The sequence below is a fragment of the Vigna unguiculata genome, chromosome 11 (genome assembly GCF_004118075.2).
Source record: "Vigna unguiculata cultivar IT97K-499-35 chromosome 11, ASM411807v1, whole genome shotgun sequence".
Classification (NCBI taxonomy): Eukaryota; Viridiplantae; Streptophyta; class Magnoliopsida; order Fabales; family Fabaceae; genus Vigna; species Vigna unguiculata.
In genome coordinates, this window is record NC_040289.1 from 34,558 (window position 1) to 106,646 (window position 72,089).

The 72,089-nt window shown below is 35.3% G+C and overlaps 5 protein-coding genes across 8 annotated transcripts in view; 3 read left to right on the top strand and 2 right to left on the bottom strand.

The window, feature by feature from the left end:
• Positions 1–9,081: 9,081 nt before the first annotated feature.
• Positions 9,082–19,156, top strand: LOC114168182 (queuine tRNA-ribosyltransferase accessory subunit 2-like). The gene is made up of 10 exons (XM_028052921.1): positions 9,082–9,358; positions 9,432–9,606; positions 9,729–9,887; positions 11,094–11,187; positions 16,375–16,445; positions 17,385–17,436; positions 17,838–17,886; positions 17,982–18,116; positions 18,605–18,724; positions 18,812–19,156. The coding sequence occupies exons 1-10, from the start codon at positions 9,153–9,155 to the stop codon at positions 18,945–18,947; spliced, it is 1,197 nt and encodes a 398-aa protein (XP_027908722.1). The 5' UTR covers positions 9,082–9,152; the 3' UTR covers positions 18,948–19,156.
• A 6,870-nt stretch (positions 19,157–26,026) lies between these two features.
• LOC114168764 (pentatricopeptide repeat-containing protein At3g49170, chloroplastic) lies at positions 26,027–28,986 on the top strand. Its single transcript, XM_028053691.1, has one exon. The coding sequence runs from the start codon at positions 26,242–26,244 to the stop codon at positions 28,723–28,725; it is 2,484 nt and encodes an 827-aa protein (XP_027909492.1). The 5' UTR covers positions 26,027–26,241; the 3' UTR covers positions 28,726–28,986.
• Positions 28,987–29,994: 1,008 nt separating this feature from the next.
• Positions 29,995–39,268, bottom strand: LOC114169525 (ethylene receptor). 4 transcript variants are annotated; one of them, XM_028054710.1, is made up of 7 exons: positions 39,196–39,268; positions 35,921–36,867; positions 34,961–35,329; positions 34,602–34,868; positions 34,373–34,500; positions 34,012–34,215; positions 29,995–30,679 (listed from the first exon to the last, which is right to left on the bottom strand). In XM_028054710.1, exons 2-7 carry the CDS (start codon positions 36,824–36,826, stop codon positions 30,325–30,327), a joined length of 2,229 nt encoding a protein of 742 aa, XP_027910511.1. In that variant the 5' UTR covers positions 36,827–36,867; positions 39,196–39,268; the 3' UTR covers positions 29,995–30,324. The 4 variants fall into 4 exon arrangements, with proteins under 4 accessions (XP_027910511.1, XP_027910509.1, XP_027910510.1 ...); XM_028054708.1 differs by lacking the exon at positions 39,196–39,268 and adding an exon at positions 39,017–39,159; XM_028054709.1 differs by lacking the exon at positions 39,196–39,268 and adding an exon at positions 39,058–39,158.
• Positions 39,269–45,715: 6,447 nt separating this feature from the next.
• Positions 45,716–47,697, top strand: LOC114168198 (peroxidase 17). Its single transcript, XM_028052936.1, has 3 exons — positions 45,716–46,030; positions 46,128–46,319; positions 46,859–47,697. Exons 1-3 carry the CDS (start codon positions 45,815–45,817, stop codon positions 47,492–47,494), a joined length of 1,044 nt encoding a protein of 347 aa, XP_027908737.1. The 5' UTR covers positions 45,716–45,814; the 3' UTR covers positions 47,495–47,697.
• Positions 47,698–61,745: 14,048 nt separating this feature from the next.
• LOC114168668 (SCY1-like protein 2) overlaps positions 61,746–72,089 on the bottom strand; it is an 11,338-nt gene continuing 994 nt past the window's right edge. The window contains exons 2-14 of the mRNA XM_028053568.1: positions 71,840–71,944; positions 71,178–71,288; positions 70,408–70,590; positions 69,951–70,077; positions 66,535–66,596; positions 66,354–66,440; positions 65,957–66,043; positions 65,330–65,443; positions 65,097–65,225; positions 64,633–64,695; positions 63,368–63,529; positions 63,138–63,256; positions 61,746–63,024 (exon numbers count right to left, since the gene is read on the bottom strand). Coding sequence (XP_027909369.1) covers positions 62,082–63,024; positions 63,138–63,256; positions 63,368–63,529; positions 64,633–64,695; positions 65,097–65,225; positions 65,330–65,443; positions 65,957–66,043; positions 66,354–66,440; positions 66,535–66,596; positions 69,951–70,077; positions 70,408–70,590; positions 71,178–71,288; positions 71,840–71,944 — 2,292 coding nt within the window. The 3' untranslated portion in view covers positions 61,746–62,081. The remainder of the gene's footprint in view (positions 63,025–63,137; positions 63,257–63,367; positions 63,530–64,632; positions 64,696–65,096; positions 65,226–65,329; positions 65,444–65,956; positions 66,044–66,353; positions 66,441–66,534; positions 66,597–69,950; positions 70,078–70,407; positions 70,591–71,177; positions 71,289–71,839; positions 71,945–72,089) is intronic.

Sequence of the window (72,089 nt, forward strand, 5' to 3'; positions counted from 1 at the left end):
CGTTACCCGAAACTCAAAACTCCAAACCCGAAACCGGAGACTCGTAACCCGAAACCCGAAACCCGAAACACAAATCCTGAAACCCGAAACATTGAACCCAAAACCCTAAACCGCAAAGCCGTAACCCGAAACCCCAAACATCATACCCGAACCCGAAACCCTAAACCAGAAACCTGTAACCCGAAACCCGTAACTGGTACCCCGAAACACGAAACTCGTAACCCGAAACCTTAAACCCCAAACCCGAAACACTAATCCCGAAACTGGAAACCCGAAACCGGAGACTCCTAATGTAACATCCCTGGCTACCCCTCCTCGGGCCCCAGAGGCTGTCAGGTTACTACAGCCCAATGCACCCCAACCCCTCACCCTTCTCCGTCCATTCATACTGGGTGGGTTGTTGCCACTGGGAATCAAACCCCCAACCTGACCTTTAACACCTCTGGCTCACCAGCAGATGCTACCAGTTGTGTTGCAGCATGAATGGACGGGCTAAACCCTAAACCCTAAACCCTAAACCGGAGACTCCTAACCTGTAACCCAAAACCCGTAATTCGTAACTCGAAACCCAAAACCCGTAACCCAAAACTCCAAACCCCAAACAAGAAACCCGAACTCAAAACTCCAAACCCGAAACCGGAGACTCGTCACCCGAAACCCAAAACCTGAAACACAAATCCCGAAACCCAAAATCCTAAACCCGAAACTCTAAATCGGAAAGCCGTAACCCGAAACCCGTAACCTGAAACTCTAAACCCGAAACCCCAAACATCAAACCCGAAACCCAAAACCCTAACCCGGAAACCTGTAACCCGAAACTCGTAACCCGAAACCCGTAACTCAAAACCCGTAACCCGAAACTTCAAATCCCAAACCCTAAACCGAAAAGCGTAACCCGAAACTCGTAACCTGAAACCCTAAACCCAAAACACCAAACGTCAAATCCGAAACCCTAAATCGGAAACCTGTAATTCGAAACTCGTAACCCGTAACCCGAAACCCGTAACCCGACACTTCAAACCTCAAACCCGAAATATTAATGCCGACACCGGAAACTTGTAACCCAAAACCTAAAACCCGTAACCCGAAACTCGTACCCCAAAATCCGAAACCCCAAACCCTAAACCCGAAACCCCAAACTGGAAACCCGAAACTCGAAACTCCAAACCTGAAACAGGAGTATCGTAACCCGAAACCCGAAACACGAAACACAAATCCCGAAACCCGAAACATTTAACCAGAAACCCTAAACCGGAAAGCCGTATCCCGAAACCCGTAACCTGAAACCCTAAACCCGAAACCCCAAACATCAAACCCGAAACCGGAAACTTAAAACCCGAAATCTGTAACCCGAAACTCCAAATCCCAAACCCGAAACACGAATCCCGACACCGGAAACCTGTAACGCGAAACCTGAAACCCGTAACCCGAAATCTGAAACCCCAAACCCTAAACAAAAAACCCCAAACTAGAAACCCAAAACCCCAAACCCCAAACCCTAAACCAGAAACCTGTAACCCGAAACCCGTAACCCATAACCCGAAACTCGAAACCCGTAACCAGTAACCCGAAACCCATTACCCGAAACTTGAAACCCCAAACCCGAAACACGAATCCCGACACTCAAAACCTGTAACCCGAAACCTGAAACCCGTAACCCGAAACCCGTAACCCGAAATCCGAAACCCCAAACCCTAAACACGAAACCCCAAACTGGAAACCCGAAACTCGAAACTCCAAACCCGAAACCGGAGACTCGTAACCCGAAACCCGAAACACAAATCCTGAAACCCGAAACATTGAACCTGAAACCCTAAACCGGAAACCTGTAACCCGAAACCCGTAACCGGAAACCTATAACCCAAAACCCGTAATTCGTAACTCGAAACCCAAAACCCGTAACCCGAAACTCCAAACTCCAAACTAGAAACCCGAAACTCGAAACTCCAAACCCGAAATCGGAGACTCGTCACCCGAAACCCAAAACCTGAAACACAAATCCCGAAACCCGAAATCTTAAACCCGAAACTCTAAATCGGAAACCCGAAACTCGAAACTCCAAACCTGAAACAGGAGTATCGTAACCCGAAACCCGAAACCTGAAACACAAATCCCGAAACCCGAAACATTTAACCAGAAACCCTAAATCGGAAAGCCGTAACCCGAAACCCGTAACCTGAAACCCTAAACCGGAAACATGTAACCCAAAACCCGTAACCGATACCCCGAAACCCGAAACCCATAACCGGAAACCCGTAACCCGAAACCTCAAACCCCAAACCCGAAACATGAATCCCGAAACTGGAAACCCGAAACTCGAATCTCCCAACCCAAAACCAGAGACTCCTAACCTGTAACCCAAAACCCGTAATTAGTAACTCGAAACCCAAAACCCGTAACCCGAAACCGAAGACTCGTCACCTGAAACCCAAAACCTGAAACACAAATCCCGAAACCCGAAATCTTAAACCCGAAACTCTAAATTGAAAAGCCGTAACCCGAAACCCGTAACCTGAAACTCTAAACCCGAAACCCCAAACATCAAACCCAAAACCCAAAACCCTAAACCGGAAACCTGTAACCCGAAACCCGTAACCCGAAACCCGTAACTCAAAACCCGTAACCAGAAACTTCAAATCCCAAACCCTAAACCGGAAAGCGTAACCCGAAATACGTAACCTGAAACCCTAAACCCAAAACCCCAAACATCAAACCTGAAACCCTAAATCAGAAACCTGTAATTCAAAACCCGTAACCCGAAACCCGTAACCCGACACCGGAAACCTGTAACGCGAAACCTGAAACCCGTAACCCGAAACCCGTAACCCGAAATCTGAAACCCCAAACCCTAAACAGAAAACCCCAAACTGGAAACCCTAAACCCGAAACCCGAAACCTCAAACCCGAAACGCCAAACGCTAAACCGGAAACCTGTAACCCGAAACCCGTAACCCGTAACCCGAAACCCGTTACCCTAAACTCAAAACTCCAAACCCGAAACCGGAGACTCGTAACCCGAAACCCGAAACACAAATCCTGAAACCCGAAACATTGAACCTGAAACCCTAAACCGCAAAGCCGTAACCCGAAACCCGTAACCTGAAACCCTAAACCCGAAACCCCAAACATCAAACCCGAACCCGAAACCCTAAACCAGAAACTTGTAACCCGAAACCCGTAACCTGTACCCCGAAACCCGTAATTCGTAACTCGAAACCCAAAACCCGTAACCCGAAACTCCAAACCCCAAACAAGAAACCCGAACTCAAAACTCCAAACTCAAAACCGGAGACTCGTCACCTGAAACCCAAAACCTGAAACACAAATCCCGAAACCAGAAATCTTAAACCCGAAACTCTAAATCGGAAAGCCGTAACCCGAAACCCGTAACCTGAAACCCTAAACCGGAAACATGTAACCCAAAACCCGTAACCGATACCCCGAAACCCGAAACCCATAACCGGAAACCCGTAACCCGAAACCTCAAACCCCAAACCCGAAACATGAATCCCGAAACTGGAAACCCGAAACTCGAATCTCCCAACCCAAAACCAGAGACTCCTAACCTGTAACCCAAAACCCGTAATTAGTAACTCGAAACCCAAAACCCGTAACCCGAAACCGAAGACTCGTCACCTGAAACCCAAAACCTGAAACACAAATCCCGAAACCCGAAATCTTAAACCCGAAACTCTAAATTGAAAAGCCGTAACCCGAAACCCGTAACCTGAAACTCTAAACCCGAAACCCCAAACATCAAACCCAAAACCCAAAACCCTAAACCGGAAACCTGTAACCCGAAACCCGTAACCCGAAACCCGTAACTCAAAACCCGTAACCAGAAACTTCAAATCCCAAACCCTAAACCGGAAAGCGTAACCCGAAATACGTAACCTGAAACCCTAAACCCAAAACCCCAAACATCAAACCTGAAACCCTAAATCAGAAACCTGTAATTCAAAACCCGTAACCCGAAACCCGTAACCCGACACCGGAAACCTGTAACGCGAAACCTGAAACCCGTAACCCGAAACCCGTAACCCGAAATCTGAAACCCCAAACCCTAAACAGAAAACCCCAAACTGGAAACCCTAAACCCGAAACCCGAAACCTCAAACCCGAAACGCCAAACGCTAAACCGGAAACCTGTAACCCGAAACCCGTAACCCGTAACCCGAAACCCGTTACCCTAAACTCAAAACTCCAAACCCGAAACCGGAGACTCGTAACCCGAAACCCGAAACACAAATCCTGAAACCCGAAACATTGAACCTGAAACCCTAAACCGCAAAGCCGTAACCCGAAACCCGTAACCTGAAACCCTAAACCCGAAACCCCAAACATCAAACCCGAACCCGAAACCCTAAACCAGAAACTTGTAACCCGAAACCCGTAACCTGTACCCCGAAACCCGTAATTCGTAACTCGAAACCCAAAACCCGTAACCCGAAACTCCAAACCCCAAACAAGAAACCCGAACTCAAAACTCCAAACTCAAAACCGGAGACTCGTCACCTGAAACCCAAAACCTGAAACACAAATCCCGAAACCAGAAATCTTAAACCCGAAACTCTAAATCGGAAAGTCGTAACCCGAAACCCGTAACCTGAAACTCTAAACCCGAAACCCCAAACATCAAACCCGAAACCCAAAACCCTAACCCGGAAACCTGTAACCCGAAACCCGTAACCCGAAATCCGAAACCCCAAACCCTAAACCCCAAACCCCTAACTAGAACCCCATACTCCAAACTCCAAACCTTAAACCCATAACCCGTAACCTGAAACCCTAAATCTGAAACCCCAAACATCAAACCCGAAACCGGAAACCTAAAACCCGAAATCTATAACCTGAAACCTGATACCCGTAACTGGAAACCCGTAACCCGAAACTTCAAATCCCAAACCCGAAACACGAATCCCGACACCGGAAACCTGTAACGCGAAACCTGAAACCCGTAACCCGAAACCTGTAACCCGAAATCTGAAACCCCAAACCCTAAACAAAAAACCCCAAACTGGAAACCCGAAACCCGAAACCTCAAACCCGAAACCCCAAACCCTAAACCGGAAACTTGTAACCCGAAACCCGTTACCCGAAACATGAAACCCCAAACCCGAAACACGAATACCGACACCGAAAACCTGTAAGCCAAAACCTGAAACCCGTAACCCGACACCCGTAACCCGAAATCCGAAACCCCAAACCCTCAACCCGAAACTCAAAACTCCAAACCCAAAACCGGAGACTCGTAACCCGAAATCCGAAACACAAATCCTGAAACCCGAAACATTGAACCCGAAACCCTAAACTGGAAAGCCGTAACCCGAAACCCATAACCCGAAACCCTAAACCGGAAACCTGTAACCCGAAACCCGTAACCGGTACCCCGAAACCCGAAACCCATAACTGGAAACCCGTCACCCGAAACCTCAAACCCCAAACCCGAAACAAGAATCCCGAAACTGGAAACCCGAAACTCAAATCTCCAAACCCGAAACCGGAGACTCCTAAACCCGAAACCCGAAACATTTAACCCGAAACCCTTAAAAGGAAAGCCGCAAAACGAAACTTGTAACCTGAAACCCTAAACCTGAAACCCCAAACAACAAACCCGAAACCCGAAACCCTAAATCGGAAACCTATAACCCAAAACCCGTAATTCGTAACTCGAAACCCAAAACCCGTAATCCAAAACTCCAAACCCCAAACTAGAAACCCGAAACTTGAAACTCCAAACCCGAAACCGGAGACTCGTCACCCGAAACCCAAAACTTGAAACACAAATCCCGAAACCCGAAATCTTAAACCCGAAACTCTAAATCGGAAAGCCGTAACCCGAAACCCGTAACCTCACACTTCAAACCTCAAACCCGAAACATGAATCCCGACACCGAAAACCTGTAACCCAAAACCTGAAACCCGTAACCCGAAACTCGTACCCCGAAATCCGAAACTCCAAACCCTAAACCCGAAACCCCAAACTGGAAACCCGAAACTCGAAACTCCAAACCTGAAACAGGAGTATCGTAACCTGAAACCCGAAACCCGAAACACAAATCCCGAAACCCGAAACATTTAACCAGAAACCCTAAACCAGAAAGCCGTAACCCGAAACCCGTAAACTGAAACCCTAAACCGGAAACATGTAACCCAAAACCCGTAACCCGTAACCCGAAACCCGAAACCCGTAACCCTAAACCTCAAACCCCAAACCCGAAAAATAAATCCCAACACCGGAAACTTGTAACCCGAAACCTTAAACCTGTATCCCGAAACCCGTAACCCGAAATCCGAAACCCCAAACCCTAAACCCCAAACCCCTAACTAGAACCCCATACTCCAAACTCCAAACCTGAAACCCATAACCCGTAACCTGAAACCCTAAACCCGAAATCCCAAACATCAAACCTGAAATCAGAAACCTAAAACCCGAAATCTGTAACCCGAAACCCGATACCCGAAACCGGAAACCTAAAACCCGAAATCTGTAACCCGAAACCCGATACCCGTAACTGGAAACCCGTAACTCAAAACTTCAAATCCCAAACCCGAAACATGAATCCCAACACCGGAAACCTGTAACGCGAAACCTGAAACCCGTAACCCGAAATCTGAAACCCCAAACCCTAAACAAAATACCCCAAACTGGAAACCCGAAACCCGAAACCCGAAACCTCAAACCCGAAACCCGAAACCCTAAACCCGAAACCTGTAACCCGAAACCCATAACCCATAACCCGAAACTCGAAACCCGTAACTCATACCCCGAAACTCGTTACCCGAAACTTGAAACCCCAAACTCGAAACACGAATCCCGACACCGGAAACCTATAACCTGAAACCTGAAACCCGTAACCCGAAATCCGAAACCCCAAACCCTAAACCCGAAACCCGAAACTCGAAACTCTAAGCCCGAAACTGGAAACCCGAAACACAAATCTTGAAACCTGAAACATTGAACCCGAAACCCTAAACCGGAAAGCCGTAACCCGAAACCCGTAACCTGAAACCCTAAACCCTAGTTTTCCAGTTTTGGGTTTCGAGTTTCGAGTTTGGGGTTTTAGGTTACGACTTTCCGGTTACGAGTTTTGGGTTACGACTTTCCGGTTTAGGGTTTCGGGTTAAATGTTTCCAGTTTTGTTTTTCAGGATTTGTGTTTCGGGTTTCGGGTTTCAGATTTCGGGTTTCAGGTTTCAGGTTTTAGGTTTCGGGTTTCGGGTTTCAGGTGACGGGTTTTGGGTTTCGGGTTTAGTGTTTGGAATTTCGGGTATTGGGTTTGGGGTTTCGAATTTGGGGTTTTGGGTTTCGAGTTTCAGGTTTCGGGTTTGATGTTTGGGGTTTCGGGTTTCGGGTTACAGCTTTCCGGTTTAGGGTTTCGGGTTAAATGTTTCCAGTTTCGGGTTACGAGTGTTCGGTTTCGGGTTACAGGTTACAGGTTTCGGGTTACAGGTTTCTGGTTTAGGGTTTCGAGTTACAAGTTTTCGGTTTCGGGATTCGTGTTTCGGGTTTGGAGTTTGAAGTTTCGGGTTATGGGTTTCGGGTTTGGGGCTTCGAGTTACGGGTTTCGAAGTACGGTTTTTCAGTTTCGGGTTTCGAGTTTCGGGTTTAGGGTTTCAGGATTGGGGTTTTGGGTTTCAGGTTACGGATTTAGGGTTTGGAATTTCGGGTGTCCGGTTTGGGGTTTGAGGTATGGGGTATGGGGTTTCGAGTTTCGGGTTTCGAGTTTCGGGTTGTGGGTTTTGTGTTTCGGGTTTGGGGTTTCGGGTTTCGGGTTTCGGGTTTAGGGTTTGGGGTTTCGTGTTTCAGGTTACGGATTTTGGGTTTCGGGTATCGGGTTTGGAATTTCGGGTATCGGGTTTGGGGTTTGGGTTTCGAATTTGGGGTTTCAAGTTTCGGGTTTGATGTTTTGGGTTTCAGGTTTCAGGTTACGGGTTTCGGGTTACACCTGTTTTTATCAAAAAACACAAAAAATTTACACAAAAACAATACAGAAATTACAAATAACATTACCTTGAAGTTTGGACAACCCCAAAATCTTTTTCCTTTTCGCAGTTCTCAACACAACCTTATCACCACAATAGCAACTGGGCGTGACATTGACGCTTCTACACCCACCTGCACTACAAAAATTGACGCTACTCTTCTGCTTTCCTCCAAGATTTGAACTTGAACAGGACCCACAAGACCCACAATTGGCTGGATTCATGAGAGAAGATAGGAGAAGATGAAAATAAAATTAGGGATTTCAAATCCAACATTGCTGTTGGCTTAAATAAATAAATGTTTGCACGTCATTCCACCTGTAATTGACACGTTTCAGTAAGAAAAATTCACCTAAGCAACCACAAACGGCGTTTAACCAGACTTAACGGAAAGGGCAAACTTGAGACTTTTAAACTAAAAAGGGGACCAATTTGAGACTTTTAAAAATTCGGGTACCAATTTGAGATTTTGACTCCAAAATACGGACCAAAGGCATAATTAAACCATATTTTAATGTTGTTAAAAATTAAATATAATTAAACATAAGGAAGTGCCACCAGAGTTAAAAATTAAATATAATTAAACATAATTAAAGTATTAAAATTTTTGTAAAACTTAAAGACATACCTTTCAAAGGTTTACCATATTGACATTTGAAACTTTCACCTTGAGAGACTCTCATCAAAGATTTTTTTTCTTTTTAGTAAAGACTTCAAAATTCCAAAATCATTCTTGTGTATGTTATTGTCTACAAATTTAAAAAGATATTTTTATTTTTATAAAATTTTTATATACATTTATAATATCTTAATTAATATATTTAATTATTTAAACTTTCAATGTAAAAATAAAAAAACCATTCTTAACCGGTACTCACCAATTAACCTTTCCCAATAATAAATGTGCTAACACATTACACATAATTAATATTATTAATGCATTACAAAGAAAAAAACTAATAACAAAATTTTCAAAATAAAATCTTGAAAAAAAAATACAAACTTGATATCTAATGATTGATTTAACCTTTATTTTATTTTTGTAAATTAAATTTTCATATTAGTATATTTTCTTTTTATAATCCGGTGAAAAGACCGGGGTGAAGAAACCAGTAAAGATACCATTTTGCATCAGAAACAACGCTGCGGCTTCGACTCGACTGCAACATGCAGATGAAGTTTATGGTAAAGAAGGCATGTTGCAGTGGGGGACGGGCAGGAGCACTGGAGTTGGGCAACTGCCCAAAACCCATAGAGACGCCCGCTCTTCTCCTATCCACTCGTAAAGGGCTTCCACATTTTATCGCCCCTGACCTACTCCCTTCTCTTCCTTTTCCGGATTCCCATCTCCTTCAAATTTCCCCACTCCACTTGTAAGTATTAACGCGTCCAATTTTCATAATGTAGTTCATATTGTTCTGATTGTCCTCTCGTCCAATTTTCTAGTTTGGAAGGTCTTGCTTCAACCACAATATCAAAAATAGGAGGCCTTCACCAGATGCTTAGTTTGCACCAATATGGAATTGCGGCAGTAGCCAGGGATTCCATCCAATGCCTTCCTGAGTCTAAGGGAGCTACCAAACTCGGACCATCTTTTGAGACTCCTTGTGGTCGTTTATCGGTAAATATACTGTCAATTGCTGTCTGCCTTACCTTAAAATGCTCTATACTCTCTGCTGTAGTTTTGCATTTTAAATTAGGATGAATCTAATGTATCTTCCAATCGTACATTGGCATGGCCAGGTTAAACCCAAAGATTATGTTGAAATGATTTCATGCATGAGGCCAAATATATGGGCCACTTTGGCTGATGAGGTACCTGCTTGGGTGTCTGAAAAAAGGAACAAAACCTCAGTAGATAGAACCGTGCGATGGCTCGACGATTGCCTTGCATTAAATCCGGTAAAGGACAATTTGTGTTTTCTTCTTTTATTCTACCAGTGATATGAATTGCTTCCTGAAGTTCATGAATTCTCATAAACTTAATAACCATAATGAATGTGGGTTCAATAATGTTTTGTCGTAATTTGAGTCTATTAGTTGGGAAGACGAAAATGAGTTCCAAATTAAGTAATAGCGAATGATGAATGTGAAAACATTGTCATCACAGGCGGGGTTTCTTTTACTTGTCATTAACAGCATATAATGGGATCTAGAAAGACCCTAGAACTTTTACCATGAAATGATCTTTGCTTCCACTTGGCTGACGCAGTTTTTCTAAGGAAATGTGAATTTTTGGTTTCTTTTTATTTGTCTTTACTTTTTATTCAAACACTACAAAAGGCATTTTTGTGACTTCTCACTTCACTATTCTGCTGCTGACCTTGTAAAAGTTCTGATCTCCAACTTTGAATACTTTGTTTCACTTTTTTTTAGTAAAAAACTCATGTTAGTCATCACTATGCACTTTAATATCTCCGTTATGCTGACATCTCAAAGAACATCTATCATTTGTCATCACTTGAGAAAATATTATTAAAAGGAAAAAAGAAGAATAATGAATCATGGGGGGAGTAGACCAAACCCATGATTAAAAAATATAAGACAAGCTTCAAAAGAAGCTAAACACCCCTATACATAGAAAGTTGTTATTTATTATAAAGAAAATCCAAACCAATGCTATGAGGCATAAAAGAATACCATTTAAACTGATCCCTATTTACCAAATCCCAGTCCAATTTATCAGCACAATGGTTCACTTTACCTTAATTTTTCAGTAATATCGTTTAGCCTTCAGAATGTGACTTATTCTGGCGACTGACATACTCAGGCTAAGATTTTCAATGTTTTCTTGGAGAAAAGAATTTCAGTGTTATAATTATGCCCAAATATGTGAAAACCTGGGGCATGTATAGTTATTGACAAATCATAAATCTAATTCTAGCTCTTATTTTTATTAGATATGAAATCTTATATTAGAACAATAATCTTAGAGAATAGACTTTAAATCTATCTCAACCTTGCAAAATTGGCTTGTATGGTGAGGTTTGCATCTAATGAAAATCTTTTCCTCCCGTATGGTTAACTATTTTGAAGTCTATGAATCATCATCTCATTTTGTAATCAATAAAATTAACTAGTTTAATTATATTAATGTCTGAAAATTAGGCAGCTGGGTCAGTCTTTGGTGCGATTGTTGGAGGCCCAAATTTGGATGAAAGGAAGCGGTGTGCTGTGGAGGTAGCCAAGCGAAATGTATCAGGTTTTTTTTATATATATATTGGTGTTAATGTGTTTACACTTCTTTTGGTGTTAGAATCTCTAAAAATATGTTGAAGATAATATTCCCCCACACAGGATACTTCCTTGTACAGATTTTATTGCATCATTAGGAGATTTTGTATTTATATTACAGAATCAATGATTCTGAATTATAGGATATATTGTGCCTATTATATTCCAGTAAATTAGGATTTTCCATAATTAGATTTTTTTGTATTCTCTTTACGAGCAATTGCTCTTCTATGAAAATCATCAAAACCAATTTTTCTGACATGATATCAGATCTCCAAACAAAATCCTTGGGAGCTTGTCTAATCATCTGCATAGCCTACATTGCTGCAATCCCTTTTCCTTCTGCTGTATTCTCTCTAGGCCTGCATTGCAATACTTCAAACCTCCAAGATGCCTGATGCAAAGAAATCCCTTAACCAATAAGACAATTTTGGTAATGTAAAACTGTAAAACATCTAACCTAGCCTGTCATTCAATGGGAAAAATTACCTATAATGGTCTCATTTTTTCCAAACCTTTCTAAAAGGGAAGGGGAATAAATTTAATAAAGTCATCTTCATTGACCATGCTCCTAATTTTTCAAATCCTAAATCTGCAACATGGGGAGATGAGGTTGTAATGTCATTGTTGTGGAATGCCACGAAACCAAAAGTTAGTTGTGCTTACCTGTTTATGAAGATAGCTAAGGAGATATAGGAAGACTATAAAGCAATCTATTCTAAGGTTGGAGATGCTATGATAGAGGACAAATATGCATTGTAAGCTTTCATAAGTTTCAATTTCCTTGCAAGATTGCAACCTTGGAATGAATCTCATATTTGATTAAAACATTAAATAAATCATGGATGAGCTTTGATTCACAGATTCAAACACGACAAGAACATAACATGAAACTAAGAACAATATAAGAATAAGATTGGAAACAATGACGTGAATAGAACATATTAAGAACGGGTAGTGTGCTCGAATATGGCCAAACTAAGAAATAAAAAAGATGCGGATGACAAATGGAGAAAACGCCACCTGGGACTAGCTCAAGATAAGTGAGGTGTAGAATTACCACTTGAAGTCCAAAGAATTTCAAGATAACACTTAAAAGAAAGAGGATCAGTATTTCAAGAGACAATGCTCTAGAAAATATTTTTCAAAATTGAAATGAACTGAGAGGAAAAATTCAAATTTCAAATAGATGGTCTTGTAAGATCTATCCTAGATGTCGAGAATAAGCTTTCTTGTTCATGCTTTCCTTCTTGTGTAACTTGCTCTCCAAGTCACCAATGAGCACGTGCCTTCCTTGCCTTCTTCTATCCATTGCCGAGAATGCAAAGCTAAATTGGGCTTTGATTGATTCTTCAATAGAATCCCAATATACAGTTACAAATTTAAAGAAATTCAGTTAAAAGAAATTAAACAAGATTTGAGTTTGTGGAATAGAAATGTTACAACAATTACAATGTTGTAAAATTTTCCTTTCAATTTGTTGTTTGATTTTAATAATTACCTGTTATTTTTCTTTTTGTCACTTGAATTTGAATGATAAAAATCAATGAATTGTTGTAGTTAGCTTGTGTGTGTGTGTGTGTGTGTATGGCTTGAATCATAAAGAATTATTTTATTGATAGGAATCACACCACTTACATTGTCACCATCTCTATTTGTCATAATAAAAAACTTTAAAAAAGAAATATGTTGAAAACGAATAGAAATTTTCTTAAGATATTTTTTCCTAAGTACTATGATGGAGATACTAAGAATACTTTTCGTCCTAATAATTTTCTATTTACATCATTCCAAACTTACCTACAAGATCCTGAAATTTGCCTTGAGGAAACTCTAGTGAAAATTTCGGCTATGTGAAATCCTGTAGGTGTATGAGTTGTAACCACTTGGGCCCTATGAAGATTATCTTTGATGAAATGCTTATCAATTTTAATATGTTTGGTCCTATCATGTTGGAATGTATTATGGATAATGCTCATGGTTGACTAGTTATCACAATGCTCATGGTTGAATTATGGATATTGCATAGGGATGTCAATCTTTATTTTAAGGTCATCAAGTATGATCTTCATCCAAAGTCCTTCACACACCTTAAGTAAGACTCCAAGTTCAACTTCTGCACTAGAACATATCCTATTTTTAACTTTTCCAACTCACTAGACTTTCTCCAAGAAACAAACAATATCCATATGTAAATTTTTGTCAATAACAAAACTTTCATGGTTTGCATCTATATATATTTGCAGGGTCAAAGTGTCTTCGTTCTTGAAAAATAGTTCCTTTCCTAGGCCTGGCTTCAAGTATTGAAGAATTTTCTCAATTGCTTACATGTGTCTTTCTCTCAGATCATGCATAAACTGACTTACCACACTAACTGCATAAACAATATGTGGTCACATCACATGTGTGATAAGTAAGTTTTCCTACCAATATCTAGTATTTGATTTTATCTATAGGAGAGCTCTCTTCACTTCCAATTATATGATTTTCTTAAATAGGAACTCCGAGGTAGACATCCAAAGGGATTAGGTTATGGAATATACATATGGAAAAGGAAGGTTTTAGCTACCTCTAAAAATGACAATGCTTCCTTTTTGCTACTTTGTTTTGTTGTGGAGTGTTAACACGTGCTAGTTCATGAAAAATATCATTATAAAACGAATTTGGAGAACTTTTGACCCATATTTAGTACCATTATCAAAACTAATTCGTTTTATATTTTTTTGAAATTGATTTTGGACATAAAGGAAAAATTAACAAAAAATGTTGAGACCTCAATTTCTTTCCATAATGTATTTTCATATGACACTAATACAATCATCAACAAAAGTAACGAACCACTTTATCCATAAATAGATTATAAAACAGGTCTCATCATCAAAACTAATGAACCATTTTAACTATAAATAGATTCTAAGACAGGTCTCAAAACATCAGAGTGAATCAAGTCAAATGGGAAATAACTCCTTTTACCAAAGATGGAATATCAACTTCATTTGCTCTCCTTCACAAAATTCCACCTCTTATAGGAGTTATTTAATCCACACAAGTTCACAAATGGCCAAAGCCATGGGTCTATATTTAACATCTGTAAAGGATAGGACAATAACATTTTGTTTCTTTCTCTTCCAAGAGACAATAATCCCTTCAAATACACAATATCCCCATGTTGGATCTTCTGTCAATGGGACAACTAGCCCAATACAATATCCTATAATTTGAGTATTTCCTTTGTCCTTACTCAACAATCCTTGTCTTAGCCCTTTTGATATATCTAAGAATGCAAATTTTAGCATTTTAGTGATCAATGTGAGAATTATGTATGAATTGACTAACAACTCCCACAATATAAGAGATATCAGGTCTTGTAATACTGAGCTGCAAGTCCCCATGGATCAGCTAACGACTTATCTAAGAGAGCTTTGGATTATGTTTAACAATGTGAAGAGTTGCATTCATTAGGAAGGGTCCTCAACTAATAACAATACAGGAGTTCCTCATGTTGAACACAACAAAATGTATTGGATGCTAACCTACTTAAGTGATACTAAGAGAAGTCATACATTTTTAACATCAAACTATTGCACGTCCTAACCAAAGTGGGTAATTGAGGATAGAATACAATCTCAATTTATTCACTTTTACTATTAGGGCACATGTCTCGTCATAATCTATTTTATTGGTATGTGGGTATCTGATAGGGTATTGAATGTATATGTTAGGAGGAAGTTCGTTAAAAAATATGGAGTTGGTTAGGAGGTTTTAAGGGTAGAGACTTTCGGTGTTGAAATTCTATATATAGTTGAGAGGTAGGCTTGTGTCAGGGAATGTTTTTGTTTTTGTCTGTTAGGAGAGTGGGCAGGATTATGACAATCCTGTCTAGGCCGGGAGCATTGTCCTGGAAGGTTGTACATGTTGCGTTGTTTCTTTTCGAATACTATACAATACACGAGGTATATTTAGTACATTGCAGATTGTGAATGATCTTTGTGTGTGAGTGAGACACTTAATCAGGTTTCTACTAATAAAAAACCTAACAGTATCCCTTTCCAACCAATCTCATCTTGCATTGATCCAAATCCCCATGAAATATATACCTCATTGTATTATCCGCTTGCATATAATATAATTGACACAAGACTTTGACAAATGAAGAAGAAAGAAAAAGAGAAATCCATCAAACGCATTTTCCTCGGCTACTTCCCATACTAAAAGGGGTACAAATGCTATTCACCTCAAACCAGGAAATTTTGCCACACCATGGATGTCCCCTATTTTGAGAATCAGCCTTTTTACCCCAAAGCTGTCATTGGCGGGGAGAACACCTATCCAATTATAGTAGTAGAATCCCCACTTTTTAGATTTGAGCTAGCCGAATCCATCCAAAATGCAGAGCCAGCCGACACTACACCTGCAGCAGAGGAAACTAAAATAGCAAATGCAGAGCCAGCTGAGACTGCACTTGCAATAGAGGGAACTACATTAGCAAATTGGTATATGGTTCCATTGTATTCAGGGACATCAAAACTATAAAATTTGTTGTTTGCAAACTATTTAAATCATTACATTCACCCACGTTAGGCCACATAGTCACCGTCACGATAAGCCTGCACGGTTAATTGCGCTAATACAAGCAAATAAAATCAACTTACACCATCAAATAATAGAACACAAGCGATAAAAAAGAAATGACTTTTCATTACATAACTAGTCAAATCGATAACACTAAACTTTGACAAATTAAACAAAGCAATACTACATTCTTTTTTTTGAAATAAAACATTGCAAGAAATTCTAAAACATACAAATCATTAAAGACACATAACACTAAACATTATGAACAATGGATCAACAATTTGTGACTCCTCCATTGTTTCTGCATGATGCTCTGCCATCAAATTCAAGTGGCTCCATTGTTTCACTTGTATACCTTACAAATGCTTCCCCATATCTATCAACCAATACCACCCTTTTATACTTGAACCATATAATAATTCCATGTCACAATGGTCACAATTTGCATAACCAGAGGTGCAATATAAAATAGTTAATATTTTTGTATATTTTTCTTTCATACTATGTAATTCATGTGAGTTCTTCAAATGCGTCTATTGTTTCGATACATATGATTGGTTATCTATAATTACTGATGTAGGTTATTGGATTGGAGGATTTGGTCTAGGAGAGAGGATTGAAGAGCGACCTGCTCTTCTAAGTGCCATTATAGTAAGTGCGACTGCAGTAGTAGTTTAGTTACTTCAGTAAGTTGTCATTGTAATTGGATTTATTTAGGAAACTTAAATACTATTCTAGAAGTACTATTTATGCTGTTCTCTTATTGTAATTAGGGTTATACCTTGTAATATATGAAATACAGGTTTATCTTAAAGGATTTTGCATTATAATTGAAGAACAACACAAACAACAGTTACAGATTTGACCTTTTATTTAATAAGTAAAAATACTTTAATTAATCTTGACAAGTGTATTACAATGAATACTATTATAACGTGATTTTCATATTACTATTTGTATCTGTTTGTGGATATTCCATAAATATTACTATTTATGTGTCTAAGAAAAGTACGTGGGTACTTATTCTCCCTTTTTTATCCTAATATAAGACAATATATCAGTATTGTAGTGTACGAGTGAAGTAGATACCTCATGCCTCTCTGTTATTACGAAGTCTGATTACAGAGCAGAGTAATGTGCATGAAATCTGAGATGTGTTCTACTTTCTTCTGTTAATGATAATTATTTATTCATGATTTTATTCAAAATACCTTTTGTTAATGATAAAGTACTCCACTATTTGAAACGTGTCTTGCCTTAATTGCAGATACTATATCCTGCCTTAGTTGCAGCCATAAGTTCTTAAGAGTTCATTTTTAGGAATTGTAGTTGTTAGCTGTACATTTCCATTTCATTTTTACTACACACTCTTGGATGTTTCTATTGTTAATATGATGCAACTTTCCTTTGATTGAGAAATCTCCTAGATGTGGAAATTAGGAAATAGAGAAGTTATAATAGATGAACACGAGTCACATAATCATAAGATACAAATTCATTCATGTCATTAAATAGTTTAAGCTTTGGGGAGAGTTGGTTCTTGGTGAAATTTATATATCGTTTGAGATCATAAACTGACCTTGTTCTCAGGATGTCTTGCCAGATGAAAAGCCACGCATGATCAGTGGGCTTGGGCTTCCAGGTACACCCGGTTTAATATCTAATGCTCATTAGCCTCCTGCATTGCTCAGTGCATGTTTTTACTTCTGTTTCTTGTTATTTGGTTATTTTTTCTTTTTCTCTTCTACCTTTTTTCTCTTATTTTAATCAATAAAGTTCATTGACTCAATCATTTTACTTAATTGGCTGATCATTAATTGATTATGTTGAGAACTGCTACATAATCTTGAACACAGTCATTAAGATGGTGAAATTGTAAATGTTGATCCTTTTGACCAAGTGTGAAGTTGATAAGAACCCATCATGATTGTTCTATTTACACGTGTTCAGCTACTCTATAGAACTCATGCTTCTTAAAATGGTCTATTTATTGAGTTGGAATACAAATTTATTGTGTGCTTAAAACTGATTTCAACTTTACAGAGGAAATCTTGGAAGGAATTGATGCTGGGATTGATCTTTTTGATTCAACGTTAGTAGCTTATTCCAATTTTCATTTGCTCAATATCCCTAATTTCATGATCTATTGTGTTATGGAATTTTGATGGTTTCTCTTATGTTTCATAGGTACATATATTCCCTTACACTTGGAGGATTTGCACTCACGTTTTCGCTGGACAAGGGTGGAAATCAATATGATTTTCAGAGATGCCAGGTTGAAAGGGACTTGACTAAAATAAATTTGAGAGCAAAAGTTTATAGGTCAGGATCACTTTAACTGCTTTCTGATTTTGATACTATTTATTAGCCTGAACTTTATGAAACTTGATTTAGTTATAGTTTTTAATTAATCTAGTTTTCATGCCCTGTTTTAGTTGAGAGGAAAGAAATACATGTGATAGAAATAAGTTGTTAAAGTGGAAATAGATGAGCATTGGAGGTGTTTAGTTCAAGAGATATAGAAGAAATGAATATAAATAATAGTGAGTACCAACACTTTTAAAAAAAAAAAAATCTCTTTTCCTTCCCATCAGACACACCATATCAAATGCTCTCCTTCTCCATCCTTTCCTCTTCAATTAACCAAACTGGGGGTATTGGAAAGATTAGTGAAAACAAGTCAGGTTAGGATGATACCATTCTGTTACCGTTTTGAGAACTGATATTCCAGCAAAGAAAATATTGATTAAAAATGAAATAAATTTAAAATCACCTTTTTTACTCATCTTTCTGCTTGTGTTTTCATGCAGGAAAGATATGTCCCCCATTTTAGGAAACTGCACCTGCTATACATGCCAGAATCATACTAAAGCATACATCAATCACTTATTTAATGTTCATGAAATGCTGGCACAGACTCTGCTAGAAATGTATGAGTTCCTTTACTTCAAATTATAGTATCAAACAATAATTAATACTTTAAATATGCAAGCATTAATCTATACTGAATTTTGCAGCCATAATACACACCACTACCTGATGTTCTTTCGTGTAATAAGGGAAGCAATAAAGGATGGAAGATTTAAGAAATTTCGAATGACATTCATTGAGAGCAGGCGTGTGCATCAGGAAACGGAAGCTGTTTGTGTTTGAGGTCCCATGAGTTTATGTATATCTGACTGGGTTTTAGCTTAGATTTGATATACCTATGAAACATGAACTAAATATTATATACATAAGGAAATCAATTTTTGTAGTGTAAACTGGTTTGATTGGCTGTCATTAGATACAAATTATTTGATTGCAGAATGTGTTTTTGATTATTACTTTTGTAATTAATTATGCCAACATTACTCATCTTACATAGAAAAGAGTATCATATGATATGACCTATATATGTATGTAGTTATGATAGTGCGTGTAAATCAACTTGATATGTGCCTCCTCGTCCAGAGTATATAGATATGTCATCAAGTATATCTCTAAGTATATGTCCTGCGCCACCTTTTACACAAGTGATTACAATGTGAAAACGTAGTCTCATTCAACCATTTCATCTTAAGTTGTCATAAACATCATAATATCATACTCATCCATGTTAGACAACGTATATATCTCATTGGATAGTGATGAATGCCTCGTTTCAGATTGTGGGTGCGGATTTGTGTCTCGGACAGAAAGGGGGTAAACCCCAGATGAACCAATAGATGAATCGGACAAAAGGGAAAAGAATGGGAAGATACGAGTCAGTAAATTTTCCTTATGAAAAAGCATAATTATGATGTAAATGGAAACAACAATTCAAATTATTGCAATCCCTCTTCAAAGATTCTGTCTCAACCATGTAAGGGGTGTTAGGCGAGAATCCTCCTCTTGTTTGGAAGTCTTTAACATTTTTTTTTTCTTCTTTCTCTCGTTGCTCTTTCTCCTCTTTTTCTCTTAGCTCTAACAAAAGCGGGTTCAGCTGCTGTTACACTAACGTACCGCTAAAGATAAAGTCAGCTGCCTCCATCGCTTCACTTAACACATTTCAAGCAAGCTTAACGTGACTTCCAATAATGCACACAGCTAACCATTTGGATAAACCAGCCTTCGGCTCCAATCACCGCAACCCTTTTGGATGGGCCAAGTCTCTAAACCCATCATCAATAGACTTCTGCATTAAACATGTATTCCTTCAATTGACGACCATCAATGAATTAGACGTTTACTCTCTAATTTGATTGTGGAAATGATAAAGACCAAATTTGACCTATTGTCAGGAAATTCATCGTAAATTCATTATCTAGTTTTCTTTCTTTTGTCTACATATTTTTCTTTTCTAGTTTGTTTTTGTTAATTTCATTTTTCTATTTTGTTGTTTTATTACTGGTACATAAAATTCTTAACTTTTTTTTTTGTGTTCACTTAGAAAGGATCTAATGTATAACATTATTTCAAACTCATTTTATGTAAGTGTCTAACATGATATCTTATTCCATACATTATTTCATGTAGCGGCTTTACATATCATCTAATATAGAGTTTGATAGTGTTTGTTACAACATTTAATTCTTGTTTATTTAAAATTTTCTCTTTTTTAACCTTTTCTTTTAAAGAAATATATATATATATATATATATATATATATATATATATATATATATATAGAGAGAGAGAGAGAGAGAGAGAGAGAGAAAGAGAGAGAGTGACTTGTGCAAGAAGTAAAGAAATCAAAGATACAAAAAAGAGTCCAATTGTAATTTTAAAGTTGCATAAACTCGCAGTTGTTTTTTAATGTGTTCCCGATTGTCCCTTTATTTAATTTTTTTGGATTTTGAAAATTTTAGTCTCTAAATTTACCTACCTTCACCTCTATCCTATTACAACTCATATAAAGACTTCTTGATCTTTGATTGCATGTTATTCAATGGTTGTGGATGTTGGAGTTTTGCTAAGTTATGGTAATATTTGTTTGCATAAGTGCTCTTAGCGTATATACAAAGCTAAATACCAGAGTTGGAGAGTTTATCTTAAGTAAACTCTATCATATTTGATTTACCTTTTGATTCAAGTTACTTTCTTATCGACTAATATAGGGAATTTCACTCACATTTTTCATGATTTATTGATTTGTTGAAAGTTGTATTTTGCCTACTCTTATCATTATTTTGTTTTTGTTTTTTATAATGTTGACCATTCTTGAATTCCATGAGAGCTTTCCAAAAAATGCAAAAGAGCAAGTATGAGGGTATATGATGAATACTTGTTTACTCACATTTAGTATATCTAATATTAGCTTTCTTGCAGTGTATCTGAGACTAAAATCATTGTTTTAACTTGTATTTACCCAATTGGTTTTACAAAAGCTTCAACGAAAACTAGTGGTAAAATTAAGTTTTTAAATATAAGTATGAGTTAAACCTAAAATTTCAGTTTAATATTTTACAAAATGACATGTTTTTTGTTGACTTTGGTCTAGCCATAGACTCAATCAAAGGCCAATCATTATGCCCTCTCATGGATCTAAAAGACTCCAGATGCTTCTCTCATGGGTCAGGGAGGACATCAAGCTTCCTAAAAGTTCATTAGTGTAGTTTTAAATTTAGTCATGTATTAGGCCAAACTTTCAATAATTTGCACAAATTCTAGAAAGTAGATTGGTTCATAATGCACCTAACTTTTGAAATTGAGTCCATTAAAGCCCAATTCCAAATGCCAAGGCCGAGACATTTGCTAGGTTGTTCCATGCATTGCACATTTAGCACATGATGCAAATGTGGGAAGCATGACATGCCACATGGCAAGTGATCCTTGAAAAGTGAATCTAGGAAGTTAGATCTAGATCTAAACACCATTTCCTAATTAGCATGTGCTACATTTGCATTTCACTTAGGTGTTGATTTATATTGCATTTGGAGACTACCTTCTACTATAAATGAAGGTCTCCACACCTTGTAATTTTCACTCTTGAATGTGCAATGTTATGATGTTGAGATTACTCCACAATTATTCTTTGAGAGTCACCTAGCTAGAGCATTATTCTAGAATCTCCTATAGCCTTCCTCCTCTAATATTGACCCAACCTTTTTAGAGTTCCTTCATTACCACTCAATCACCACCATCGAAACACATTTCTGCATCCTCTTCCGCTGCATCCAAGCCATGGAGCCTCCTTGTTCCAACCAACGCATGAAAGGAGGGTCACCAAGTGGTATTTAGAGCCAACTCAAGCCACAACCTCTCGGTTTAAGCTAAGTTCTTGGTCCTTTCTCTATTTTTGTGTTGTTTCTACTTGTTTTTTTATTATCTTGCTTGTTTTTGTCAAGTATCTTGTGTAGAGCCGTCAAAGTGGGTCAGAACCCATGGGTCAACCTGGTCCACCACGGGTTTGGGCCGGGTTGGGCTAAACTTTTTTTACAAATGTAAGTATGGGTTAATTTTTTATCCGACTCACCAAGAATCTGGCTCACTCAGGTTGAACCCGTGATGAGCCGGTTTGGCCACCAACCCGTATGGTCACACACATTATGTTGGACTTTGCAATGGTAGGTTGTTTTTTCAACTAAACACATTAGTGAGTTGACAAATGGAAACCTAGCTTCAACTCCAAATAGATGGGGATAAAAAAGATACTTCAATAGGTGAAAATGTTGTGGATTTATCCATTCAAGACTCTAATATTATAGTTGGATAAGTGACAAGAATGCTTTGATCTTATATAGTAATTTGTTTTTCTTTTTTATTTTGGTTTGTATTGGAGTTTAATATCATTTTGGATTGTATTTAGATTGTATTGAAGTTTATTTAAATTTTAATCTGAATTATAATTTATGACTTAAGAAAAAAAATTATTTTAATTAAGTGGGCTAGTGAGCTAACCCATTTAACTTACCAACCCATGGTGGGCCGAGCTGGGTTCAAAGTTTTACGACTCGCTTATAAGTGAGTCGGGTTGGGTTGGCTCACTAAGTGGCCAACCCGTGGTGGGCCAGGTCAGGCCGGGCCGAGCGACCCATTTTGACAGCTCTAATCTTGTGTTTACATGGTTGTATGATGATTCAATCTCAATTTCTCCTTGAATCATTCGGCGCAAATCATTAAGAAATCAAATATGTTTCATCGCTCTAATCTTAATTAATCCTAGTTATGACAATTTAATAACATACAAAGAGTTTACATGTCCTAATCTAGCATGAAACACATCAAAAGAATCAACAATATAAGCATAAAATTTAATTTGATTAACAACTTCATAAATGTTAAGTACAAAAGGACCTTCACAATATCCTTGCCCCATAAACACATTCGTTTTGTCATAACAATCTTGTCAAGTTCAAATATGTCAATACCCGAATTTACAAGGTTGGCTTAGTGGCAAAAGTTAGAAGGGAGGATGTGAGAGGTTGTGGATTCAACTCCGCCCACTAACATTTTAGAGCTATAAGGTTGATTAGAAAGGGGGGTGGAAGACAACTGATATGAATAAAGTAAAAGGTAAAAGCAATAAAAAATAATAATAGTAATAATAAAGTAAAAGCAATAAAAAAATAAAATAAAAAAAGAAAGACCAAATGGAAAAAATAGAGCATCTAAGTAATTTCCTCTAAGCATTTGAACCAATTTCTTTATGCAACATGATGTTGGAGTCCTATCCAAAACCCTAAACCTCTTCTCATTATAAAAACTCATTTATTATTATGGCTTTCTTTATTACTAAACCCATTGAAATTCATTCCTTGTCATTTTGTAATAGGAGTATTTTGTTTTTCATTTCTTATATGTGAAAATGCTAATTTATTTATTTATTTATACATTCTTAATTTTTCATTATATTTTTATTTTAATATTATATGTGTTTTTTACACTTAATTTAGGGCTTTTCTTTTAGGTCTATTATTTATGCTATTAGTCATTTCCATTATTTGTTATTTCATTTTTATAATTTTGTGGTCATATGCAAAATATATTTTTATACTTGTACTATTTCTTAATTCTTAGCACTAATTCTTTTAATGTTAAAAAAACAAATGTCTTTTCCTAAAAATCATAACAAAATATTTTTCCTCATTCATTATTGTGTATGTTTGATTACTCGCATAACATGATATCTAGTTTTTTTAAGAACTATGTCATCAATTATTGTCCAACATGAATAAAAATATACGTAGGAGTGAGGTCAACCTTTGTCAGGTTCACCAAATAAAAAATCAAATCACTTTTTCAAATAGTTTTTTTAAGAACTACGTAATTCTTTATTTTCCATTTTGAATGAAAATACGTAGAAGTGAGGTACATCCTTGTCGGAACCCAAAAATAAAAATAAAAATATTTTTGTTTCTTTTCAAACCGTGTTTTCTTGTATTTTGGGAAAAACTAAATATTTTAGGAATCACATGTCTTTTTGCACATTTAATTTAACTAAAGGTAGGACAAACGTTGTAGGGCACTAACACCTTTCCTATACATAATCGACTTTCTAACCTAGAATCTAGTTTCGTAGTCCTTGCTATATCTTTTCAATAATTTTCATAGTTTTCCATAATATACTACGTGGCGACTCTAAAGTCTTTATTTTTAAACTTCCTTTTTTGGTTCGTTGTCTTGTTAGGATTTAGGTTGCATACTAACCTTTCCTAACAATAAATTAAGTTAACTCTAATAGACTAAAAATGAAACACATATCTTAAAGCCACAGTCTTCCTATATCTGAGCTTTAGAAGAATAGTTTTCCTTTTTCTAGGACGAGTTGTCAGATAAACTTGTTTTTCTCCATCTCCACACTAGAATAAGAGAAAAACACTTTTTTGTTTGTACAAATGTGCTATCTATCCCAAAAGTCAACTATCCATTTGCTCACATTGATATAAGCTTCACTCACGATAACAACAATTATATCTATCCTTAAGCTATATTTTGCCTTTAGAGAATTGTCTTTCTTGACACTATGTTTGCACTAAGGGGCATGATGTTATGGCCTTCCACAAACAAAACCTTTCTTCTTTAAGGTGGAGTTAGATTCATTGGGACAAGAAAATTTAAATTTATTTTATTTTTGTGATCAAGTTTTCTCTTATACCTTTTGGAGGTTGTTTGTCTTCTACCGTATTTACTTTAGCCTTTGTTGTAGCATATTCATTTTTGTTGATATGTTGGATGATGACACGAGTGATAAGATATGGTAATAACAATCATCTGTTTGTGCTTCAATTGTTGTTAGTTATAAGTCTAAAACTGCAAATGTTTTTTCTCATAAGTTTTTGTTGGGAATAGTCCAAGTGTGAGTCAAAAAGTCCCACATTGGATAGAAAAGACAAAGTTAAACACTATATAAGAATAAAGACCCATAACAACATTGCCTTAAGGTTTTGGTGTAAAAGTGGTGTCTAAGGTCTTATATGTGTAAGACTAATGTCATATAACCATATAGAACCACAATCTCTCAATGACCATAACTATGCCATGACCATGCCCATAACCGTATATGAGAAATATATATAACCTATCAGTGGTATCAGAGCCGATGGTTCGGAGTGACTGACCGCATAACCACCACCATAAACAAAAGGGGTCACCGATGTGACTGACCGCATAACCATAACCAAAGGGGTCACTCATACACCTGAAGGGAAAATATACCATATGAAAAAGGAAAAAAAAACAACAAGGGACTCACCCTTGAGGGGAGATGTTGGGAATAGTCCAAGTGTGAGTCAAAAAGTCCCACATTGGATAGAAAAGACAAAGTTAAACACTATATAAGAATAAAGACCCATAACAACATTGCCTTAAGGTTTTGGTGTAAAAGTGGTGTCTAAGGTCTTATATGTGTAAGACTAATGTCATATAACCATATAGAACCACAATCTCTCAATGACCATAACTATGCCATGACCATGACCATAACCTATATGAAATATATATAAACCTATCAGTTTTTAAATAAATTCATTTAGTTATGATTATATACTTTACTTTAATATCAAGTAGCTTGTAATAATTAATCTCAATCTTTGAAATGTTCAGAAACAGTTTCACCAAAATGATTTGTATTACAGCAACACCGTTTGACTTCTCCGGAGTAGAATTGGTATCGATATCCATGTCGTCAGTCATAAGTCGTAAAATATGACTAAGAAGACAAACAGGATCAATTTCCTAAATCGTGAATGGTTGACTTATCCGCATTATCTTACTCAAACTACCCATGATACAACAATAACTTATCTGATGACCCCAATCAACTCAAAATCAGCAAATATGCTCGTAATAACAGAATTTAGAATAAGAAAATATAAAAAGAAAAAAAAAAAGTGATGGAATATCCATTTGATAGCTGTAATGAATAGTTGTTATCGTGATTTGTAAACACGATAGATATTAGAAAGAAGTGGTGGGAGAGAAGAATAAACAATGATTGGGTGTGGTGAGTGTGAATGTGAAGTAGAAGAGAAATAATAAAGAAACAATGATGGCGAGCTTAAGCTCCGTGCGTGTTCCGTGGGCAATTCATGGGCATAGCCCCGGAAGTTCAGAACTCCGCAAAGCCATCTCGACGCTTGACCTGACGCTACACCCGGAAGAGGTTGGTAACCGTCACAAACTTATCAACTCCTCCCTTCTCCTGAAAGCGTGTATCAGGTCTGGTAACTTGGAGCTTGGTAAACTCCTTCACCACAAGTTGATTCACTCTGGACTTCCCCTCGACTCTGTTCTTCTCAACTCACTAATTAGCCTCTACTCTAAATGCGGTGACTGGCAAACCGCGCTTTCAATATTCCAAGCCATGGACGACCATAACAGAGACTTGGTCTCCTGGAGTTCTCTCATCTCCTGTTTTTCTAATAACTCCATGCACTCCCAAGCCCTTCTTACTTTTCTTCACATGCTTCAATTCGGGATTTATCCCAACGAATATTGCTTTACGGCCTCAATTCGATCTTCTTCTAATGCTCAATATTTTTCTATTGGCTTTGTAATCTTTGGCTTTTTATTCAAGACCGGATACTTTCATTCTCATGTCTCTGTTGGTTGTGCCTTAATAGATATGTTTGCCAAAGGCAGTGCTGATATCCACTCAGCACGCATGGTGTTTGACAAAATGCGGGACAAAAACCTTGTCACTTGGACTTTGATGATTACTAGATATGCTCAACATGGTTTTCTTAGCGATGCAATTGATTTATTCTGCATTCTGTTAGTAAGTGACCATACACCTGATTCCTTTACTCTAACCAGTCTCTTATCGGCCAGCGTGGATATGGGATTCTTCTCCCTTGGGAAGCAATTGCATTCTTGGGTTATCCGCTCTGGACTGGCTTCAGATGTCTGTGTGGGTTGTACTCTTGTGGACATGTATGCAAAATGTGCAGCAGCTGGTTCAGTAGAAAATTCTAGGAAAGTATTTAATAGGATGCCACTTCATAATGTTATGTCTTGGACTGCTCTCATCTCTGGATATGTACAGGCCAGAAAAGAGCATGAAGCCATGAAACTGTTTTGTAACATGCTTCATGGTCATGTTGCACCAAATTGCTTCACCTTCTCCAGCGTCCTCAAGGCTTGCGCAAATCTTCCTGATTTTAGCTTCGGCAAACAGCTGCATGGCCAAACAATTAAACTAGGTCTTTCCGCAATTAATTGTGTGGGGAATTCTCTTGTTAACATGTACGCAAGGTCTGGAAGAACAGATTGTGCTCGAAAAGCTTTCAATGTCTTATTTGAAAAGAATTTATTTTCGTTCCGTACAGCTATTGATGCACATGCAAAAGCATTCGATTCTGAAGAGTCTTTTAACCATGATATTGAGCACACTGCTGTTGGAACTAGTTCTTTTACATATGCATGCCTCTTAAGTGCCGCAGCTTGTTTAGGTACAGTCGGTAAGGGTGAACAAATTCATGCCCTCATAGTGAAGTCAGGGTTCGGAACCGATTTATGCATTAATAATGCTTTAATCTCTATGTATTCCAAGTGCGGAAATAAAGAAGCTGCTTTGCAGGTCTTTAATGACATGGGGCATCGCAATGTAATAACTTGGACCTCTATCATAAGCGCTTTGGCAAAACATGGATTTGCTACAAAAGCCTTAGAATTGTTCTATGAAATGCTTGAAATAGGTGCAAAGCCTAATGAGGTCACTTATATTGCGGTTTTATCAGCCTGTAGTCACGTTGGTTTGATTGATGAGGCTTGGAAACACTTCAATTCTATGCATTATAATTATGGTATCAGTCCAAGGATGGAACATTATGCATGTATGGTTGATTTGCTTGGTCGATCTGGATTGCTTGTAGAAGCCATTGAATTTATTACTTCAATGCCTTTTGATGCTGATGCATTGGTATGGCGTACATTTCTTGGTTCTTGTCGGGTTCATCGTAACACCAAACTTGGAGAGCATGCTGCAAAAATGATTCTTGAGCGGGAACCTCATGATCCAGCTACCTATATATTATTGTCAAACTTGTATGCGTCAGAAGGGAGGTGGGATGATGTAGCAGCCATAAGAAAATGCATGAAACAGAAAAAATTGATAAAAGAAACAGGTTATAGCTGGATTGAAGTCGACAACCAGATACACAAATTCCACGTAGGGGATACTTCACACCCCCAGGCTAGAATGATATATGATGAACTTGATGAATTGGCTTTAAAAATAAAGAACTTGGGTTATATCCCTAATACAGATTTTGTTCTTCACGATGTGGAGGATGAACAGAAGGATCACTATCTGTTTCAACACAGTGAAAAAATTGCAGTGGCATTTGCTCTTATAAGTACCCCGAAACCCAAACCTATTAGAATATTTAAAAATCTTCGAGTTTGTGGGGACTGCCATACGGCAATGAAGTATATATCAATAGTTACTGGAAGAGAGATAGTAGTCAGAGATGCATACCGGTTTCATCATGTCAAGAATGGGAAATGCTCTTGCAATGATTATTGGTAAATGATTCCATATGCATTCGATTGTGGTCAGAATTTGAAATTTGAAGGTATACAAGGAAACTTGAACCCACAAGCCAATTGCTAGGTTTAAAGGCTTATGCTCATCCATCTTTATTTTTTTGACTTAATTAAAATTTTTATCCTTTAACTTATTTGAAAAATAAAAAAAAAACTGCAATTTTTATTTGGTTCAATTAGGTGATTTTTGGTAGAATGTTATTAACATTATGTTTATATATGTCACAGTTCATAATATTTTCAATTTTTTTCTTTATTTTTTTGGTTTTTTTAATTGTCATATGTCAAATCATTACGGTGTCATGTGGTAGTCATCAACATTGTATCAAGATGTTTTTCATCTTGATTCTCCACAATCCCAAGTCATTCTAGATGTAAAACTTGGTGACCATGTCTTCTTGACTCTTTTCCTTGTTTACACAAGCGAATCATTTTTTGTGTTCTCACAAATAATAAAGAAAGAAACACAAGAACAAGATAGTAAGAAAACACTTTTATTCACCTTAGAAGATTTTATATACAAAGAGTCGTTCAATGTAAGAAATAATATAGCACCTATACCTAAGAAAATAATATAAAATATTAAGACAATTATAATAAAACGCACTGGATGGTCTAATTAGTCTTTAACACTACTACACGATTTCTAATGGATGGTTTTCTAGTCTCATCTATCAAAGGCACTAATTGTCTAACGGACCTCGTCAACAAATTGTGTGTTACACATTATTTAGAGCCAAACACATTTTTTCTTTTTAAATTTAAGAATTTTAAAAAGGTTATAGTTTCTACCATTTTATAAAACGGCCAAGAACAAATTATGAAGATGTGAGAAACAATGGACTTGTAAAAGTCCGAGACTTCAACATGGCAATTGCCAATACCATTTCTCTTCAGTTTGAATGGCTGTGTCAATTTCAGTATTGGATATGTTTGATGAATTTATATTTTTCATATAAGGGTAGTAATCGAATATAAAGGTAGTCATCGAGATATTATGATCTTATATATAAGATTATTCTTACACATAAGTTAGGAGAAGCACTTCAAGTTGAAATTAAGTGGTTACTGATCCTACATTTTTGGAGATTATATACCTGGATGTCTTACTCGAAGATTTAACAAATAAAACAAAATGTTAACAATATACTCATGAAACACTATTTTGAACATATTCTCTTTTGTGGATTGAAAATTAAGTAATTCATGAATTACAATAAATTTCAAGTAATTCAAGAGTGCCACCGAAAAATATGTACCAAACAATTCCCATGGATTAACAAATCAAAACAACCGAGGGCAGTGAGAAAGCAATTGTATTGTCACTGCAAAAACATCGAAAGCCCGAGATTCTGTTAAAAATAAAATAAAAAGCAGAATATACACAGCATTATACGACTGTATCTTCACAAAAATGATTTAAAAAGGCAGACTCAACCATTGTTGTATTTGCCGGGATCTCAACAGCAATAAGGATGACATTTAATGTCAATTGCCCCATTGCTTCATAAGTTTGTGTTCTCCAAATTTGATTTAGCTCTGTACAACAAAATAATTCATAATATTAAGCCAATTTGGCAGGTTAAACAGTTTCAAATAGAACTCGGCGTTCCAAGAGTTCTGATAAAACACCCCTCATTTTGTCAACAGAAATAGGTTTTAATATAAGGCCATCCATTCCAACCCTCATACAGTTCTCTTTTGTTACCCTTTTGGTGTTTCCAGTAAGAGCAACTATCAGTGGTCTATCTTGATGTTTCGTAAACTTCTCATGTATACGTACTGCTAGTTCATAACCATCTAACCCTGTACAAACATCCATGAAGACCACTTCATGTTCCAGAGAAACAACACGAAGACATTCTTCACTTGAGCTTGCAGTGGTAACATCGCATCCTAAATGCATAAGAAGTCCCTTTGTCACTGTCCTGCTAACCCTGTACACAAGTTTCACCATCAGTCATAAGAATCAAACAAAACAATAAACTTCAACGGCTTGCATTGCTTCCAATTTCACACACGGCAATTCCACCAGCCACCTCTAAGCAATTTTAACTTTATTGAAAGTAGAAGGCGAATAACAAGAACAAGACTGCACATTGATAAAATCATATTACATATAGTAGAAAATGACATACATTTTTTGCTTAGAATTTAATAGTTTTAGTAAACTCAAATTTTAGAATGTACCATGATGGCAACAATTGAAATTCAAAGCATGAAATCTGTTAGAAGTCCCACATCGATTACAAATAAGACTAATTTAGAGTATATAAGTGGATGGAAACTCACCTTATAACCAGTTTTATTTGGTTAAGTTAGGCTTAAAGTTCACTTCTTAACATAATATTAAAGCTAGTTTTGGTAGAGTTGAATTAAGCTTAAAGTCCACTCCTTAACAAAACCAAAGGAGCCATAGGTAATCAGGAAACCATGCACAATGAAAGAAAACGGCAACTTAAATTGTTAGAGACACTAAACCATTCTGGTGTATTCACCTACTGTGAGTCTCTGCATTGCACATGCTCAAAGTCCAAGTGGCTTCGGCAAAAAGATGTTTTAGAATATATATATATATATATATATATATATATATATATATATATATATATATATATATATATACACACACACACACAAATCTTGAACGAAACGTTCAAATAAGAAATGTATATAAAAATATGGAAGTAGGCAATTGCTACGGATGTGTCAGATTTAGCTATTGTAAAGGACAAAATACTTTGAAGACCAGCCTAAGGTGGGTTTTAGAAATTTGACTAAGCTTCACATTTTCCCCAAGAAATCATGATTCATGATTATTTTAACTCCATGCCCTAACAAACTAAGCCCGATTAAAAAATTACTTTAAAAAGTTAACAAAAATATATTACCTGAATTGAATATATGTAATCTCCAAATTAAACTTTTCTATCCTGATATGATGCTCTAAAGTCCTGAAGACTTTTATTTTAGAGCTTGTGAATTATAAATTTTAATAACATAAACTTTCATGAAAGACCAATATATTTTAGATTAGAACCTGGCAATGCCATCATTCCTCAGCATCATGCTTTCAAAAACATAATTGGGTCCCGAGAAATTGGAGCCTGAGCTTAACGTGAAGTAATCAACTTAAGTTTACTATTCTCTGATATTCCAAAAAAAAATTTCAATCTTTTTGGAGCATCATATGTCAAGATGTATGCATACAACCTATGCTGCAATTTTAATCCAAGCTCATTAATCCTCGTTTACAAAAACAGAAATGTTGAAATAATAGATACTTCAGTCCTATTGCTTTATCAAATTCTAAAGGTCAAGATCATTACAGAAGTATTGGCTGATAGAATTGGTTATTTTCTTATAAACTAATTCATGCTACTCAGGTTTTATGAAAGGTAGAAACACATCTGATCTGACTGTATAGGTGTTGTTTCTAAAGGTAGTATTAATCTATTAAAGAGGAACTGTTTGGATGGAAATATGGCTTTCAAAGTGGAGATTAGCCAGGATTTTGACACCTGGGATTGGGAATTCCTATTTCAGGTCTTAAAGCACTTTTTTAACAATAAATTTTGCTCCTGGAACACACTTGTCTTGAACTCTACCAATCTATCAGTATCACTAAATGGTAAAGCTGTTGGGTTTTTTTCTTGTTCTAAATGGTCAGACAAGGTGATCCATTGTGTCCCATTTTATTTTGCCTTTCTGAGGAAGTTTTTAGCATACCTCTTTCTAATCTTGTTCAACAAAATTTGCATGGTATATCTTTCCCAACACATGCTTTATATGCTGATGATGTAAATACTTTCTGTAGTGAAAAGAGATCAAACATTTGCAGCTTGTGAGGAAACTGCTGGATATTAAGTTTATAACTGAAAATCGAAGTTCTATGTGATGGATTGGTCTGTCAAAGGAAAAGAAGTGCCACATATACCCTTGGATTCTCGAAGGTCACTTCATTTTACATATCTGGGTGTTCCTGTTTTTATTGATAAACCTTCTAAGCTGCATTTGCTATGTTTTTCTGATAAGGTAATAGCGAGGCTGTAGACATGGAAAGGATCTCTTTTATCTTATATGGGAGAGTGGTGCTTGTCACTTCAGTTATCAATAGCATACTTTGGCAAAGTTTTAAGGTGCACTTATAGCCTAGCTGTTTGATTAAACAATTGGAGTAGTAGACAAGGAATTTTAAATTGCCTAGCAATGTGAATAAGAAAAAAATGTCACAATAGCTTGGCAGCAGTTATGTTTGTTATAAAGGATGGGAGTTTGGGGGATGATCCTTATCCAAATCGAATCAAGCCGCAATACTTAAGGCAAGGCGGGATTTACTTGCATCTGACCCTGAATGGACCTGGATTTTTGAAAGTAGGGTTCGGCAAGGCAACTACTTTTCTAGCTCTTAGATACAGTCATAATTATGGTCTAGAATTAAAAGTCATATAGGTTTGGATCTGGACAACTTTACCAGGAAAATTGGTAATGGGAGAAAAATAAATTTTTGGTTTGACAAGTGGTTACCAATTTCAATTGCGGAGCTGCTGCAGAGTCTGCTGAGAACATTTTCATTAATTGCTCGTTTGCGGTTGGAATATGAGCATGGCTCAGCAATTGTACTAATTGCTCAATAAATACTGATTTTCTGGTTCGGCATTGGATGTGCTTAAAGGGAATTGAAGTGTGCAAACAAAAGTTGTCATTCAAATAGGGATTTTATTATCTTCAAGGCTATTCGTACCAAGAGAAACTTGATCTGTTGTAAGAATGGCAATATTGGATACGATAGACTAATGAATATTATATATACAGATGTGATGTGAATAGAGCAGGTTCTTGCTGCCCGGGAAGTACGAACTCTTCTGTAGAATAACTGCTGTTATGCATATAGGGAGTGTAATCCGTATATTGATAAGCTTGTTGATTATGGTACTGCACCTTAGGCACTCATGGTGGGATAATGTTCCTGAATTTCTTAATCCAAAGTTTTCTAGACATAAATTTGCTCTACCTTGTTTTGTTTCATAGTGGGTTTTGACCTTGCCCTCACTTTCTTTGTTTAGTTTCTCTTTTATGATATTCAGGGGTGGCTGCAAATGATTGATGTTTCTGACGGCAATAAGTTGGGATGGTAAACAACATAGTGCTGTAATAGCACCAACCTTTTTATTTAAAAATAAAAAAAAAAAAAAAAACCTCAGTAGTAAGTAAATGAGATAGAAACAAATTTCAGAACTAAAGGTACGAGAATAAAGTTGTGACTGACCCATTGTCATCCATGAGAAGAACCTTGAGCCCAGCAAAGTTTGTACGTCCATGAACATGATTTCCCGGAACTTTAGGTACAAAAGGTAGCTTAAGTTCATTTGATCGGTCTGGTATTCCAAGTCTTACAATAAACGTGGCTGTACATCCTTTACCAATACCTTCGCTATCAATCCAAATATGCCCTTCCATAAGATTTACAAACCTGTTCATAATCAAGTTACAGAATATAATCAACCGAAAAAACTCAGTAATTCTAAAATGAACCTAATTCCAATTTGACAATATTCTAAGGAATAGTAAATAAAACAAGTGCTTCTCACATCCTAGTTTAAGGAGGTAAACAGACAAGAACATAGTACCTCCTACAAATTGCCAGACCAAGTCCACTTCCAGCAGGATTTCTTGTTGCTAATGATTGGTTTTGTGCAAACTTGGTGAATAACTTTGGGATGTCCTGTGGATTGATTCCTGATCCTGAATCTTTTACCTATAATTTATGTAACAATTATACTCCATATTTTGAGTCGGATAACAGAGGACACAATACCCCAAGGTAGAATATTATTAACTAAGCTTGAAGAAACAAACCTGTACTCGCAAATAAAAGTGGCTATCACTTGGCACTGGAAGAAAGTCAGGAATTCTAGGGTCCCTAAACGATTCAGGCTTTGCAATGAAAGCGGTGATGGAAATGCAGCCCTCTTTTGAGAACTTAACAGCATTACCAACAACATTCAGAATAGTTTGCATGAGACGTTTTTCATCCCCAATGGCATACATTGGCAAATCTGAAGCTAAATGTGAAGTGAGTGATAACTTTTTAACAGATGCAACAGGCTTAATCAAGTTAAGGACCTGCAAGCAGAATAACAGCTCCGACACCATCAGCTTTTAACATGAAGTCAGCAAATTAAATGGAATTTCAGAATTTAACATGAAGAATTCACCTCTCTGAACAAAGAATGAAGGTTAAATGTTGCTTCTTCAAGTTGAAGACTGCCATCTTCAAGACGTGAAAGATCCAAAACATCATTGATGAGGGTAGCCAACAAATTACTGCTTTTCAATATTGTCTCCACCATCAGACGTTGCTCAGCTGTCAAATCTGTTTCCTGTAGTAATGAAGAGAGTGCAATAACTGCATGCATGGGAGTTCTCATCTCGTGGTTCATAACAGCTAAAAAGTCATTCCGAGCACGAATTGCAGTTTCTGCTTCTCTTCTTGCCAGATCTAGTGCAACATTCTGCTCCATGAGTTGATCCCTTGCCCTCATTGACTCTTCCAGGATTGCAGCATGTGAAAGAGCGACAGCTACCTAATGTAGTAGACAATTATCATAGGCAATTGAAGGTATAATCAAACGAAAGACTAATGCAGAAAAAGAAACCGACGGTTCCCACATCATATATTTTTAATGCAAATGTTTCATGAAACCATAGTACATCACTTAATCTTCGGATTGTTTCTTTACCATAACTAGTTATTGTGCAAAGCAGGCACACATTCATGTAAATTTAGGAAAAATAAATCACAACTATTTGCTGTTTACTGTGAACCGAAAGAGTAAAAGTCAGTTTTAATAAATTTATCTAAAATTACTTTATGTTTGAAAGAAAGAAAGAGTTTTATCATTTATAAAAATACCGGAACATAACAAATTGGACTAAAGAAAATTTATACATGAAACAGTCTATCAAATAACTTAAGCTCATCTATTAGAAATAATAACATACAAATATAAAAAAATCACTTTATCACAATTCCAAAATTTAGTAACTTAGCTACAAAGTAATGAATGAAAAATATATCAGTGTAAAATAATCGGTTGAAATTAAAATGTAAAGGCATGTAAGATGGAAATAAACCGTGTTAGAAACGTAATTGAATAAAAGGGGAAATAGCTAACCTGGTCAGCAACTACCTCAACCAATTCTAACTCATGCACATGCCATTGTCTAGCACTATCTGATGGAAGCATCAAAACCATCAAAGCATAATTTCTAGATGAAACCTCAGGCCAATCATATATTTGGAAATTAGAAAGATGTAGGAGAGGAACTCGAACAGCTACAACTGCCCCAGGCATGTATTTTCCAGCATAAGGTCGTAATCTAGCAACTGGACAATTATGCGAAATTTTTACTGCCCTGTTGCTACTAAACACTTGATTGATCACAGGAAGATGAATGGGTACTGTGTATCCAACTGGGTTCTGCTGTCGCAATGTGTAAGAGAGCTGAAGCTCCAACCCAGTTCGTGTTGGCATCCATAAGGCACATTCTTCAAGTGCCAAAGTTCTACCCAGCTCAACAAGAGTCGTTTTCAGTATTGTGTGTCGATCAAGAGTGCTTCTAATCTCATGAGTCAGCATCCTAACATGTCGACCAGTTTCTTCTTGTGTGCGAATCAGGCCCATTTCTCTATCAAGCTCTGCAGCCTTGTTCTTCAAAAATAACTCCCTCGTTTTAACACTTAATAAATCAGGAATAATATGTACAAGCATGAGGGCAGTTGCACATGATACCACAGCAGTTAAAACCTTAGCAGTGGTCATTACAATGGCCACAGTTCTTGAATGAATTCTAAAGGTCCATAAATTAATTAGATGTGTTGCTCCACATAGAACTATGAAAGCACCAAACTGAACAAGGACCCATCTATATGGAAATACTGCTGATTTCTTAACAAAGTAGATAAGCTCCAAAGGGATTGAGAAATAAGCAAGGGCAATGAAGAAATCAGACATATATTGGTATTTCACCAATAAGTCATCAACTGGCATCTGTGGGTCAATACAATTGCAGGATTCCATAGTGAATGAACCACCTCAGCCAATTCTTCCCTTTCACATAACTACATTTGAAAGATGGAAAAAGTTAAGCATAAGATAGAATGGAACAGATCAAAACAACAATAACACTTGAGTGAAGAAAAACAAAAAAAACTACCATCAACTGAAAATTAATATCAGGATATTCAGTGCTGAAAATGAGTGTGAAGTAAGACTTAACCAAACTTGACTTAGTTCCATACGAATGGAATCAGCTTGAAGTTTAACTCAAGTTCAATATGAACCTTTAGATTCAACTTGAAATCAACTCAAGTCAATCTAAACTTATAATAATTTGACATATTTTTTATTTAATTATACAAAATAAAATTAATATGAAACTAATTAAAAAATTGTTATATAAATTTGATAGTATAAAATATATTATTTAATACACACACATACACACACTTATATACACACACATATATAAGACAAGTTGGTTCATAAACATTCCAGTCAAACGTACAAAACTCAAGTTCAGCTTGTTTATTTGAAGAACTCAATGTTTAACTCACGCTGAACTCATTGGACTCATGGATTAAATTGAATGAGTCAACTGTAGAATTCAGTTTCGAACTATGTTCAAGTAGGTTCTGCTCACTATTTCTGCCACTCAATTCCCCTTGGTGCATGTTTTTAACCACAGATAAAATGGGAAAATCAGCAAAAAGCAACGTTAGTTGGAGATGTAATAACAAACCAGTCATGTCTTAACCTAATAACTTAAGCTGCTGGGACAGTTGGTTGCTGACAATGTAATTGAACCATCATGACCAAGTGATCGAAAATTTGATCTTTGCCACCCTTATTATTCTAATGAAAATTTAAATTTCAGCATTAGATGGGCCTGCGCATTATCCAGTTTAATCCCGAAAGGGCCCTTGCATGAGGGAGAATTTCATAGATGCAGTGTAACATATAGCTTAAGCTTTTGAGATAGTTGATTCATGACAGAATACTATCTATAAAATGTTTCAACTCCTTTTAATACAGAAAGCACTATTTTATGAGAGAAAACAAAGTACAACAAGCGGAGAATAAAATATCCTCCGAAACATTAAAAACTAAACAATGTACAGCCACAGATTTAGAGACAGAATTAGTGCCAACAAGGATACGAAATCTGCCCCAATCGAGGAGAAATGCCAGGAAGCAATAAATAGGCTATCATCTATAATCTGATCATAATTCAGATTTTATTAAAATCTGATTCTGAAAATATGTCTTACAATATTAAATCAATCAAAAAATTAGGAAATAATTGATGAAAAATTAAGGACAAACTTGCAACAAAGTCCAGATTTTCTACTCTGATATTTGGTGTTGTAACGTTAAAAATATACTTTGTTGATACTTTAAAACTTTTTAATATATTTTAAAACTTCAGCAAAATCGGTGACCATAGGTTACCATCGGTGTATTTTGAATCATCGGTGCATTTTGAAGGCAGACACCAACATAGAAAAATTCAATAAAAAATCCAAATTCACTTGTTGTTCACAGATTCTAGAAGGACAATAAAAGAAGAAAATCTTTTTTAATAGTCAAATATGTATTGCAGAACTGATCAAATGCAAAAAGCGGGACCCTTTTATTTCACAAAGCTCAGAGCTAGTCTGTTTACAAGAACATGGAGCATAAATGCAGCAATGAACCAGGTATTTGTATATACAAAAAGTATTGCAAACATGCCAAGTGGATGAAAAACAGAAGAGAGAAGTGTAATCCTATGCATAGCTACTATGAGTAATATAAACTCCATTGAAACAAATCATGACTAGAGCACTAGAAAGAAAGGCGAAGCTATCCTATTCCGCAATGGATGTAAAGGCAGAGATAGAGCGTTCGAAATATGGTGTTCCTGTGCAACCAATTACAGCAGAGAAGTGCCATAAAAACATGCCCTCCTTATTCCAACTGAAACCTTACAAAAAAATATGAAGGGAGAGTGCTCCAGGGAGGAAAGACATACTAGGGTCAATTAAAAGCAAGAAAAAGGTTGGTTATTCCAGAACATAAGAACCCCAGGCCCAATTAAGCATTATTTAGATTCAATTGAAGAAAATTAGAGGTAATTTGCAAAAACTAAGACATGTGCATGAATGGATTGAAGGGAAATCGGGAGGAAGAGAGCATACAAAAAAGTGTAGTGGGGTGGTGTGAACTTACATGAATTCAAGAGCAGCAACAGAGATGAAAATGAAACTTACATGAAATGGAATGAAACAGATGAAGCAGAAGAGAGGAATTGAATTAAATGTAAAATTATTATTTATTTTAATTTTAATATTCGTTATTCCTTTGGCGGTCAAGTTCAATGAATTGCATTCTGTAGAATAGCTGCTTACCAAATATGATGGAGACATCTCCCTGCAAGTCTCGGACAGTCAAGCCTCTGCACCATTTTTACCTTTCATTTACACACAATTATTACATATCTGTAATCTATAATATGTAATAAAATTTATATCTTATCTTATTCTTCACAATTATTTTCTTATAAAATTACTTTTAAGTATAATTATATAAAACATAACTGTTAATTTTCGTGTTATTGTTCTATTCATTTTTGTTTCTTAAAATTTTATATCTTATATCGGTATAATTTTCCGCGACAACTTCTAAAAACTTTTATTTTTCAGTATTTTATTCATTACACAATGAATAGTAATCAAAATAATTATTTTTAAATATAGTATTTAATAATGACTTTATTTTTTTAAAACATCAATATTTTCTATCATAATAATAATAATAGTTTCTATTTTTATTGTTTTTTTAATTTGGTTTTTTATTTTTTTCTGTTAAATTAAGTATTTTTTGTTAAAATGATTTAATTATATTTTTTCGTTACATTTAAACGACTGACGTTACCGTCTTTTTATACTTTTATATTTAATGTTATGTTAGTATTTTTGTTAATTCGCATTATTATTTTTAAATGATTCCATTAACAAAAAATAAATATAAAGACTTAATTAATATATAATAATAATACTTCATATTTATATTGTCATATGATATTAATAATGTCATATGAATTAACATTTTTACATGATACAATATGTAATATCTCATTTAATAACTTTTAAACTACTAAATAAAGAATTATATAGTGATAATTCAAGGCAGATAGCATAGACATTAAGTAAAGTCTTATACAATCATCCAAAAATTGAGTAAGGAAATACTATATGTACAAGATTACTAGGATAGGAAAAGAGATAGGTTCTAACCACTTACTACAAAACACATTTATCTACACATTTAAGTGATCATTGCAAAGAATAAAATAAGGATAGACAAACATAGAACACGTATGGTAAGCTAATAATGATTTTAAAGAAGGTTACATTAGAGTAAGAGCATAATAATAATCAATCATCACAAATTCACACAAGAACATTCCAACACTCACACGCCAGTCGACTCTAGACTCAATTATCTGGATATATGCAATTAACATCGGACCTCTTGGTGGTTTGCACCGATGTATGATTCTCAAACTCTACAGAGTTTGGCCTCAAGGGGTTTTATCACCCAATCATCACACCAGGTAAGTCTCCTTCGTGCCAGAGACTTGATCGAGTCTAGTGGCTAACACCTTCTGCTACTCCTCATGACATAACTCATTATACTCTACATGAGCCTTAATGGTTATTGGAGCGACAGGATACCAACCAAAATTAAGTCCTTATGTCCTTGTATACACTGCCTTATCCACACTTAGAATTTCTCCACGAAACTCTTCCATAATTCACATAAAAAAGACTCTCATTAATCAAATCTTATCCAAGATATATCAATACAATCATAAAAGTCATATTTAATCATTTAGTGCATGAAACATGTCAAAGCAGCAAAAACATGAAACAGGGTAGTTCAGCGCTTAGCATCCAGCTCTAACGCTAAGCGCCATTCGTCTCGCAAATTCACCGCTTAGTCTCAGATCCAGCGCTAAGCCTTGAGATTTAATTTTCGTTCCAGACTTGCAAAGGTCCCAACGCCGCTAGGGCACCGCTCGGCTGGCGCTCAGCGCCATTCTTCTCGCATTTTTCAATGCTAGGCACCGCCGGGCTGGCGCTCAGCGTTGATCCTCTCGCATTTTTCAACGCTCAGTCTTGAATTCTAAGGCTTAACCTCACACCAGAAAACAACACAGATTTGGTTTTTCTTGAGGAATTTATTACCTGCTTTCATGACTATAATTGGCATGTCCTTTGCAAAGTTGCTAGGTTTTTCAAATTAGTTTTTAATTGAGGAATCTAATGCCAATTAGAGTTATGACTCAAGTATTCACTAGTGCAGAATCGCGTTTTTAACTCGCCTTATAGGCCTCGGTTATTGCGGAACCAAAGCCTATAAGGACGCAATGGCATTTTTGAAATTTTTTAAACTTTTTTGCCTCGGGTCCCTTTCCAAAGCCTCATTATTTTAAACACAGTCACTCTTTAGTGTGATTTTCTAAGTTTTCACACAATACAACTTTGATATATAGAAAAAAAAACTTTAAGAGAACCAAAATAAAAAATAAATTAAATAAAAATAAAAATACTACAAATTTATTTCTGACATTAGCGATAATATCATTCATACAAATTTAATGGAGATGAACTAATCAAATTATCTTAATAAAAATTAAGCTTTAATAAAAAAAATCAAATTAAATTAAAATAAAAGAAATAAGGATCAAAATAATATTTTTAAACTAATAATAAAAAAAATTGAAAAATTTTACTTGAAAAGTGATAAACAAAATTTTAACATTGAGGTGGGGCCTCTCGATGTCTTTTTGGAGACCAAAATATTTTATTATTATAATTAGATCATGAAAAATGTGTTGAGATAAATAGATAAAATAAGTATGTTCTAGTGTATTAAAAGTGTGTAATGTCTTTTTGACAATCAACTCATACATTAAAAATTTCCTTAATTTATCCCAATAATATTGTAAAAGACAGAATCGTCTAAATGTTAACTCACTCTCCAATATATCCTATATAACTTATAACTTATGTTCTTTCGGATCTTAAATAATTGGTGCAACATAAAATAAGATACATATGTGTATAGCTATATTTTATACTTTATTATTTTCGGTACTTAATCAAAATTATGAATGTTAAATTTTTTTAAATAATTTACAAAATATTATTTTAAAGTTTTCTGTATCGATATAAAACATTGCAGAGAAATGAAAAACGGTTATTCGGTTATTCACAAATGTTGCAGAGTGAAACACAGTAAAAAAAATTGTGAAATATTGAAGAAAAATATAACAGTGAGGGCTATTTGTTTTCCAAATAAGAGTTTTACAAATATAATTTGTTTTGGCAGATTTTACATTATTCTTGAATTTCAGTGCATGAATTGATTGGTTCGTCAAAGAATAATTTTCTGAAACACTGTGAAGCAGTGCAATTCCTTGGTGCTTAGATCGATCCTGTCGGGGACTTGAACCACCAGCTTGAAATTGTGTACCGTGTGCGTAACAGGTTCTGTATGCAATTTTTGTTACGTGGATCCTTTTGTTTAATTTACCATTGAATTAGCAATTTGGAGATTTATCAAATTTATTAAATAAATTTCTTTTATAGGATACAATTGAAACACTAAGAATAATATTAAACAATAATGTCATATGCAGTACTGAAATTTACCTCTTACATAAAAATAATACACACGGTGATATTTTGATAAATAAACGAATAATATTTATTTTTGACTTATCATCTTTTGTTATTTTTCTAATGTATATTTGATAATAGTAATGAGTAATATTTTTATTTTGTGTGTTTTGGAAATTGATGCTTGTTGAAGACAGATGTTTTTATATACGTGTTGGTAAATTATATAAATTTTTTTTTTAATTGATAAGAATTATGGATGACAACAAAATTTTCACCTGCAGACAGACAAATTGTGAAAAAAAATTATAAAAACTACTAAATGGATATCCTTAATGTATATTTAGTTTCACGTTTGTTAATTGGACAGTATGACTATTATTGTATCCAACCCTAGATATGCACTACATGCTCATAATTACTTTTTTTATTTTTTTTTGAAATAAAATTATTCGGAAGTTTTAATTTAGTATTTTTTTAAATGAAAAAATGATAATTATTGAAGAATTGTTTAAAATTTTATTTCATATATTTTGTATTTTTGTTTAGTCCTATGAAATTGAAATTATTTTCAAAAATATTATTATTTTTTAATTTATATTTTGGTACAACTCATTTAAATCTCCATTGCAATCTCCATTACATTAACATTTAGCAAGTAATTTCATTCTAATTGTACTTTAAAAATAAATTTTTATTTAATTTTATATTTTAAAGATTTGGGTATCCAAGGTACCTATGGTATAAAAAAAAAATCACGGGTATAAAAGTATCTAAGGGTAAATATATTTTTATTTTTTTAACTTTGATACAAAATTGAAATTCGTCTGTGTGTAAAATTTTAATACATTTTAGTCCTCAAATTTAAAAAATAATTAATATAGTAATTTTAATCTAATTATATTAAATTTTTTTATGGTCAAACACATTTCATACTAGTATTTGAGTTATTTAATATATTTTACATAATCTTACTTCAATATTAATTGAAAAATATGTTTAACATGCCAAAAATATTTAACGTAATTAATTTAAAAAGATTATATTCATTTTTTTTTCTTTTATATATTTGAGAGTCAAGATATATTAATGTTATGAACAAATATTACCGTATCCTACTTAACCTGTATTGTCACTTCTAGTACACTCTAATCTTGTGAGAATTCCAAATATGAGAATAATGGAGCTTGTTTATCTATTTAAATATTTTATTAAATGAATAAACAGCACGCAACACTTTGATATATTACTCTATGCTCTTTCTTTATCTCCACCCTTCTTTATAGAAGATATAAAAGAAGAATCTTGCAGTAGCAGCATTTATTTTGTCTGTAACACTGAGTCCTTTCGTATCTTTTGTTTGTAACAGAGAATCATTTCATATATTTTGTTTGTAACATAGTAGTATATTTATCAATTTTCTTAATATGTAAGAAAGAATCTTAAACTACAGATTTCGAAGACATTTGTATAGATGACACTTACTTGTTTTTATGACATTATTAATTTAAATGATCATTCGTATAGATGGCACTTACTTATTTTTATGACATTATTATTAATTTACATTGTGGCTCTAAACTGGTAAGACAAAATCTTAGATTGCAATTGGACATATTATAGATGAAAAAAAAAAAATCATAGTTTTATGGATTCCAAAGAGAATTTGAAAGAATTAATTTTTGTCTCATGTTAGCAGTGATCCACCAACCAACAGGAGCAATGTGTTCCCATGCCACCCCATGTCATATGCAACTTGCAACATGCTCCCTCACAATAAGCAAGGTCATCATTCATTCCTTCAATCACCTCAATCCTTCAAACACACTTTTAGTTTGACTCTCAATATAATCATTATCTAGACTAGGGGTGTCAAAACGGGCAGCCCGGTTGGCCCGGCCCGTTTTTGGCCCGTTTTAAATGGACCAGGTCGGGCTGGCCCGACAAGGCAAAACGGGTTATTTTTTTGGGTCCGGTCTGTGGGGTGGCGGGCCGGCGGGCTGGCCCGCCATCCTTTTCTTGATATGTTCATTTTGTGGCCCAAAATCAGATTTTAAATCTTTTCATTTTAAATTTAGTTGACTACATTAATTTGTATATAAATGTAATAGTACTACATATGCATTAATACAATAATAACCTGCGCAGTGACTATAATAATAGTCAGGGTGGTCTGTTATGTAACACAACCAAAGATACAAGTTACAACAGTGAAAAGTCAACACAAAAGGAAACATTTGAAATTGTGAATTGTCAAGTGAGAGTGTGTGTGTGTGCAGAACCCAATGCCTTTACCGTTTTATCTTTGCATTTCAAACACCAACATGAAAATAAAAATTAAAAATACCCAAAGAAAATAAAATATTAATTTACTTCTTCCGCCTGTTTTTGTCTTACGGCTCGCGGGCTGGCCCGTTTTGGCCCGCGGACTGGCCCGTCGGGCCAGCGGACTTGACGGGCCGGGCTGTCATGAGCTGGCAGGCTGAAATTCGTGGCCCGGCCCATACTTTTTAAAATTTAAGATATTGTGCGTTTGCCTTACGTTATCTCTAAGGAGATTTGTAAAGAGAATAAAAATAACATTTTTCAATTTGTAAGAAAAAAAGCTATAATTAGGAATAGTTTTAATTTTGTTTTTAGTACTTACCTTTATTTTTATACACTTTTAGCCTTTACTAGGATATTTTTGTCATTATTTAAAAACATTTGTCTTCCTAGTTTCTCCATTTGTAGAAACAAAGGAGAAAAAAGAGGAAATAAGAAAAAATAAATAAAAATTGATAAGAAATAAAATGAAGAATATATTTGATTGGAAAAAACGAACAATAATGCGAATATAAAGTTGATAGTTTTGGTATATTTGATCAGGAAAGGATGGGGTGTCTCAGTATTGCCACCTTATTTCCATCCAATGAAAGAAAGGTTTAGTGGTGTCCAAGGAAACGCATTTCAAGTTGCTAAAAATATTTAATTTATTCCAATAAAGTCCCTCCGATATTCAGAATGGACCAGTACAAAATAAAGAAAAAAATAGAAATGAACTGGTGAACATTATTACTATGGCTTAAAAATGAAAAAATGTGGTTTGAAATGAGTTTTTAAAATTATATTTTGTATTTACATACATTAAAGCTAAAGATTAAGCAGCACTTAAAATAGATAATTTAGCGGTTAAAAAAGATTTACTTTATCTTTGAAAAAAGTGAGTGAGTAGCAGCTGAGCTGACACAAACCATATATAGGCATCATTCGATCAGTGTCTGTGTCCGTGTCTGGTATACAGTGTGAATAGAAAGTTGAAAATCAAAAAGGGGCCATCTTTGGAATCTTTGAGACATAGATGAGCATGGGGATGAGAATGATGGTGGTGGGCGTGGTTGTTGTGATGTTCCTTGTGCAGATGGTGGCATCATCGGATCTCCGACCTGGGTTTTACTCAGAAACATGTCCAAACGCAGAAGTGATAGTCCGAGATGTGATGAAAAGGGCCCTTGCGGTGGAACCCAGAAGTGTTGCCTCTGTTATGCGCTTCCAGTTCCATGACTGTTTTGTGAATGTAAGTACGTGTGTTTTTTCTTCTTCTGTGAATTGTCATTTTGTGAGTGTTTGTTTGATTTGTGATTTTTGGTGGTGCATGATGGTTGTTGGTTCAGGGGTGTGACGCCTCCATGTTGCTTGATGATACACCCACCATGGTTGGGGAGAAACTTGCTCTCTCCAACATAAACTCCCTCAGGTCATTTGAAGTTGTCGATCAAGTTAAGGAAGCCCTAGAGAACGCATGCCCTGCTGTTGTCTCCTGTGCTGACATCATTATCATGGCATCCAGAGATGCTGTCGCTCTGGTTCGTTCCCACCTTTCTCTCTTCTCAAAACCCTTCCATCTCTCTTTTACATACAACTTCCTCTGCCTATCACGTTTTTATGCACTCTTCTTCCTACTTTCCATCGATGAAAAGTTAACCTAATTATACAGATTTCCATGATGATCTTTTGTTTATCTTAGGTCTGTCATTATCGCATTTATTTTTCTGTCTTCTCTTTTAATTATTAATTATTAATTATTAATCTTAGACTGATGTTATGACGTTGAAATTAAGTTTAATACATGCTACAGTTTCTTATCTAAATGGAAAAAAAGTTAAATGTATTTTCAAACTGTATCTGAGAATTAATTACTAGAAGATTTCAAATCAGATATTTCCAGTATTCTTCCGTTTCTGTTCCTGTGTCATTTAATGTCATTGAAGAAGGATTAAGTAAAGAATTAATGAGTGAAACAGGTGCATGCAGATGTGTGATGATGAAGAAGCCGTGACTCTGGTTTTATCTCTTAGTCTTTGCAAATCTACCGAACCAACCTTATTTCTACTTGTGATTGCAGACAGGTGGACCCGATTGGGAGGTGAGGTTGGGAAGATTGGACAGCCTGAGTGCGAGTCAAGAAGACTCAAACGAAATCATGCCGAGCCCAAGAGCCAACGCCTCTGCTCTTATAGATCTGTTCCAGAAGTACAACCTGAGTGTGAAAGACCTTGTTGCATTATCAGGGTCTCACTCCGTTGGGCAAGGTCGGTGCTTCTCCATCATGTTTAGGCTATACAATCAATCTGGAAGTGGAAGGCCAGATCCTGCCATTGACTATGGGTACAGGGAAGAGCTTGAGAGGCTGTGTCCTCTGGATGTTGATCAGAATGTGACAGGGAACCTTGACTCCACGCCTCTTGTGTTTGATAACCAGTATTTCAAGGACTTGGTTTCTGGGAGGGGGTTTCTCAACTCTGATCAAACACTTTTCACATTCCCACAGACAAGGGAGTTTGTGAGATTCTTCAGCAGAAATCAAGATCAATTTTTCAAAGCCTTTGTGGAAGGAATGCTTAAAATGGGCGACTTGCAGTCTGGTCGGCCTGGGGAAGTTCGGACCAATTGCAGAGTGGTCAATCCTCGCCCTGCTCATTTGCTCTTTGAGTCCCAACACAACCTCCTCAGTAATAACAAATCAATTTACGATATATAAATCCATAGATGCATCATGTCTCTTCAGATTCATGCATTCTATATGTGTTATCCAAGTTTTCAACTATGAACCAAAGTCCTCAGTTAAGGTTTGAACCATCTTTGGCTAGTTAATTTTGGTCTTTTTCTTCACATTCCAAGTTTTCATATTATAAACTGTTTTAGCTCCTGCGTTAGTAGTTAATGCATTCAATTTATGAGTCAGACGCTCTTTATGCTACAAAATCAGTATATTTATGTTTACTAGTATGTTGAACCGCAAAAACATTCCTGCCTATTTATAAATTGATCAATGATTTATACGAGTAAACATCAACTTCGATTAGCAACTTTAGCTGTTATGAAAATTTCTTTTACGATAGATGGTGAATTCTGGATGGTAAAAATTGATCTAATAATGGGTCAAAATGAGATAATATTTAGATAATAAATTCTATGTTCACAGTAGACTATTGTTACAAGAATCATGTTTTCCTTCCCATGACAAGAAAATGGGATCTGTGAATTGGGTAAATTATGATGTCTTCTGCTACGGAAGAAGATTTTACATGCACTAGGACATAAATGTTAAAATTCCCATAGTAATCAACTAATAACTAATATATTTGGAGCTGTTTCTTTCCTAGATAGTATTGTTCTTTTTATTCATTCCAACTGCTAAATTCAAGAACACATTTTTTCTTTTTAGTATTAATTGAGTATAGCTGATGAATTCAAATAGTTAAACTATTTTACTAAATTTTGATTCTATTAATAATGTTCTAGGTTGTACCTATAATATTTGACGTTACAAACTAACTCATCCTTCAAATGATTGTTATCAAAATGTTTTGCCTTAGATTAATTGTGATGGCATTTTCTAACCCATGTGAGATGTATCATCTTGCTCAACAACAAAAAACTTTAAAGTTCAAACTTTCTTTAAGAAATATGTATTTCTCAAAGGTAATTTTTTTATCCGTAACATAGTTTGCGTCATTATCTTTCTTCAAGATCAAACAAAGTATTTTCTATCTTGAAGAGTAACCCATTTAAGATTGGCCGCAACTATTTTCTTTAAAGCCAAATTTTATACTTCATCATCATGCAATAATCATGCCATACTCATAGATCGATAGTAATGGAAGTTGACTTGTAACGGAGTGTTTTATAAATAAAATATGATTGTAATGTTAGGACTGATCTGGTCTTTAACTGTCCAAAGGTCGATATGATCTTTAACTGTCCACAGGCCAATCTGGTATTTAATTGTCCACATGTCAATCTGGTCTTTAACTGCAAAAGGTCAATCTGGTATGCCAAAAGACTGATCTAGTTGCTAGGTCCAAGGTCGATCTAGTTGTTAGACTAATACTAGTGGGATTACTAAGATAGGAGTATGAGGTAGTAAGTAAGGAGTTTAATGTTGATAACTCAAGTAATTGTCCAAGACTTGGCAAGAGACGTGAAATTAAATAGGGAAATTTGATGAGCATTGAATAGGAGGAGAATGTAAGAGCTAAGAAAAATAGGCATAATGGAAGACCTCGAGCCAAGAAAAGGGGGACACTTTGAGTACTCTAGTTGATCGGACTATGAACCTTTTGGCTAGAATATTTTGGCGCCCACCATGGGGCATTAGTAAAACATTTCCCGACACCCAAATTAAGGTACTTCTCTTTTCTTAGACATAAAAAATACCCAAACGGCTCCCTGCCAAATTGAACTGCGGAAGTGGATGTTAGAAGGCCATCGACACTGATAAGCCGGTCAAAAGACAAAAGGAAGCATCGATAAATATGTATATGCCTAATTCAAGCTTTTACCAACGATCTAATGACAGGAAAGAAACATAAAAAAATTACCAATGCATATGACTCATTCAAGCTTTTATCGACGATCTGATGATAGGAAGGAGGCATCGAGAAATTACTGATGCATATGGCTCATTCAAGCTTTTACCGAAAATTTGGTGAGAGGAAGGAAGCATTGAGAAATTACCGATGCAATTGAAGAACTTATTTGTTTTATTAAAACAATTTTCATTATTTCTCAACCATTGACTATGTTGATATTTGAAAAGTTTTCTTAGATTTTTAAGGTATTTTTCATCTTATCATACCCTTAATTATACATTTGTTTTTCTTTGTGTGATTTCATTCAATAGTTTCTCAATTTGTTTCTAAGACACACATTTGATCATTTTTTAATATTTTTATTTTTTGTTTATTTTTATCATGTAGAATACTATTTTGATATATTTTATATAATTATCTTTTATTTTCTAACTCATTATCAATCATATTCTAATTTTGTCAGTATAATTGTATGAATAAATTTTATTTACTATGATACGAAAATTTAATGTAATTTGCCATGAATTTTTTTTATCATCATCCAACACATATTGAAGTTCAAAATATACAAGATTTATGTTAAAATTTTAATATTATTAGTATAATATTTGTTCTTTGCGTGATTTTGATCAAGTGATGTATTATAACATTTATTAGAGCATAAAAATGAGATTCATTAGAATTTAAAAAATTGAAATAAACAGACATTTAAAAATATTTTAATTTGAATATTTGTTTTCCTTTTATAATTTTTTCAAAACATTTTTAACTTTTATCAACTAGGTTCCATTAATGTTTGCAAATTTAATAAATATTTTTGGTTCTCATGAAATTTATTTGGTATTCTATTTTGAAATGTATACAATTATAATTTCTTTCTAAACATTTGATATCAAAGAAACAACCATGCTTTTAATATTGAATATTTGATAATATTCTGTTTCTTTTACCATAATTTTTTATTATTTTATAAAAATTAATTAATTAATATTGAAATAGCACTACTAGAAATTCTTATATTACATGTGACTTTTCTTGCAAATTTGTTAAAAATATTTGTCATAAAAGACTTTTTTTGCCATTTTTTTAGAAATCTTAATTGGCAGGTAAATCCTTCATGGGTAATTATTTCCTACAAAATTATAAAATTTGCAAGTATTTCCTACAAAATTTGTTGCGAAAAGTGTTTTATACAAAATATTTTGCAAAAAAATTGGTAGCAATTTCTTACAAATTTTTTTTCACAACAAAAATTGTAAGTATTTCCTACGAAAAAAAATCAAAACAAAATTGGCAGGAAATATGAGTTTTTTTAGTACTGTAGTAAGAAAACGGGTACGGGTATGGGTACAAGAATATGCCCGTTACTGGGTGGGGATGGGGATGGGACAAAATTTTGATACTCGTTGGGTTTAGGTATGGGGATGGGTATGAATTTTTTCTATGGGGATGGGTATGAGATAACGAAACTTGTCCATGTCCCGCCTCGTTGTCATCTCTAGTCATAAGGAGGTCGCGCATAAGAAGGTTAGGGAAGTCACCCACAGGGAGGTCGATAGAGAAGTCAACCATAGGAAGATTGACCTTAGCACTTAGCCTTAATGAGATCATCCTTAGAAAAGACTTTTTTCCGAAGAACATTGAAATAGAATTCGCTAAGAAGGCCACAAACGACAGGAAGAGTTTCCACATGACGATGAAGTTACTCGTTGAAAATCGTCAGGCAAAAATGGAGAACTAGAAATAGTGTTACTATTGTCAAGTAAGAGATTCTTATTTCTTTTCCTTTTCATATTTAAAGGATATTGTATATTGTATTTCTATTTTTTCTCATTTTGAAGGTGCGAGATTTCAAAGCTTCCAAGAAAGAATAAAAGTGACCTTTCAAAGAACTGAACCAAAAAATTAAGGTGACCTTTCAAGGCGTCTAGTGACCTTTCAAGGCACTGAACCAAAAATTAAGGTGACCTTTCAAGGCGACTGGTGACCTTTCAAGGCACTAAACCAAAAATTAAGGTGACCTTTCAAGGAGCCTAGTGACCCTTCAAGGCACTAAACTAAAAATTAAGGTGACTTTTCAAGGCGTCTAGTGACCTTTCAAGGCACTAAACCCAAAAATTAAGGTGACCTTTCAAGGCACCTAGTGACCTATCAAGGCACTGAAAATATTGACGACCTTTCAAGGCGGCCAAGAAGAAATGATAACTTTTCAAAGTGCATAAAGAAGATGAAAGATGGCTTGTTAAGGTGCCCAAAAAGAAAAAAATGTGATGTAAGACGATTTGCACTACTAAACAAAGGTAAAAGACAACTTATAATAGTAAAAGGAGAAAAATGATCAAGTATCATCTTTAATGATGATCAAGAATCATTTGATTGGTTAAATGATGATGGTCGGTAAAAAGATGATCAAGTATCATCCTAAAGAAGAAAGATGATAAAGTATCATCCTAAATGATGATTAAGAATCATCTAATTCGTTAAAGGATGATCAAGCATAATCTGGTTGGTAAAAAAAATGATCAGATATCATCCTAAACAAGAAATATGATCAAGTATCGTCTTAAATGATGATCAAGAATCATTTGATTCGTCAAATGGTGATCAAGCATCATCTAGTATGTAAAAAGATTATCAGGTATCATCCTAAAGAAGAAAGACGATCAAATATTATCCCAAATGATGATCAAGAATCATCTGATTGATAAAATGATGATCAAGAATCATTCGATCAGTAAGATGGTGATCAAGTATCATCCGATCAAGGTATCATCCATCAAATATTGTTCGATCAATTTAAAATGATAATATATCATCTGATTAGGCTACAATTAATGTAATTGCACATCATTAGTTGGAACATGTATGTTCTGGATCCTAATGATATCAAGCCTCACACTTCCTCAAAACTAAGGCTTGGTGGTTGTGTGGTGATAGGCCTAATGGTCGATCTCATTAGTTGAATAGATTTAATGGTCGATCTTTCTAACGAATGGGTTAGTGGTTGATCCCATTTATTAGAATCAATATTAATTATCATGAAAAAGGTGGCGTTAAGGAACTATGGAGACAAGAATAAAGGCAATAATGCAGGATTTCTCAACATTTTGTGAAGGTTGCTACGTGGTGATAGGAAACATATCGATCACATCATTAGCCCCAATATCAATTGATAAAGGAGTCATTTCTTCAAATTTTATAGCCTTTTTAGTCTTTTAGACCAAAGGCTAGGGGACTATGTACTGTTAGGCCTAATGCCGATTAGGTCATCAGGTCAAAAGCCAACTTGAACATCGAGTCCAAATGAGTGAGAAAGGCTAGGTCAGAAGTGGGAAATATACGAAGAAGACTTTGTAATAGAAGGAAGAGATCGAAAATTAGGAGATCACTATTGATTGTTTCTGACTAATCAGTCTTAGTACGTTTTTGCTAGTACAAGTATAAATAATGTATAAGTGTGATCATAAATATTTTTATTTAGCCTTAAGCTTTATAAAAGTTAAGGTCGAGGGACTATGTAGTGTTAGGGTCGATGTGGTCTTTAATTGTCAAAAGGTTGATATGGTTTTTAACTGCCCAAAGGTCGATCTAGTCTTTAACTGCCAAAAGGTTGATCTGGTATGCCAAAAGGATAATCTAGTTTCTAGGCCCAAGGTTGATCTAGTTGTTAGACTAATACTAGACAGGAGTATGAGGTAGTAATTGAGGAGTTTAATGTTGATAACTCATGCAACTATCCAAGACATGGCAAGAGACGTGAATTAAATAGAGAAATTTGATGTGCATTACGTAGGAGGAGAATCCAAGGGATCAAAAAGATAAGCATAAAGGAGGACCTCGAGCAAGGAGGAGTCGGACACTTAGAGTTCTCTAGTTGACCGACTCTGAACATTTTGGCTAGAACAATGATCTTCTTGATTTTTCGTATACCCTATCAAAACTATTATATTTGAATCTCTCAAACCATGATCTTTAAGATATTTTAAGAGCACATAGGATTTTTGGAGGCATACCTTATTCCTTCCGCTGAGTTTCAAATCTGGCAGGATTTTCACATACACTTCTTCTAAAGCTCAAGCATTATAAAGAAAGACATTATTTAAATCCAAATATTAATTTAAATCTCATCCAAAAAGAGTTGATAAAACAATGTCAAATCTAATTGCATTCATGTTTACTACACGAGAAATAAAAATCTCTCTCATTGCTTGAATTCAATTTTCATTTCTCATAGCTTCTTGGACTGAGGTAGAAATTTCTATGACATCAAAGGTAATAGTAAGGTTTTAATGTCCATTAGAGAGATTTTTTAGACAAAAATACTAAGAAATGGGATATTTAGCACTTGATCTTTCTAGTAACACTTAGCTCCTTATTATTTATCTTTAAGGCTCCTCACCTTTAGGTTAAACAACTTTTCTTGCTTTAAAGTAAAAATGGATTGTCTTCTTTGGTTTAATCCCATTTGTGGTGACTTCATAACTTGGATCTTGAATGCACTTCATATATATATATATATATATATATATATATATATGGTAATGACAAGAAAAAAATCCTCCACTTCAAGTGTTTTCTCCACTTAAAGTAACGACATGACAAAAAGGAATTTTGTTTCATGAGAGGTGACATCCATGGTGATAAATGCACAACAATTCTAACTATGATAACATTTGTATATTGTATGGCTAGTTGACCAATTCAGACATGCCCGATCGGCCAAGTCAACGGGAACCAATTGTGGAGACTACTTCGAAGCAGGTTTCCACAAATGTTATTCAGTGTCGGACACCATCTCACACAGCTTATCAATCACCGTCAGCTCAATTGAGAACCACAATCTGGACTGTTCGGCTACACCGAACGAACCTCTCCAGTTGTCATAAATTGGACTGCCCACAAGAACCTTGGTCCTTTATATAAATTATGTAGTTCGAGGTGATCGATCACGATCGAACGATGCCTAAGACAACCAGCTAACCATTTAATTAATGTAAACATATCAGTAATTAGGATTAAGAATGATTGGGTCGTGGTTAGATAGATCCTAATCACGAGCTCATGGGAAAAACTAATAAATATGTCAAAGGTATGGTTGTTGAAACGTTTGTCTCGTATTAATTACAACATTTATTGTTTTGACTGATTGATCATGTGCTCACTTTAACATCGGAGCACCTTTAACAAGTACTCTCAATCAGTTGATGAATAGGAGCACCGAACCGAGAGCAAAATAGAAAACTTGAAGGACTTGGAAAATGTTTTAAGTGGACGTTTCACTCTACACCCCAAAACAATTTGTAAGACTCGACAAAGTAAAGTTTACAATAGGAGAGTAGAGGTAACTAAAGACAAAATGAACTCAATGCAACTGATATGATTTAAGATATGAGTGGGTAACCTTTTATTGACAGGCATGTTTTCGTTAACATAGTTTCTCCCCAACAAAGAGTAGACACTGGAAAGTGAGGGCTCTTGCCACTTCTAGAAGATAGTGATTCTTCCTTTCTACAATTTCCTTTTATTATGGAGTGTTAAAACATTTTAATTTAAAAAAAAAATATTATGAAACAAAAACTATGAGATTAATAATTCACACATTCAGTGTCATTATTAGATCTAATACTTTTTATGTTTCTTTATAACTGGTTTGGACAAAAGAAAAATTAAAGATTTGAAAAACCACGTATATTTTCTTTTCACAGTGTACGAATACAATCATCAACCATTAGTAGATTTAACAAATCATATTATTTTAGAAGTAGATTCTTTCTAAAACAGGTTCCTAAACATTATAGTGAATGAAGTCAAATGAAAAGTTACTCTTAATAAAGATGAGATAAGATGTACAATAATACTTTGACAATTGACAAATATCACATTTTAAAGACTCAAGTGACTCCTATAGCAAAGAAGGGAGAAGGAGGAATGTTTAAGTATTTTATCATGGAGTCATATTTGGAAACTTACCCATGTTTTTTATGCAACTTGGCTAATGCTCTTTGTTTTGTTTTGATTATCAAATTCAAACAAATACAACTGTCCTTACCTAGCAATTTCAACTGTTTACCTTGTGACAAGGTCTTGAAATACAAGATAAGAGATAAGTTACTGAACAATTAAAAACTTTGTAAGTTAGATGTAACCTTACCTATTATAAGTTAAGATGCAATCTAAAGGACTTGGTCATTACTTTGTTCTCAAACGATCAAGTTCTTCTTTGAAAGTATGTCGTAGAACCGTTTTTTATTTAATTAACAAATGTTATAGTATAGAAGCGATTTTATATGTTTTTATTATCTTTTTATTTTGTTATTATTATTTTTTTTTTAAGAGAAATATCTTCTTCTTATTATCTAGAGGATAAATGAATTGTAACCATTTTATTTTTTCTTCGCTTTAAGATTAAGGTCGACTCAAAGGTAAAATAGGTAAAAGATTCACTTTAGACCTAAAAAAAAATTTAATAATAATATTCGTCTATTAAATAAACTATAAAATTATGTTTAAGAAAAAAAACCTAAAATAAACAATACTAATATACCTCTATTAAATTAATTATAAAATTATGTTTAAGAAAAAACATGCCTTAAAAAAATTAGTACTAATATACCTCATTAAATTAAATATAATTTTATGTTTGAGAATAAAATTTTATTAAATTATTACATTGTCTACTAATTTTTATTGGTATTAAAAATGATATTTAATGAGTTAAAATCTTTTTTCAATAAATTATAATTTTATTTAGGAAAAAGAGAATAATTATTTATCTTTATTCTCTTATAATAATTTTTTATTTCTATTTTTTCTTTTATATCTATGTGACTTCTCATCTACTTATTTCATTCCTTGTCTCTCATTGCTTTCTTCTATTCTAGAGTTCTTCTTTTGAAGGTTTTGGCAAATTTCATTCCTCGAATCTCATGTTGTTTGTGTGTACTAATCCTTTTATACTCATTTATAGTTAGTATGTTCTTTCTTTCTATTTGTGTTGTTAATTTTATTCTATTTGTTGAATTTGTATTAAGATTAGAATTATAAAAATGTTTCTTTTGAACAGTTTTGTTTTTAAGTACATTTTTTACTACGTTTCGAGAGTTTTTCTGTATATATTTTGATGAAGACCTAGAATTTTTGCTTGAACTAAATTGCAAAATTGTTAACTAGGTTAAGGTTTAGCCTTTTGTGGATAATGGAGAAGAAATCTGTAATGAAATAAACGATGAGCATGAGTAGGAATATTGCGGTTCCCAATCCCATCTATTGTTAAAAACCAACTACAAGGAGGAATACAAAGAATAACGCGAATCATCAAGGCGACGACAAAAAAGATAATGATCTGACAATGTAGCAGATCCTGCCTCCACAACACTCTCAAGAAACCTCCAACATGTGTAAGTCATGAGAAGACTTTGGATTTCTCTTCAGTCTCCACTTACAACTAGACAATTAATCCTCATGATCAAAACTTGGCTTGATTGGAGACTTTGTCCCTCCACCTCAAGAGATCTCCGCTTTTTCATAGTGTAGGTGAAGAATCAAGTGTGTCTGTTTTATTATATCAAGAAAAAGAAAGTGTGAGAGAAGAAAGAAAGACAAAGAGATAGATTAGAAAAAGGAAGTTAAAGAATAAGAAGATTAAAGAACACATTCTCATTGGATCTCTCACGGATCAAGGTTAGTGTCTCCCAATTATGATTTATGTTAATGTGTGAGAATCGTGAATCTTAAGATTCTAGAGTAGTTTTTTGGAATTGAATTACTTGCATGGGAAAACTACAAATAACTTACATGTGTATTAAAGCTAGGTTATTACATTTATGAAGTTGCATTTTTTGAATTAATTAAAACCATGTTGTCAAGTGAATCTGATAAGTTTCAAGAACACGTTAATTTTCTATATAAATTTGACATTTATCATGTTTTGATTAATCCTATTTTGTAAGTAAACAACCCATTTTAGCTTATAATTATAGAATGAGGTACTGAGAAGCAAAAAATAGGAAATTGGTGAATTTGTGATGATGTGTAGAAATTTCTCAAGTAATTAAAGGGTTTTGCAGTTGAGCCCCAAAATCATCCATTGAGCGCTAGTAAATCGGTCAAGGAAATATCTAGAATGTGAATTTTGCAGTTGAGTCACAAGAACATAGCGTTGAGTGCTAGAAAGGCAGTAGGAAAGATCTAGAATGTGACTTTTGCAGCTGAGTCACAAGAAAATGGCGTTGAGCACTAAAGGCGACAAAGAAATAAGAAAATCCTCCATAAAAGGAAACCTTTGTGGCTTAGTGTCAAAGACTAGAGCTAAGCGCCAATGAAAATTCCGATAAATAAGGACCTCATATCTTGTTTTAGACATTGAATAGAGGATTAAAAATGTAGTAGTAGAGTAGAAATATAATTGGAGACACTAGAAAGATACTCTTATTGTAAATCCTATGTATAGATGTTGTTGGGATTGCATTGCAATATTCTATGAGTAGTTAAACTTTCTTGTGTCGAGGTTGGATGTAATCAATTTTAATTTTATGTACTTCTACTACATGGATATTTATCTTTGCCTTCATTCAATAGTTTGTAGTTTGATTTATGCGTAGTGATGATTTGATAACTCATTTTAATTGGTTTGGATTAGGTTAGAAGATTGGTCTCAAACTGTGGTCTAATCAAATCCTCTCATTTTTGCTAGAGGCTTCCACATGATCTAAAGGGTGGGTTAGATAAAAGATGCATGCATTTAAGGCAATAATTCATTCTACAAGAGTGGAGGAATTGCACTGGGTTTGAAAGTTCTTAGGTTCTAGGTTGCAGGAATGGGCTTAGATCTACCTTAGAGTACTCCTAAGGACATTGAATAATTTGCATTGTAAATAGATAAGATCAATAGGGGTGTAGTAGAAGATGATGTGATGAAATTCAATCATAGCATCCACTCCACTCAATCTATATAATATATACTATTATCAATATTTTTATACAAAAATCCCAAAAACAAACTACTAATATACTTGCTAAATCCATGTGAATACGATAACTCTCATTCGAATGTATTACAACTGACTTGGTGCATCTGCCAATAGGTCACACAACTGGATAACTCTTTTAAAACTTGATTCTATGTGATGTTTGGGCTTTTGGGGCTTAAGCCCAACGGATGTAAAAATCTCAACTTAAGTTTACCACATACCAATTAAAATGAGTTGTTAATTCATTATTAAACATAAATCAAACCATAACCAATTGAATGAAATCATAGATAAATATTCAAGAAGTAGGAGTGCAAAGAATTAGAATTGATTACATTAAACCTCAACACGAGAGAGTTCAACTACCCATAAAATATTGTAATGCAATCCCAACCGCATCTATACATCAAATTTACAATAAGAGCATCTTTTTCGCACCTCCAACTATATTTATACTCCACTACTACATTTTTAATCATCCACTTAATCTATATAATATATACTACTATCAATATTTTCCTAAATAAAACCCAAAAAGAAACTAACAATATACCTGTTAAATTCCTCTGGATACGATAAGATAAATATCATTCAACTATACTACAACTGATTTGGTGTACTTGTCAATAGGTCAGAGAGTTGAATAATTCTTTTAAAACTTGATTTTATGTGATGTTGAGACTTTTGGGGCTAAAATCCAATAGACGTAAAAATCTCAACTTAAGTTTACCCCGTCAAGTTTTTTAATCGAAAATCAATTGCTTTGGAGTGTATATTGAATAGCCTTGATCGGTAAAAACAATTTCCTGATATGCAATGGAAAAATTTCCTGCTATGAAACTGAATTCCTTAATTGCTCATAAATGTTTTGGACTGGTTTGTGTGCGTATGTCATGTTGCAACTGTTACGTGAAGCCAGTTGTCCCTTAATCAAAAGCATAGAATTGCAAATTGAAATCATAAATGCACGATGTCATGTTGCGTTGTCTTTGTGAGGTTTAATTCCAATCGGAATTGAATAAAGAAAACACTTTTACTATTGCAACGTTAATAAGGTGCAATTGGTCTTCAATTGCATTAATTGAAAAATTTAGTTCCCTACCAAATCAACATTTATTTGGGTGCATGGGTTTTAATTTCTTTTTCCAATTGGAATTCAGTTGGAGTATACCGCCTAGGCAATGCGCGATTTGAAGTCGTGTATTGCAATTTGGAAAAATCATAGGCACTGTTACGAGGATTTTAAACTTTGATTTTATATATATATATATATATATATATATATATATATATAAAAATTTATTTTATAGTTATATTCAAAATTCATTCATCATGTTTAAATCAATTAACTCCAATTAGGTTGTGGGATAGGGACATCCGATTATAACAATTAAATTTTCAACACGACTGGAAGTAAGTACTCACTCGACTACAGAAAAAGAGAATTTCAACGCGACTAGGAGTGGGTGTTCACCTGACTAAAGAAAAGATAATTTCAGCATAGTTGGGAGCGGGTGCTTACCCAACTAAAGAAAAAGAAAATTCCAGCACGGTCGGGAGTGGGTACTAACTTGACGAAAGAAAAAGAAAATTCCAGCACGATCGGGAGCGAGTGCTTACCCGACAAAGAAAAAGAGTTGCAGCACAGCTCAGAGTGGGTGCTCACACGACAAAAGAGAGAGAGAGAGAGAGAGAGAGAGAGAGAGAGAGAATTTCAGCGTGATTGGGAGCAAGGGCTCACCCAAAAAAGAAAAAAATAATTTCATCACGGTTGGGAGCGGGTTCTCACTCAACTAAAATAGCAACATTCCAATTCGACCAGGAGCAAGTCATTGCTAACTAAAAAAGTGACATTCCAACTCGGTAGGAAGCAAGCCATACCTTGACTAAAAAAGTGATGTACCATTCCGGCCGAAAGTAGGCCATAGCCTACTAAAAAAGCGACATGTTAGTTCAGCTAGAATCAAGCCATAGCTTGACTTACAAATCGACATAGCAATTCGGTTGGAAGTTGGTGCTCACCCGTCTAAAGAAAAAGAGAATTCCAACATAGCTGAGAGCGGGTTCCCACCTGACTAAAAAGTGACATTCAAACTCCACTAGGAGCAAGGCATAGCTTGACCAAAAAAAATTGACATTCCAGCTCGACTAGGAGCAGGCCATGGCTAAAAAAGCGACATTCCAACTTGGCTAGGAGCAAGTCATATTCGAACTAAAAAAGCAACATTCATGCTTGATTGGGAGTAGGCTATAGCCCGACTAAAAAAGTGATATTCCAACTCGGTTGGGAGTAGGTCATAGCCTAACTAAGAAAGTGACATACTAACTCGATTAGGAGTAAACAACATTCTAACTTAAAAATCGACATACCAACTTAGCTGGGGGTTGGCGTAAAAAGTCAGTTTAAATCAAGCCTAGCATGACTGGAGGTTTTTTATTGGACAGGATAATCAATAACTTGTTTTTTTACAGGTGAAGTAATCAAATCATAAATTATTAAGTAGCTAAAGACGGACTCTGAATTCAACAAAAAGAGAGAAACTTACCTAAAGATCATGTGAGAGAAAGTGGAAACTATGTATGTAAAGAGATGACACCAAATTTAAAACTGACAAGCCAAGAGAACTAGTTTAAATAAGTGGAAAAGTTTGGCAAGAAAGTATCCAGAATGGGTTTAGTGGACTTTTTCAATCTTTACACCTCAGATACTTCAACTTAAGGTTAAGGGGTTGTGTATCGTCTCAATCATGTCTCAGTCATATAGAATTCGACTTGATACTCAAAGATGAACTAAATATCCAAAGGATAATCTAAAGTTTATAATCCTAGTAATTAAGTCTAAGTTTGTCTTATAACTAATTTTGATTTAATTAATAGATATTATAATATAGGAGAAATTTTATATTTCGTTATTATCTTTTGTATTTTGTTATTACTTTTTATTTTTTGTAACTAAAATATATTCTCATTGTCATGGGACAGAATTATTTTGAATTAAGTAGTTATTAACTCTGATTTTAGACACTCAAGCTTTCTATCGAAACACTTGCACTTATTCATTTGCCTCAACTCAAATTATTCAACAAATGTGAATCCTAAATAATGAGTCACAATTGTTACACTAATTTATTCATTTCTTATACTAATCCAAATTACTACTTTTAAATACTTTAAAAACAACAATTTAGTCTAATTTGAAAAATTGGATGCAACATAGTTCCCTTCCAATTGCTTCTTACAAACATTTTCACAAATGAAATTACACGTCTAGTCAAGAGTTACAACCAAAAGCTCAAATGAACATCAATAGTAAGAAAACAAAACTTGTTCTTAGCGTTTCAGTCCCAACATCATTTCTTCCCCCAGGACGTCTTGCTTAAATCTTAACCTAGCCACGCAATTTCTAACATGCTAACGGTCAAAATCATACATATCAGAATTCAAATCCTTGTGTACAAAAGAAACTTTATGACAGACTTTATTATTTCCAACCCGGTCACAGTAATAAGGACTTTTCTGAATACACTTTGCCCGAAGCCCTAAGAATGAAATATAACATAACAAGGACAAAAAAATAAGAAATAATAATCCAAATTTTGCAAAATCACTATAGACTAAGCAACGTACAACAAAACCTTTACATAGAGTAGCCGTCCCTTAAAACATGTTGCCTGGCAAGATTTTCTGAAATCTCCCATCACACTAAAAGTCTCCAAGCACGGGATGTTGCACAAAATGTACAATCTCAGCAGTAACCTACTAATACATGGGCAATAGAAGCAAGTTACCCTAACAAATCCAAAAGGGGTGGCTGCTCAGCGTGTGACTTGGTGTGAGAGGACCTAGTGGTTGACGCAGCTCCCCTCCCTCTTCCTCGTCCTCTACCCACTGCAGATGATGGGGGAGGTGCAAGTCTAGGCGCAATTTGTTCATTCTTGTTGGAAGAAAATATTGATCCTAGATCTGTTGCCGGTGACTGAGCATTATTGTATGAAACATTCGATGCTGGAAAAGCTTGACTTTGCTTTAGGAACCCAAGAGAATTCTGATGCCCGAGGCCACTATTCAGGCTACCCACTGTGGAACTAGTCCTTGAATTCAAACTAATGGGATCTGCAGAACTTTGGGAACTAACAGACCAACTCATGCTAGTTTGGGGACCAATATTGCTTGAAGTATTTGTCATCGAATTAAACCCAATGTTCAGGGGCATCCCTGAAGTACCATTGTTGGGAATTCCAGATCCACTTGATACTGAGCCATTAGGACGTGGAGGCCAATCAGCAAAAGGATCATCAGCTTCAAGATTAGATGTGGATGAAGTTCCTGCTCCTATTGTCTGCTTCTCAGTATCACTAAATTGTGGGGTAACACCAGGAGATGCCCGAGGTGGCCATTCTACATCTACTGACGGGCATGAGTTGGTTGTTTGCTGAGCAGATAAAGCAGTTGAGGACAAATGCTTTTGTAAAGATGTTACTTGACCCACATGGCTGCCTGCCAGAGATGGACTGGCTGCATCGATAGAATTATCAGTAGAAGAGGCAGTTTTCTTTGTTTTGGGACCCCAATCTTCATCCCAAGAGGAGCTGCTTCTTGTTGAAGCAGGCACAGAACTGCTGCTTGTCCGCACGGCTTCGGATTGAACACCATTAACCACGGGAGGCCGTTTTACCTCTGGCATTCCAGAATCAGTCACAGCCACTCCTCGCTTCTCTTCTATTTTGCTGTACAAAGCAAACAATTCAAAAAAATATTAGACAGATTTGTCAGAGACCAAGAACAGAGGGGAAGACAAAGAAAATGTAAAAGTTAGAGGGTGTGAAAAATTAAACAATACTGGAGCATATCCTTGACAAAGAGCATATATTTGGCAAACTGTTGGACGTTCAATTGTTGAGCAGACAGGAGGGGCATAAGCAATGGAAGAACATGCTCAGCTACAAATTCTACTCCGTACTGAATACGAGAAATCAAACAAAACTTAAGCATTACTCCAAAAGCTATTTAGCAACAACTCCAAATATCATTGATCATAGCAGTCCATAATATAAAAAAACTAAGATTCACCTGCTTGAAAATAGAATTTGCAACCCCCAGGGTACACATAAGGGTTGGAGGGGAACGGTCAACAGCAGTACAGCGTTGAATTGTTTGCAAGATGTCCAAGACAGAATGTTTATCAAGTCGGTTAACCATGTCTCCAAGGCACAACAACGCGTTGACTCTAACCTATCAAACAAAAAGAGAGAAATACAGACATGTGTGCATATAAGGAGAAAAGACCAGCATATTTACACAATGTCAAACTCAGATCTTACCTCCGATTGGAGGTAGAAAATAAAAACACAAGATTATCACACGAAAGTCCTACCAATTATATAAAATTAAATTCAAGGATACACGCACAGCAAATAAGCCATAATAATGATAAAATAACATACACATCTAGCTGGGTAAAACAAAATCACGTCTAGCATTAAAGAATCTCCAAACTCTGAATGCACACCAGATACGAGTTTGTAAGGTTATGCACAACAAGCCAAGACAAAGGGTCCTAAACTACCAAAGACAAGCCTTGTAAGAAAACAAAAGGCTTCTAACCTATCAAAGATAAGCCTTGTAACAAAATAGGTTTCTAAAACAGTTGAAGTTAGTAGTAGCAACTCTCAACATTAATGAGAAAAAACTGAGATTATGTGGCAGAAACAGGAGTACCGCAAAAGCATCACTCACAGACCAGCATAGCTCAAAATTTGAATACCCAAAAACAGATTAGCAGACCCACAAACCAGAATGCAATAACAGAGGAAGGATGCCGCAGTCACGTAATCCAACCAAGAATAGCACACTCATTTATGCAGAAAAAAAAAAAAAAAAGGTGCCAGAAATCAGTCCCATCACCTATCCCAGAACCCATCCAAAGCAAAAAATCAAGGTTGAGCTTCAAAAATACAATAGCAAGAAAGGTTCAAAGAATTGGAAACCAACAACACTTGCCCAACAAGAGTTTGAAGAATGATGCACGGACCCCACAGAGTAATTTTCATAATGCAATTTGAAGTAAGATAATGACAAAAACAACAGTATTGAAACTGGGATGTTCATATGTTAAATGAAGGAAATATGTGGAACATGAAAAAAAATATATATGAAACTTTGACATGCTAATAACTACCATTTAATAAAGTAACAATCATACAATCAAATAAGGATCTAACTATTCTGATTTAGGGTTAGATGCTAAGGAGACACCATATATATGTGCATGTGAGAGCGTGGGCAGGGTCAAATTGAGACATTACAAGGTAAAAGTTCAAACAATATTAACATACCGCTGCAACCGTTGTTTTAAGTGCTAATCCATGAACGCGGGGCAAAACCACTTGTTTGACAAGCTGAAAGGCAGAACAAGAAAATTAAAAAACACAACAGATATTCCTGCTTTGATAGCAAACATTTGAATTGAAGTTTAAAAAAAGTGCTAATGTTTATCTGATTGTGGGCTGGACAACACAGGGGAAATGGAGAATAAGGTGACGATTAAGATGGCAAGGTTTATTCAATTTATTGTAACTTGTTACAATAAGGTGCATTTGTTATAACTGTTAGCCTTTACTCTCCATTTTTCCTTTTCGTTGTTCAAATCATAAAGTTTTAACAGTCCCCAAAAACAAACATCGCAAGTTGAAACAATAGAAGTTAAGAAGTGTGTGATCCCAGTTTACAATGTACTAACATTCAATGGAAAACATTTGATGAAGAATTCAAGTCTACTCCATTAGAAAAGAGCACTCACCTGGGAATCTAGTTGTTTGGAAAGGGATATAGACTTTTTCAGGACCTCTTCTTGCAAACGAGCATCATTATCATCATAGGCCCGAACAATCATTGGAAGAACATGAGAAACTAAATGCTCTTGACTAGTCTAAGAGAACAATAATGGTCTAATAAGTTCGAATAAACATAGCCACTAGATACAAAGATTTTTCAATCAACAAAATAAGGAAACTTATATAAACTCTCAACTACCTTGTTTATTATAAGATCAGCATGCTTCACAAGCAGTAACAGTGTGTCACCAGAAGCAGTACTCAAAGCGGGGACAAGAGCTGGAAGTGTATATTGCTCAAAATCATTCTTGTCCTGAAAAGGTATATTATTCTTTGCACTTCAATTTCATGAATTTCTTATACACAAAATTAAGAAAGAAACTTAAATTATTAATCAATCCCTTGCATATATCTGATTTATTAATGATACACTACTCTTGTTTATCAAAATCCAAAAAAGAGATAAACAGTTGCAACAAAATATTAACTCATTTCATCATTGCATAGGCTGGATTGTTAAATTTCCTAAACCATAGATCAAGAAAAAGCAAAAAACAGAATGTCTGCTTCCAAATAAAGCAAGCAGACAAAAGTAATGAGATATCTGATAAATTAACAACCAGTAGGGCAGGAGAAACAATCAAAGCCAAGCCTCATCTCTCAAGGATGGATGGGGATAAATATGGGACCGAACCACACCATTGCGATCCATCAAAACCAAATTAAAAAAAAAAAGATCAGAGCGATATTAATTATTATTAACTTCAGAGACTCAAAAATTTAGATATTCTATGGAAGTGAGGAAATGTAAGAGGGATATTAGTACCTGAGACTCTGCAATGGTAAGAACCATTGGTAGAATCATTGGCTGTATCACCACATTCCTAAGCTCTGCACAAAGTGGTGGAAGGACCTGTATGAAAATTTATTTGTCCAAATTACATTAATGACAATTAGAAAATCATAACTCAAAAGCAACCATATTCGGGAAAAGCAGAATAACATGATTTTAACACATGCAACATAAATTCAAAATTCATGATAGAGAGTCCATATTGGCTATCAAAGTTATAGGGCACAGGACTAAGTAATCGACAGAAAAAGATTATACTGAATTGAGAATGCTAGCAAGAGTACACGAATTGTGTATGATGGGACAGAGCTACATAAAATTGACTAGCAGAAACAAAACACAAATTTCAGCAAAACAGCATATAGCATACCTTGTATCGCAAGACGCGGGAATCAAAATCTTTCCACATATCTGACAATGCTTTTAAGAATTCTGTCTTCTGCATGTTATCTCTTTCCTAAAGGAAAAGAAGACACGTAATCAAGAAATTCAACTCTAAAATTTGCACGTCACCTATTTTGTAATACTAGCAGACAGCTAAAATTTCTTACAAGCATGTGGTCAAGGAACCGTAGGGCACGCAACCTGGTGTCATGCCGAAAAAATGGTGATCCTGCAAAAGTGAGAAGCATATATTATCGTGATGACAGAGATGATAATGGAGCCAAGAAATACAGCAAGCATGTTCAGCTGATTATCTAAAGGCTCCAACAGCCAGCAGAGACTATATTAATTGCAATATTCAATGACAACCAAATGATTTTGCATACTTGATCCTGTAGAATTACACTTGTAATCGATGCACACCATAAACAGTATTAGCAATAACACAATAATCACCAAACAACTTAAGAGAGGGTGAGTATTTATTTCAGTGAACTAAGAAATTACAGTATAGAAAGCCAGGTTCCTATGTAGAGATACTGCCAAAGAACAAGGCTCCTATAGAAAGCTACTAGCTCCAACCCATACCAAATATACTTAATTTTCACACAGACGTTTTATTACTCCAATCACATTCTCTAGTAACCGCACCACACTCGCATAATAACTAATTTCCTCCCTACTCCCCTCTCTCTTCCAACACAACCATCACAACATCACCCTCTATTCCACCTAGTGTACACCTCCCAAGTCTTTTAGTCCCACTTGACATGTGCATCATGAATGTCCAAGACCTCTCTCTGGATTTCCAAATTCTTCTCTAAATTATTTTGTGCCCTATCACTGCCACTTTCTTCAGCTTCAGCCTTGTCGTCAAGGTTGAACTTTGGAGGGTTGCAGGCAGTACAGCAGGCTACAGCACATCAGCAGATTCTCTCCAAGCCTAACAGGCAACTCTTTCCACATGACAATTCCCAACAGCCCTCTTTGATAATGATACATGGAACACGGCATGTATCCTGGAAGTGGAAGGGAGTTCAGGCTTATAGGCCACTGCATCCAAACGTTCCAGCACCTAAAAATGTCCATAGAACCTTCCAGACAGATCTTGGCACTAATTCTAAAAGCCACTGGTTTTTGTTTTGGGGATGCAATTTCAGAGAGAAAAAAACCGTTCTCCTACTTCAAAGCTCCTCTCTCAAATAGTTATCCTCCCTAGTGCTCTTTGGAGATGATATTTCAGTGCCCTAAGATCCTCAACCCAACGAATTAGCTCTCTTTAAACTGCTTGCAACCATGTTTCACCCGGTAAGAACATTGTACTCATGGGTGGCTTCCTTCCATAAGCTGCTCAGAGGGTGTCACGGCTATAGTCTCATGAAAATTAGTGTTAAAACTCATACCAGTATTCAGCCCAATGCAACCATTGAACCAAAGAGTTGACCAGTAATAAAACATCTCAACAGTCTTCAACCTAAACACAACTATTAACAACCTCTGGTTTCCCATTTGTTTTAGGAAGCCAAACTCATTTTAAGATGAGTCTCTAGTAACTTGAAGAATTATTTCAAGAAATTACTATGACAATTGCAGTGGACACTGCATGCAACCTTGTCATCTGAGCCTGCAACCTCTCAAACTCCTATATATTTTCATAAATACTGGCCCGTTGATGTAAAGTTTTTAACAGCTCATAGCTGCTCCCGAATAGCTCTAACTGGAGCTGCTCCCATGTCAACCTCGGCTCATAATCAGGCAGCCAATTGAAAAAACGGATAGCGGTCCTTCCATACATAATTGTGTTAGATTCACCTCTGTGTGTGTCCTGTACCTGGAAGGATATTTACAGTCTAGAGATCTCAACAGTGGGGATCGTCACCATCAAACACTGGCAACTCCACCTTCTTCACTGATTGTTGGAATTCCTCCAATGATTCCCCTTGCCATTACCTTCCAAGCTTGTCCAATTCTTGGAGCCTTCTAATCTTTTGCACCTTCGTCATGCTTTGATGTCATCTCATCATTGTCTTTTGCTTCTGACCCAAACCTTTCTCCAGCATTGACACCAATTTCTTCTGATTTCCTTCCACCATCAACAGCATTGTTGCTAAAGTTGTCTTGAGGTTTGTTATTTCATTCTCCAGAATGGCAAACTTAGCATCCATTTTTTTAATGCGACATTCACCTACCCCTTTCCTACAATGCTGATCCCTTCCCCCATACTTCCCCTCTCAACAAATCCAGTAGATGGGAAAAGTTTGATGCAATCAAGAAGCAGTATAAGTAATAACACAGAAATCATTAAATGAAATGAAGAGAAAAGTGGGTATTGTTTCTGTAAAGAACAAAATTACAGTGGAGAAACCCTTCTACAGCAACCAACCGCCAGGATCCTACAAAGAACTACTGCCCCCACCCATAATAAACATGTTTTATTTTCACCCAAAGGATTTTCTACTCTGCCTGCATTATCTAATAACTGCACCACACTTATGTAACTAACTTCGCCCCTATTTCCATCTCTCAGCCACTCACAGCATCATTCTCTGGCCCTCAACCAGTCAAGAAGATTCCTAAAGATATTATGGATCTGTGTGATGTAGGGATACTGCACGGAGCACAAATTGCTCCCTAAGATCTCAACCAGTGAGATTTACTTTAACAGTAAAAGTAAGCAGACCCAGTCTACAAAGATTTTCCAGACAAGTAGCTGGAAGGCTGTGAGAACAGTTGCCACAACCTACAGCACAGTGAAAACAGGAGAATAATGGGGGAATTTAAGACACTAACTATTGGCAGAAACACAAGTCTCATGTTAAATATAAATAAGGCTAAAGTAGCGTATATATAGTGGGGGAGACAACCAACACCTCACAAGTCAGTTTTGTAGGGTTGAGATGAAAAACAGACCCAAATTTTAGGATGGTATCAGGTTGTATCTTAGCCTTGTCAATGGGTGAGTTACTATATTATTCACTCACCAAACCAATATGTCTGGGCATGAGAGGGTGTACTAGGAAAAACCCAAATCCTACATCAACTAGAGATAAGGCTAAAAGTGTGTATATAAGTGGGGAAACCTTATCTCGAAAGCAAATATGTATGATTGAGTTAGGATCAAACCCACATTCAAAGGCAAACAATGGTCTTGATACCATGTTCATATGTTTAGGAGAAAAAGAAAGGAGACTCACAATAATATTCTGAATGAATGATAATAGATTGATATTGATGTGATATAAATTACAAAAGGTTTACCTATTTAGTAATGTACTACAAGCAGTACTAGCATAGACAAGTGAAACTACCAATCTAACTAGATAACTCAGATATTCTAACTTCCAAGTTCAAACACTTCCCAAGATACACCATTAAGGTAACCAACTCAAGAGTCATCTGTTGTGAAATGTAAACCTATACCTTCCTGTTCAGATATGGCACCAAAAGTTTTAATTAATGAAATGAACACCTATTAGAAATTCATTTACAAGAAATTCACCAAAAAAAAAAACTACTTTAAGATGTTGTGTGCTTTTTATTTAAGCAATGGAGAAAATGCATTGATTCTCCAAGCTATCTTTACCTGTAAAATCCATTGCTGTTGGCCTGGATGACTCATTCAGAGAAAGCATCCTTTGCAGGTCATGAACAAGGTCTGATGGGATTGATGAGAATGCATCACTGGATAAGTAAGTCAAGGTATTCATGTACTGCATAAGTACAAAACCAAAATTTCTTATTACCTTCTAATGAATTAATAATAGAGCCTAAAATCGTGTCGTCAAGTAATGAAACTAATAATTTTCCTTCTTTCTAATTAAATATTTAAAAAGTCTCTTAAAGGACAAGACACGTGCAACCATTAATGAGAATCTCTATTCAGAAAGTTTGAAAACAAAAATCTATAACTTTAAAATCAGTACAACTTAATTGCAATAGGGGGGCAATTAAATGATTTGCACCTACCATCTTCACATTGTAGTGGCAGTCAAACAAAAACCTCATTGCAAAAGGTAAAAAAATAAAGGACTTGTATGTACCATCTTCACATTGTTGTGGCAGTCAAACAAAGACTTGCGGGTGATTAAATGGTAGGCAAGGCATCCCAAACTGAAAATATCAGATGAACACACAGCTGAAGACCCGGTGCTCCTCACCAGCTCAGGAGCAGCATAATTAAGTGATGGCTGAAGAGGCAAAATAGAGTCCTCGACATCATATTCCTGTACAGCAGTTGAAGTGAAATAACATACATTACAGATTGTTTAAGCAAAAATTACTTTGCTCCTGAGGATGAGAATGAGATAGAGATAGAGATAGTATATTTGTCATTTAGAAGTGATAACTTTATTCAGCCTTCTTATAAATCGCAGTTTAGACCATATATTACAATTATAATCACGAAAATGAAGCTACAATATACACAATCATGTTACATGTACCAGGAAGAATAATAGCACAGGCATGATTACAAAATGCAGAGACGTCTACTTCCATAGGAATATAAGGTTACTGAAAGCAGAGTTTGTGTCTAAAAATAATCAAAGGAAGAAAATATTGAGATCCTGATGAAGATGAAACATATAACACAAAGGAATAGCTTTGTACAAGATTATATAATTGGTAATATAACACTGAATTGATCAAATATATACAACAAATTTATAAAAATGAGTTATTAGTATTAAAAATAAAACAAAAACTAGACATCATATGCAACAGTAAATTAATGACTGTGACACAGTATTTAACACATCAAGGAGACCAAGTGAACAAAGTTAATATTAATCTTATTAATTGTTCCACTCACAGCATAATGGAAGGGTTGCAGATTAGATGAGTCACCAGGAGTCTGAGTAGCAGAAACTGCAAAACCAAATCCAGCAAGTTTCCAGGCTCCACTCAAGGTGATAAGAATGTTCTGCAGAACATATACAACTGTATTTAATTCACCAATCTTAAATTTCACAATGAAGGAACAGAAAAGGATTTGTACCACAGGGTAACTATTAAACGAAAAAGTCATATGAATGAACTGTGAAAGGTTAAATATGACACCTCCGAAAAAATTCAAAGAGCAGACAATACATTTAAGGTTAAGCGAGGCTATGAAAGTGACAACTAGAAATACATAGAGGCTGCCGACGGGTACAAAAAATTTACAATACAATTAATTGCTATAAATCATTTCCACTAAGATGCCATACACGGGCAATTTACTAGCCAGAATTTCTTCGTTTTTATAAAATATGCGGCTAAACAAAAAAAAAAACAAAAAATAAGGGGGGAAATTAAGTTGAAGCAAGATTTTAAAACAGTCCACAACTGTGTTTTCAGTCGCGTCAAGACATTTTTAGGTGTCAACGACCACAATTGTGGCCTCATTGTCCACAATTTCCTACAATATCAAGAAATACGAAACTGCGACCCAAATTAAGACCATGAGCCGCAGTAATGCAAAAAGGTTATCACCTCGGGTGCTATAGCTCGATGAATAAGATGGGCTTGGTTGTGCAGAAAGTCCAGGGATTCTGCAATCTGAAGTAAACCATGCTTCACCTCCAACAGACCCATTTCCTGAAAAGCAAAGGCTCTATCATCAGCAACAAGTGAAAATAAGTGTAAACCCCATTCTAGTCCCCTAAATTTAGAGAAATGTAGGTAAATCCCAAAAATTTGTAATTCGAGTCTCTAATACGCACAATTTACTATGCTTACAGTC

What these genes read in the sequence shown, in the direction of transcription:
- LOC114168764 (XM_028053691.1), top strand. Translation starts at nt 26,242, where the DNA reads ATGATGGCGAGCTTAAGCTCCGTGCGTGTTCCGTGGGCAATTCATGGG.
- LOC114168182 (XM_028052921.1), top strand. Translation starts at nt 9,153, where the DNA reads ATGCAGATGAAGTTTATGGTAAAGAAGGCATGTTGCAGTGGGGGACGG. An exon ending in CTCCTTGTGGTCGTTTATCG is followed by an intron (nt 9,607 to 9,728) that starts GTAAATATACTG and finishes TGGCATGGCCAG; the next exon opens with GTTAAACCCAAAGATTATGT. An exon ending in CTCTTCTAAGTGCCATTATA is followed by an intron (nt 16,446 to 17,384) that starts GTAAGTGCGACT and finishes CCTTGTTCTCAG; the next exon opens with GATGTCTTGCCAGATGAAAA.
- LOC114169525 (XM_028054710.1), bottom strand. Translation starts at nt 36,826, where the DNA reads ATGGAATCCTGCAATTGTATTGACCCACAGATGCCAGTTGATGACTTA. An exon ending in TTGAGGTAGTTGCTGACCAG is followed by an intron (nt 35,330 to 35,920) that starts GTTAGCTATTTC and finishes CTACTACATTAG; the next exon opens with GTAGCTGTCGCTCTTTCACA. An exon ending in CTTCTCATGGATGACAATGG is followed by an intron (nt 30,680 to 34,011) that starts GTCAGTCACAAC and finishes ACTTGTGTACAG; the next exon opens with GGTTAGCAGGACAGTGACAA.
- LOC114168198 (XM_028052936.1), top strand. Translation starts at nt 45,815, where the DNA reads ATGAGCATGGGGATGAGAATGATGGTGGTGGGCGTGGTTGTTGTGATG. An exon ending in TCCATGACTGTTTTGTGAAT is followed by an intron (nt 46,031 to 46,127) that starts GTAAGTACGTGT and finishes TTGTTGGTTCAG; the next exon opens with GGGTGTGACGCCTCCATGTT. An exon ending in CCAGAGATGCTGTCGCTCTG is followed by an intron (nt 46,320 to 46,858) that starts GTTCGTTCCCAC and finishes TTGTGATTGCAG; the next exon opens with ACAGGTGGACCCGATTGGGA.